This window comes from Mirounga angustirostris, unplaced genomic scaffold (genome assembly GCF_029215605.1).
Source record: "Mirounga angustirostris isolate CCGP_5_RB_7025 unplaced genomic scaffold, mMirAng1.0.hap1 SCAF_6, whole genome shotgun sequence".
Taxonomy (NCBI): Eukaryota; Metazoa; Chordata; class Mammalia; order Carnivora; family Phocidae; genus Mirounga; species Mirounga angustirostris.
The window spans coordinates 25,284,919-25,355,143 of record NW_026991714.1 but is presented as its reverse complement, the minus strand read 5'-3'; the positions used below and the strand labels follow the sequence as shown (position 1 = coordinate 25,355,143).

Genomic DNA, 70,225 nt, shown 5'->3' with positions numbered 1-70,225 from the left:
CCCGAGTTCCAGCCCTAGATGTGCTAATATGTTACTTTGTGATCTTAAGCAAATGGCTTAACTGCTTGGAGCCTCAGTTACCTCATCCACATAGTGGGGCTAATAATACCGACTTCACAGGGTCATGAGGATTAAATGAAATAACGTGTAAAGCATTTAGTACCTTGCCTGGCATACAAAAGTTCTTGATAAATGTTTTCTTTCCTATGCATAGTAATTACATTCAAGATTATTTATTTTTCCAAGGAGGATGGTATTTCCAAAAATATTTTGGTTTTGTTTGTGAGATTCTCTCCACGAAGATTTATTAACTTGAAGATTAAAGGTCTATAAAACTGAATTCTATGTATTCTATTTAATTATACATCAAATATCATTCCAATGCTGAGGATTTCATCAGTGGTGTCCCTGGCTATTGGAAGGCAGAGCATGGGGAGGAAAAACGATCAATTAAAAAGAATTTGGTATAACCCTAGAGATCATCTTTGTTTTACTGCCAAGTAGAACAAAGTTTCCAGAAATTTTTTAGAGGAACTAAAGTAACTGACCCAAAGCTTTCCAGAAGAAGCCCTGGACATACTGTTGCCGTAATTCATTTCTCATTAGTAAGAGAAGATTGCTACTGCTTTTTCAAGTCTAAATGGTTTTCATCCACACTTCAGTGGAACCCATTTTAAATTAATTTCCTTACTTGCCCAGAATAAAACCTTGCAACAAGTTATATTCTTGTATTTTTCTGCTGATCTTGGATGAAGATGGGTAGATGAAAATCTAACAATAATACCCTTTTCTAGGGCTCAGTCGTTAAGCATCTGCCTTCGGCTCAGGTCATGATCCCTGGGATCAAGCCTCGTGTTGGGCTCCCTGCTCTGCAGGAGGCCTGCTTCTCCCTCTCCCACTCCCCCTGCTTGTGTTCCCTCTCTCGCTGTGTCTCTCTGTCAAATAAATAAATAAAATCTTAAAAAACAAATAAATTAAAAAATTAAAAAATAATAATACCCTTTTCTATGTCAATGTTAACTTGGTAGAGGTTTTCTAGAAGATTCTGAAGCCTGTATTCTAAACATATTCTACCTGGCATAGTCTGTATCTATATGTGCCAAACACAATGTCTGATACAAAAAGGGTGCTCAATATATATTAGCCAAAAGAAAAAATATTTCTTTCATACTGTCCTGCTCCTTCTTTGCTCATGAATCTAGCTCTGCATGGAAGTGGTTTAATGGAGGCAGGGGGTATCACTCTGAAGCAAAGGTGGATGGAAGGCATCCTGGTCATGAGATGACCTTCCCCACCCCCAAATTGTAGAGAGAGAGACCTCTATCTAACAAGCATCACATAAACTTCTAAGTGCTTAGAAAACAGGCCCTGGAACCTCGCTGAACCACCTTTCTATATGTCAGTGTTTGAGGTTCCTATCATTTTCTTAGAACTGATTCCAGATGCACGGATTTAGGACCCTTCTCCCAATAGGGCTTAGTGATCCATTTAGGCAAGTTTCCTGATGACATGTGCACATACTTCCTACATAGGGAGTATGCAATTTTTTAAGGGCGTGGAGGAAGAAAGGAGGAAAATAGTATAACATTTAAAACATCATAAAAATAAGTACTTTCTTGGGTGCCGGGGTGGCTCAGTCAGTTAAGCTCCTACCTTCAGCACAGGTCATGATCCCAGGGTCCTAGGATCGAGCCCTCCATGGGCTCCCTGCTCAGTGGAGAGCCTGCTTCTCTATCTCCCTCTGCTGCTCCCTCTGCTCGTGCTCGCTCTCTCTCAAATAAATAAATAAAATCTTTTAAAAAAATAAAATATTAAAATAATAAAAATTAAAATTAAAAATTAAAAAAATAAGTACTTTCCAAATAAAGTTTTCAGTGGTTCTATATCCCAGCATAAAACTTATAATTATTGCTTAGTACTCCCTTCCCATCTTTATCCATGGTTTATATCAACTTTAGTTCTTACAACGACCCTGGAAAGATGGATATTTTATCTTTGTTTTATAAATGTGGAAATCAAGACTCAGGTTAAGTGATTTGTCCATATAGCTAGCTAATAACATACGTTTGCCTGACTCCTTATTCTATCTAGCTCAAGACAATTTCCCATTCTAATGCTTTCATTTTATGTTACTTAAAGAAGGCTTTTTGTGTTTCTGTATACTTATCACACGGATCTCTTCAACAGTAGCTAACATTCCATTGCATTCTTACACCATTGTTACTCACCCACTTCCTATTCTTGGGCATGTAGGTCATTTCAGGTTTTCCACTGCTGTAAACAATGCTGCTTTATATACTTTTTGTTGTGTTGTTGCTTTGTTTTCTTCTTTTGAATTATTTCCTAGGAGGGTATTACTGGGTAAAAGGGTATAGACATGTATATATTTTTGGCTATTTATGTGACTGAATTGTACAAAGTCATTGCATCTTGAAAGAGAATATTATCTTCCTTCACCATACCCTGTGAGAGGCATAAGGCAAGCCTGGGTGGACTCAGCAATGAAAACAGCCCTTTGTCCCTCCAGCTGCTTGGGGATGCCCCGGGGCCATATGAGACTCCCTGAAAATGATTTATGACATAATCCAGAATAAGATCTCACATGGGATAGTGTGATCCCTCTTTCCCAGGAAAGACTTCCTTAATTAAATTGTCTTTTTCTTTTTGCAGTCACAAGATCAGCAGGTTTTCCAGCAACTGACACTTCCCTCTTAATTCAGACTACAGCTCTCCGTTCCTGTGTTGGGAAAAAGTGTAGTAGCTGTGAGAAAGCCTACATTCCACTCTTGGTTTGCCATTCCAAACTAGGTGCAAAAGGGTCAGGATATATGACACCAAGGAAAGGAAGTCCCGATAGAGCTGAAAAAGGTTTTAGAAACAGTCTAGAGGAAGTAAAAGTGAGGAAAAGTCCTACCAGAATAAGAAAGCACTGTTTCAATGAGTGGAAGGTAATTTTGAGAGATACATTAATATCTCTGCCTCTCAGTTACCTTACATGGCAAAGTACCATTTGAACTTATTGAAAGGTTTAGGCTGAAATACGGCACATAAAAGGCACTCAGATGATAGCTGTTGTTATTATTAATAAGCACGTAGCCATAGCATAAGTGCAGTGGGCATTGTGGGAGAAGACACTGAAGGCAAACAGAACTGGTTGGGCTAGCTCTTCCTAGTCAGGTGACCTCAGGTAAGTTTTAATCCGCTTTGAGCTTCAGTTTCCCATCTGTGAAAAGGAGGTTATGAACTTACCTACAAAGTTTGTTTTATAGCCCAGATGGGAGCTTGTGACAGGCAAAAAGTAAGTGCTCAATAAATAGGAGATACTATTATTTTTTTAGCACTGTTATATTTTTTTGTAAGTAGGTTCCACACCCAGCGTGGAGCCCAAAGCAGGGCTTGAACTCATGGCCCTGAAATCAAGACTTTAGCTGAGACTGAGAGCCAGACGCTCAACCGACTGAGTCACCCAGGCGCCCCTGGAGGTATTATTAATTCACAAATCTATTGATAAATGTGATCAACTCTGCTCACTTTGGCAGCACATATACCAAAATTGGAATGATACAGACAAGATCAGCATGGCCCCTGCACAAGGATGAGATGCAAATTTGTGAAGCATTCCGTATTTTTCTGATTTAAAATAAATCTACATGGGGACGCCTAGGTGGCTCAGTCATTAAGCGTCTGCCTTTGGCTCAGGTCATGGTCCCAGGGTCCTGGGATCAAGCCCCGTGTTGGGCTCCCTGCTCTGCGGGAAGCCTGCTTCTCCCTCTCCCACTCCCCCGCTTGTGTTCCTTCTCTTGCTGTCTCTCTGTCAAAAAAATAAAAATAAAAAATAAAATAAAATAAAATAAATCTACATGTTTATTGAATTAAAAAAATAATAAACGTGATCAACTAAGTCTTCCCCTATATCAGGGGTTCTTAAACTTCATTGTGTGTAAGAATCACCTAGGATCCTTGTTTCAGGTGCAGGTTTTCAGGCTCCCCCTCTCCCCAGGAAATTCTGTTTCTATCCTTTTGGTATAGGGTCTGGAGATCTGAATATATAACTAAACTCCAAGGTGATTTATGTTGCCGGTAATCCATGAACCATACTTTTTGAGAAACACTGTCCTATGGTCTCAGAGAATAAAAAGAAAAAAATGTTTTTCCCATCATGAATACACCATAAAAACTCTATAATATACAGATGTAAAATTAAAGAGATCCGAATATTGAATGATTCTATTTTCAAGATGACTTGGGGCGCCTGGGTGGCTCAGTCGGTTAAGCGTCTGCCTTCAGCTCAGGTCCTGATCTCAGGGTCCTGGGATTGAGCCCCGCATCAGGCTCCCTGCTCGGCGGGGAGTCTGCTTCTTCTTCTCCCTCTGCCCCTCCCCCCTGCTTGTGTGCTCTCTCTCTCTCTCTCAAATAAATAAAATCTTTTTTTTTTAAAGATGACTTATATAGTTCTTACCTACTTAAAGGATTCTGAATCATCCTAAAACAACATATTATTCTTTTAACACTCATGATATGGGTGAATGTGTGTAAACACTTCTTTCTCAGAGTCATTTCAGTCCCTTGTAGGAAACCTCTCTCCCCTCTGCACTGGGGGCCTTAACTATTTCCCCCTTGGAATGTTGACACACATCACGATTTCAGTCTTTTGTTGTTTTACATTTTGTTTGTGCCTTTTATTTCCCCACCTGGACTTTAAGTCCAAAGGCAGCGACCCATGTCTTTTCTGGTTCTCTGTCTTCACAGGCATCTTGTAAAGCCTTTGTACATGATATGTGGTTCATAAATATGTTTGAATGGGGGTGCCTGGGTGGCTCAGTTGTTAGGCGCCTGCCTTCAGCTCAGGTCATGATTCCAGGGTCCTGGGATCGAGCCCCGCATCGGGCTCCCTGCTTGGCGGGAACCTGCTTCTCCCTCTCCCACTCCCCCAGCTTGTGTTCCCTCTCTCACTGTGTCTCTGTTGGATGAATAAATAAAATCTTTAAAAAAAAAATATGTTTGAATGAATGCAGATATATTTAACTGTAGACTAGTTCTCATTGATAAATTTTTTACCACAGGAATGGCTCAGAATTACAGCTGTGAAGGATGAGCTACTGGGCTTTTTCACGTTTAGAACCAGACAGAGCAGGGTACAGATCTCAGGCCTATGAAAGAAAGTGCTAGAATCCCTCTGAGCCTGTTTTCTCATTTGTACAGTGGGAATAATTTACCTTGCAGAGCTGCTGTGGGGATTAAGTAAGACAGTGCTCACAAGGTTCCTAGCAAAGTGCACAACACCTGAGTTCTCTTTCAATGGTATAACTGCTTATTCTTATTATCATATCTAAAAGTACCACATTAGAATAATAGATGCAACTGCCATAGACATCTGTCTTCAGATATAAAATAATAAAACCACTGATCCTCTCTGAGCAAAGCTGATATTTTCTCCTTTTTTTCCTCTCTTTCATTTTATTTTATTTTTTTAAGGTCTAGCCTTTTCAGCTTTAAGTAACAGATTGTCCAGAGGTTTTCTATGGATTCCCTATAGAGATGGAAAAGGACACAAAGCAGCCATTTTACCAGTCCCAGGCTTTCACCCAGAGCAGTACAATCAGGGTTTAAGTTTACACTTCACAAACCTCCTCTGTTCATAGCCATGATTATTGTGACCTTTCTCCCATACTAAGGAGCAACAAGCACCCAGAATGAAGAATATGCATCCTACCTGCAATGAAATGCAGGCACTTCCAGCTTTTTCTATTACAGAGAGGAGATTTAGCAGTCCCAGGAATGAGCCGGACGCTGGGATCTCCCATGCAGGTCTCAGGGATGTGAGAGGAAGCGACACAGGAATGGCAATCTGTTCGGTGTTACTCTTTTAAAACATTGCCAGTTAAGTATCAGAGATTCTATGCTATGGAGGAAATAACACGGACAATTTTGAATAAAAACAGTAATTCCAGATTTATTTCTGAAGGCAAAAAATTGAAACACCTAAGTATCTAAGAATAAGGTAGATGGTGGTGGGTAAATAAACCATGATATATTCACTTGATAGAATAGATAAGTAGTCACTAAAAATATTTATTTAGACATATTTCCATGTGGAATAATGTGGAAGATGTAATAATATGTGGATAATGATTCTGAGTACATTTTAAGTAAAAAACAATAAATTTTAGTATAGACTCAGAGCTTTCTCCAACTCACCAGTGATGCCGACAGAGCCTTCCCGGTCCTGTCTGCCTCTTAGAACAGCCAATAAAAAGCCTGTATTTAGGTGGTGGGATGGTGATGTCATTGACAATCCGGCCAATCTCTCTGACGATTATTTGCATAGTTTACTTCTCCTAATCCCACAGAACCCAATTTCTTTTAAGAGGAGCATTGAATGGAAATGGAAATCTCTAAAAGAAAGGGAGGAAAATTACATTAACAAAGGGATATTTATAATGATGTTGGTATCAAAATACAGTGATGGAAATCATATCTGGTCTCAGTAGAGAGTATTTTTACCTTCTAAGCAAGGTATTCTTCTTAATATGTTAAATCTCACAAGAGCTGACCACTATTACCCATTTGATGTTGAAAATGTTTTTTAAAGAATTCCTACGGTGTAGGAAACAGAATTTTCTTGGATAATCTGCAAACTCCTTGCTAATGGCATAAAGAGAAGCCGTTTGAAAAAAGAAAAAACAAACTCTACTCTCTGTTTACCTGTTGATCTTGGCACTTTATCCTCTATAATTAAAGCCTCTTCCGTTTATCAAGCTAATTGAACTGGCTGTTGACAAGGGAACGGGATTCCATAACCCTGATCTTTATCCTTCTTGTTTATACATGTACTGGTTTGGCATATTTGATCCTACCAGGAGTGCCCCCTTTCATTAGCCTAACCGGGATTTCCTTTCACAAAAAGCATTAAGCTTAGGGAAATAATTATGCTTTTTTCATGGCAGACTGGGGGCTTAGATAAGTTTGCTAATTATTTTTGTTTCATTTAGGTTTACTGAGCACATCTATGTGTCAAATGTCTTCACATGCATTATCTAGTTTTATCCTTAGGATAACAGTGTGAGGATAGATATTATTAGTGCCTATTTATTGATAAGAAAACCAAGGGTGAGAGAAGTTAGCTGGTTAACCAAAAACACACAGGGAGTAACAGAACTGGAATTCTTACATGGATGGTCTAACACCAAGACCTGTGTGCTTCCCTCAACACCATGTTATTTATTTATAATTAACTAGTGGTGTCAAAGCAGAATGGAAAATGCTACTCTTACATACCAAATATAATCTCTTGCATTGAGAATCTGCAAATTTTTGTCTTATCTTGAGCATCAAAACATACTATGTGCCTGGAGCGCCTGGGTGGCTCAGGTCGTTAAGCATCTGCCTTCGGCTCAGGTCATGATCTCAGGGTCCTGGGATCGAGCCCCGCATCAGGCTCCCTGCTCCGCGGGAAGCCTGCTTTTCCCTCTCCCACTCCCCCGTGCTTGTGTTCCCTCTCTCGCTGTCTCTCTCTCCCTGTCATATAAATAAATAAAATCTTTAAAAAAAAACATACTATATACCTGTGTTCTTCCAAAGAAGCCTAGAAAAATAGAATGATCGATCCTTTCAACAGAATTTCAATCAAAGTCCTTTCAAGTTCTAGTTATCTTAGGTACTCAAGAATTTACTATGGCTAATGAAAATTTGCCGTCAGCTTCAAACTGGCAGTTGCAATCACACAGTTCTCTTTATAGAATTCCCACCCAAACTCCTTTGGCAGTAGTGTATTCATTCTATAATATGACCTCAGAGAAAGTTGGAATGGGTGAGAAACAAGGTTAGAACACTTGAAGTGGGATGTGTAACACTTCTGAAACTGGATGACATCTCTGATAATAGCTAGGGCCCTCAGTCTGTGCCAGGCAATGCCTAAATGCTTTACATTCCCTACCCAACACCCTATAAGATAGGTTCTGTCATGATCCTCACTCCCAAATTAGGAAACTGGGGCATAAAGAGGCTGGAAACTTGGCCCCAATCACATGGTGAGGGGAGAACAGAGCCAGGATCTGTCCCCAAGCAGTCTGGCCACAGAGTCTAGAGCTCTTAACGTCCACTATGCAATACTGCATCTCCAAAATGGAATAGACAGCATTAACTGATTTGATGAAACGCACCACAGACTTTTTTGTTGACCCGCACGACACCTTACTAAATATGGCCACAAATAGGAAATTGGGCCATCATGCTATTGTGTATGATAATACAATAGTCAAAGTTAAGGCCAACTTCAACCTACTATAGAAATGGGGCATAATTCAAATGATAATGGTCTCTGCTTTCTTTTTTTTCTTTTTTAAAGATTTTGTTTATTTATTTGACAGAGTGACAGTGAGAGAGGGAGCACAAGCAGGGGGAGTGGGAGAGGGAGAAGCAGGCTTCCCGCGGAGCAGGGAGCCCAATGCAGGGCTCCATCCCAGACCCCGGGATCACCACCTGAGCCGAAGGCAGACGCTTAATGACTGAGCCACCTAAGCGCCCCTGGTCTCTGCTTTCTTAAAACCTCACAGTGACTCCCTCCACTTTTCTTCCAGCTTCCAGTCAGGTCATGAATTCGTGCTCACCATTTGCCCAAGGCTACCACTTACCTCCCAGCCTAGGACTTGCCCAGGATCTGTAGGGGTCCCTACACTTCTTTAGAGCGAGTCAGGAGTCAGGTAGGGGGTAGCAGACTATTCTGCCTGACATTCAGCACATGGGAATCTGCTCCCACTGGTTCTGCTTAGTCCTGCCACGGACTTCACTGGCGTTCTGTCTTTCCCTCATCATTGAAAATGATCACAGCAGAGTGCTAGGGAAGCTTTGTGTTTCCGCGTTGTGCCCGATACCATGTAGTGGATGTAGGGGGTGGTTCTGTGTTCCCAGCCCATCCTAAATTCCTACCTTCTAAAAATGGAGCTGCCTAGTTTAGAAAGTAGCTGCCTGACTGAAGTAAATTCTTAACAACTTAGGCTCTTCTAGGATACACATTAAAATGAGTGGTTGGAATGGGAAAATGACAGAGTCAGGAAACTCATAGCCTGGTAGGACTGAGGCAAGACTAGCATGACATGACAGGTATAAAAGCGATTGGTAAACTATAAAACACTTTAGGGATCGTCACTGTGACTCACAGACTGAGTGGCCCCTTCACTATAGTCTAAGCCAATGAATGGGTCTCAGATGTTAGCTTGCATCAGAATTACCTGGAGGGCTTGTGAAAACAGACTTCTGGGGGTTCCGGGGTGGCTCAGTCGGTTAAGCATCTGACTCTTGATTTGAGCTCAGGTCGTGATCTCAGGGAACTGGGATTGAGCCCTGTGTAGGACTCCACGCTCAGTGGGGAGTCTGCTTAGGATTTTCTCTCTCCCTCTGCCCCTCCTCCCTGCTCTCTCTTTCTCTCTTAAATAAATAAATAAATAAATCTTAAAAAAAAAATAAATTAAAAACCCCAGACGTCTGGGCTCTCTATTTCTGATTCTGTAGGTCTCGCTGGTGTCTAAGAATTTGCATTTCTGTCAAGTTTCCAGGTGATACTGATGCTGCTGGTTTCAGGACCATCCTTTGAGACCATTGGTCTAGGCTGCTGGGTGGGCAAAAAGCATCGTATCCATAGTAAGCATACGGTAGACACTCAGATGGAGTTGTTATTACTCTGCTCCATATCTTGGTAGCCCCAATATTTACTCTCTTCTGCCTCCAGATTACTAGCACAGTTTGGCTGAGATTCAGGGGAAAAAAAGGTTGCATTCCTTTTTCTTCTCTTCCATATGTACCAACCTCCTGCCATTAACACTCCTTATTTAAAAGCCTTTTTATAGTTTGCATTATTATGTTAAATAATTTAATACTTTCTAATTTCTGAGCATAAAGCTAAATCGCATACGAGATAGCTACTTAAAGTGGGAGAAGGGGTGAAGGGACAGAAGATCACCCCCTCCCTCTGCATTTGCAGCTCTGCATGTAGGCATAGGTTTGTGTTTCAGACCATGCATCCTGGAGGGGATCAGTATCTCCCTCGCTGAAGGGCTCTACACACGGAATGTGCAAAGTTAGAGCAAAATGCACTGATGATAAACATCTCTATCTCGCCCCCTCCCTGCCAAATAAAACGAGTGGGTGGGGGAAATCCCGAGAGAGCCTTTTCTGGGGAGGGTCCCGCCCACCCCTGCCAAGACCGCGTCGGGGGTGGCGCGCCGCCCCGCCTCTACTCCGCAGCCGGCTCTCTGCAATGCCAAAACGCAGCAGCAGAGCCCTCCAGACCTCTCCTGGGGGACCGCGCGGTGCAACCAACCCTAAAAACGTGGCCGCGCGACGCCCCCTCAGCCCTCCGGGCTTCCCATTGGCCCGTTGCCGTTGTCACTCGCTGCTTGCCTCGCCTTCCCCCTCGCGGGCGGAGGCAGCGGGCGGGGTAGGTTGCGCGCTCGCCGCTGGCTCGGGCCGCGGTCGCGGCTTTGCAGCAAGCGGCGCGGCGGGCGGGGAGCCGGGCGCGCGGCCGGGGAGGGGGCCGGGCGCGCTGCGGGCTCCGCGGCCGGCCCATGCGGGGCGGGGGCCGGCGGCAGGGCCGGGGGGGCGGGCCGCAGCCCGCGCCGAGGGCGGCCGCCGAAGACCTGCCCGGCCGGCTGCCCGGTGCCCTGCCTCGCCCAGCAGCCCGGCCCGCCGGGAGGGATGCGCCGTGCCGCCCAGCTCCCCTCCGCCCTGCCCGCGCCCTGGAGCAGAAAGTTTGGGGGGCCGGGGGCTGTCTTCCTCCTCCCGCTCCAGTGACTGCCCAAGGACTCCTGCCGCCCAGCCTCGACTGTGACCTGCCTCCGCTCCCCAGGTCGGAATGAACTATTCCAGGCTGTAACCGACGCTCCGTGTCCTCGCCCCTCCCTCACCCTCCTTTAAAAAGATTTATTTTTTAATTCAAGAAATTGTGACCCTCCGACTCCCCCCTCCTCCTTACTAATTTAGACCCCGGGCCTCGTTTTCTGAGTGTAAGAGGGGGTGCGGTCTCCCCCGAGACGGCGCGCTGGAAGGACAGATTCCCCTTGCCGACCCACATACACCATGAAGAGGTGCAAATCGGACGAGCTGCAGCAACAGCAGGGCGAGGAGGATGGAGCTGGGCTGGAAGATGCCGCTGGCCACCTGGCGGGCGCGGACCTCCGGCCTGGGGAGGCCACGGGTGCTAACTCGGCAGGCGCGCCAACTTCAGATGCGGGCGCTGCCGCGGCGCCCAACCCGGGGCCCCGAAGCAAGCCTCCTGATTTAAAGGTGAGCGCAGACCATCCCCTGGCAAGCCCAGCCGGCGACTTAGCTTTCCTCGCCCCACGCAGAAAAGTGCTTTCACGGGATGAAAGTGATGGGGAAGCCAGGCAAAGGTCAGAGAGGATGTTCGGCCAGAACCCTGGGCTGGACGTCAGGTACCGTTTGTGCCTCCGTCTTTCAGCTCCATTTCAGGCCTCTGTGTTCCTCATTATTCAGCAGACCGTTCTAGTGACTCACCCACAGGAGATTGTTTGAATAATGTGTGTGAAGTGCTGTTCGCAGACAAAGGGCTGGAGAAATCCAAGATGCTAACTAAAAAGTTGACATCACTTTCCCTCCTGTAAGATGGCAGGGGAAGAAAATTGCCGAGTGGGAGGCCAAGCAGAGGACCATTCATTTCCTTTGCTGACTTAATTTCCTCCTTGTGGGATCTTCCTGGGTGAAGCTCAGTTTGTCCATCTGTGAAAGGGGAGTGTGGAGTTCTTGCCGTTAGGTGGAGCCAGAGGTTAAGCTAGTGCTTGGAGATCCCTGCCTGCCTGCTGAACCAACCCCCAGGGTGGAGAACTGACAGGTGGCCAAGCGGTGCTTGGGCTGGTTTGGGGCACACATGCTGAGCCGGCAGTTAGAACCAGAATCCGAAAGAGCCGGTCACATGCAGCTGGGAGTCCTTTATTTTCCGGCCTGCGGTTGCCGAGACAATTATCGAGCTATGTTGAATAGGTCTCTATATTAATTAAAACGTAATGCACCTTTGCTGGAGCTGCCCCGGGGACTGCAGGCTCAGGATTTGCAAGCCGGCTCACCACGGGGCTGAGCAAGATGTCAGCCCGAGGAAGGAACTTAGATGCCTTGGAGATTGATGCCTCCAGGGAGATATTCTCCAGAGAGGGTGCAAGGTCTGGGCTAGGGGAGCCAAAGGACTCCATTGTGTTAAATAAAGCCTGTATCCTATGGCAGCAACCACTAAGGAGCTTACCAGAATAAGCCAATGACATTCCTCGTTTGGCCTGAGCAGCTCAGAGTCAGGAAGTCAGAGCGCAGGTGAGTGTGCTCTTACCTGTGTGTGTTACCTGTCTGTGTGCCTTGGGGAGGGGTAGGTAGGGACACAGCTGGCTCCTTGTGTGTACTTCAGAAAAACTGTGGTTATTTACGTGAGTGTGACCTCTGGGGCTGCGGCTGCCCTTTTCAGAGGTTGGGGGCAAGCCTTATGTCTAAAGCTGAGCTCCACTGGAGAGGCCCTGCGCCGGAGGCTTGTGCTTTTAGTCAGGCCCAAGGAGTCCTTGGTGCCTGGCCCAGCTGTCACCTCTGAGCCCACCCTGTGTGGTCAAGAGGTGCGGTTCCTATTTTCAGTGAGATGATGAACGGCCATGGGTGCCCTTAATGTGGATGTGGGAAGGAGGGGAGCCTTCTGCTGCACACTTGAGCCTCATTCCGGGCCCATCCAAGATGAGTCTGGCCAGCAAACCCCGATTGCATGGCCAGATGGGACCCTTGCCCTGAGTTGATGAGAAGCTGCCTTGGGAACTCCCCCACTCTCCAGCTCAGGGCAGCAGTGGAGACTGCCAGCTCTATTCATTCCCCTCCGTTGCCTACACGAGCGAAGGTGGGCTGTTGCTGGTGTGGGGGCTGTGGTGTCTTTGTCTCTGTAGATAATGCTGCCTTAAGAAGCTCGTTCATCTCCACCCTCCTATATCATCTCTCTCTCTTCTTCACCTTTTTTTTTTTGGCGACACCCTCACTGTGGTTAGGGCAGACTCAGCAGCAGCTCCGCACCTGATATTAACTGCTGAACTTCCCTGAAGCAGAATTGAGATTCGATGTGAGAACAGGAGCCTCACCACTCCCCCCGCCCCCCCGCAACACATATCCCTGCGGTAGAGCACAGCCATGTGGACCCAGGCTGGCAACAAGGAGGAAAAAACATAGCTGCTCTCTGCTCAGTGGGAGCATGGGGAGACAAGCAGGGCCTTTTCCTGTTTCTCTCTGTCTGCTTTGTCAAAACATGTTTACAAGGTGGGGACTTTGGAAACCAGATAGGAACTTGGGGGCCTTTGGAATTTGATTTGCTGGGTGATTGCAGGCAAATCACTCAACTTTTCTGAGCCTTTTTCTGGGAAAAAGGAATAGGAATATTGAAGTGTGTCCAAACTTGGTTTACAGAGCTGGAAAAGTTGTTTACCAATAGTGGCATGGTTTTCCAATGCTGGAAAAAAATTCCATGCCTGGCTCTAGCACTGGGTAGAAGCAGGCTTGTTTTAGATTTGCTGGTGGTACCGTAAAGGGGCAAGTTTCATTTTTTTTGTAACCCACCCACCCCCCACCCCCCCACCCGCGACACCTGTGTTTGGCCTAGGAAGATCAGCAGCTCTGGTTTTGTTTTCATTTTAAACTTGGGAGATAGGGACTTTGGGTCCCTTCGTCCCGCTTCTGTTTTCTTGTGACAACTCCAGGCATTGTGGTAGATTAAGTGCATTGGAGGAAATCTTCTTGAGAAAGGGGCAAAAAAATTAGAAGCTTTGTCTGAACTACCTCCAGTGGCAATTGGGGCAGGGGGATTTTAGAATGCCCCAACTAGTGGTTGCCACAGGTTTCAGAGGCTCCTTTGGCCTCTCTTCACGGTCCTTCAGTGTTGTGGAGTGTATTACTCTGCACTGTAAATTTCTGGGTCTGGGATCCGGGATTATGGGGTGGGAGGGCCAGTGAAAAGAAGGAAAAATAGTTACACAGCAATCTTAAAGGAGCAATTGTATAATTGTTACTGAGAAATCACCTGAAAAGGGACATTGTCTCACAGGAGGCTCATGCGGATACTTGGGGGCCTTCTTCCCTGCTCCACACACTTGATGTGATACCTCCTGCAACAGGAACCCACAGTCCAGAGTCCCATTGCCCATCCCCCTGTGGCTTGGAAGTCCTATTTAACCACCTCGGTTCATGTCTTGATTCATTTGTCCTCATCATGTGCTGCTACCACATTCCCTGCTAGTTGGGAGGACAGGCCAGGATAGCTGGTAATGGAGAGAGTTGGCAGACCCAAAGTACACTGGAATACTCTAGCAAGAAAACCCAGCTCCAGTGAGAATGGGAGTAGGGAGGAGCTCAGGGGAAACTAGAGAGAGGGACACGGAGCACACATTCCTGTTAACAATACAGCATGTGGTAGCTGTTGCTGAGGCCTGGGATGAGTGGCTAAGCATAAGAGTCAGCTGGTTCTGTCCCTGAGTTCTAGAAGCCTCAAGGCAAGGAGGAAATCACCAGCCTCAGCACCTCTCCCACCCCTTCTGCAGCCAGAAGAATCGAGCCCTTCCTGAAAGGAAGACTCTGGGTGTGCTGGCCAGAGGCCTTCCCCTGATGTTCTTTTCCCCTCAGAAAAGCCTCTGTGAACAATTTCTCCAGGGATTTCTGGGCACTATTCATATATTTCCCAGAAGAGAAAAGGGGGTGCCCTGAGGTCCATTACTACAGTCCTGGTTCGAACTGCTTTTGATTCAAGACTCACGTGGGTTCCAGCTTATGTTCTCTCATTCACACCATGCCCTGGCCTTCCTGCCTGATCACAGTGAAGATGAGAAAAGGCAAGGAGAAGCCAAATAGCTGGGGGAAGTCCCAGATGGAGACTGGGAGACCACCTTTTCTGGCGAGCACGGGCACGTGAGCCCCTCGCAAATGGCCCATGTTCCTTCAGCACTCCTGTAGAGAGTCCCTGGGGAAGGGGTCAGGAGTCAACAGATACTGAACAACTTTAGTGGGAAAGGCACTGTTCTAAGCTGTGAAATAGGACATGTATGGAAAAGTGTCTGAAAACATGTATAGTTTACAACAGCAAAACAGACACCCCATCTACCTACCACCCAAGTCAAGAAAGAGAACATTGACATTCCCAAAAGCCCTGCTTGTTTTTCTGTTTGACTTTTTTTTTTTAAGTAGGCTCTACACCCAACGTGGGGCTTGAACTCACCACCCGAAAATTAAGAGTCCCGTGCTTTACCGACTGAGGCAGGCAGGCACCCCTTATTTGTTTTGTGTTTGTGTGTGTGTGTGTCTGTGTGTGTGTTTAAGACCATGGCTCTTGATCAAATTGATGGGTTTCAGTGTCTCCACTTCTTCAGTGGAGGAGAAGACAAGCTACTTCATGGGAATGTGGGTGGGATGAAGGAGTGTGTGTGCTCTGGGACTCTAGTGGAGGGTTCTGGTGGTAGAGTGGACCCTCTGTGGCCTTCTCCTAGTTCTGCTTTAGAGGTGATATGTTCAGGCTTGACGAGAGGCTAGAATAGATTTCCTCAGGGAAGTAGGATTGCTGTAGACCTCGGATCAGGGGAAGGGGAAATTCGTTCTTTGGCAACAGGTGGTACGTTGGCCTTCCAGGTAAGCTCCCGCTCAAACAGGACAAAATACTTGCAAGAAAATCATCCATCAGAGGACACATAGGTTTAAGGGTGCTTTGAGCAACATTCGATGGAGTTGATCAGAAGAGATGGGCTGAGAGCAAGATATTTTTTAAAAGATTTTATTTATTTATTTATTTGAGAGAGAGAGAGAGCATGCGTGGATGGAGGAGCAGAGGGAGAGGGACAAGCAGACTCTGTGCTGAGCAGGGAGCTTGATGTGGGGCTCGATCCCACAACCCTGAGATCATGACCTGAGCTGAAATTAAGACTGAGCCACCCAGGTGCCCCTAGAGCAAGATATTAGAGAGAATAGGATGTTAATGGCCAAATAAGAGAGGGGCCTTCTAAATGGGGGCAGTGGGATAGCAAGTGCCGGGCGCTTTGTGGGTCCAGGGTCCTTCTTGACTAGAACACGGTTGTTGTCCCAGCCCTGTAAATAGTCAGGGATAGCTGAGGGACAGCGGGAATGTCGAGGTTGCCTGGTATTTACCCCACCTGCGCCTAATGTGTGGAGGGCAGGGGATCCTGAGGCCCAAGGCTGCTCCACTCCCACCCCCTTGCCTTTGGTAATTTTCGGAGCGGCCCTGTTCGTGGGCTCCAGAGGAATTGGTGACCAATGGGAAAGCACGTGGCAAAGGCAGCTGTCGGTTCCCCTGCCACATCTCGGGTTCTAGATGAATTCGCAGCTGCCCTCATGGTTCTAGTGGGAACTGTCTTGTAGGCTCAGTATTTACAGAATGTGCTTCTTTTTGTGTATCTAACCATCCCTAGCAGCCAATCCCATGAACAGCACTGTCTCCCTCTCCCTCAAAAAGGAATTGAAACATCAGATAAGACCTGAATTTTGGGTATAAGTTAATAAAAAAAAAGTGTGAGTGTCAGGAGCTGGGGAAAAAAAAGCTCGGGTGGCGTCTTAGTGGTAGTTTTGGAAGCCAACTCAAAATACCTCTCTGTTTTCATCTCTCCTCTAAGAAATGGCCTCTCCCTTTGAAATCCTCACAGACCAGGAGGGTGCGTTCTTAGGAGGAGGCCAAGACTGGACAGTGTCCACCTTTATCAGCCAAACACTTAAACCTCTCTCCATGTTAAAAGTTAGAACAAAGCGGTTGAAGGATGGCAGGTATGTTTTGTGGTTGTGTGAGAAAAGCAGTATTTGACTTTACAAATCAAGTGGCTAAAGGCTTCCTTATTCCAGCCCAGTTAACTGAGTCATGTTCACCCTGGAAAACAAAGCTGGCTTGTGAGCCCATGAGCCCTGACCCAAGCTGTGTGTGAAGTCGGTAAACGCACTCAGGCTGCTGGGTCACTGTTCATCTCCTTCCAAGCCAGCTCCATCTTGGCGCTTACTGGGATGACATAGACTCAGATAAGGCTTTGAACTGTAGCAGGAGGGATGTGGGTTAGACACAAGAGAAAGCTGCCTGACTGAGCACTTTATATCTTTGGAAAAGGTCGTTGTCTAAGGATTAAATCCTTTTTTTTTTTTTTTTAAGATTTTATTTATTTATTTGACAGAGAGAGACACAGCGAGAGAGGGAACACAAGCAGGGGGAGTGGGAGAGGGAGAAGCAGGCTTCCCGCGGAGCAGGGAGCCGGATGCGGGGCTCGATGCCAGGACCCTGGGATCATGACCTGAGCTGAAGGCAGATGCTTAACGACTGAGCCACCCAGGCGCCCCAGGATTAAATCCTTTTTTTTTTTTTTAAAGATTTTATTTATTTATTTGACAGACAGAGACACAGCGAGAGAGGGAACACAAGCAGGGGGAGTGGGAGAGGGAGAAGCAGGCTTCCCACTGAGCAGGGAGCCCGATGCGGGGCTCGATCCCAGGACCCTGGGATCATGACCTGAGCCGAAGGCAGATGCTTAACGACTGAGCCACCCAGGCGCCCCGATTAAATCCTTTTTAAGAGGGTTTTGTAGGCTTGGATAGTTTCTGGTCAGAAAATAAATAATTAGGCAGCAATCGCTGGGTAATATTAGGGACACGAAGATATAGATGATGTAGTTCCTGCTCTCCGTTCACTCATATTCTCATTGAGGATTCTGTCCATAAGCCGGTGAAAAGTTGGATAACAGTTTGAGAGAGCACTAGCAAACATGTCACAAGGCACATGATCCGTTGCAAGGTGAGTGGTGCAGATAATGAGATCTCTGGAGCTCAGAGCAGGGCCGTGAGACCTGGTCGGGGATGGCTTCACGGAGGGGGCAGGCAGGGAAGGGTGGGGAGGACCAAAGGAGGTACACAGGTAATTTTTTAAATCTTCTGTGCTGGTATATGTTGAGTCAGTTCTGCCTAGAGACCCAGGGGATGTGGCCACCCTCCCAGACTTGCACTGGCACCAGGCAGAATTCTCTAAGTGATAAAGGAAGGAGGAATTAAAATAAAATTGAGAATGGGGAAGTCCTTTTTGCCCCTGGGTTGAGATCTGTTTTTTTAAGTGTCCGCTCTGATACAGGGGAAGAAAAAAATGATTGGAAAAATCTTTCATCACTGTGTTTCTAACAAACCCCAGACAGGCCTGAGCACCGGCAGCTCCTCACCCCTCTCCATCATCATCCTCGTGGGTGCCAGACCTGGGGTCAGGGTTCCTCTCCCACTCCAGCCCCAGGCTCCCCACCCAAAGCTTCTTAAGGACAACTGGAGACTTCCGCAATCCACTTTGTATCCCGAGAGCAGGACTCTGTGGGTTTTGACAGCGATTAGCTCTCTAATGCTGGCCCTGTTTCCATAGAGACCCTATAAATAGAGGAACGTTGGCGACCTAGGCTTGCTAAGGCTCATGGTGACCCAGTCACCCCACTGAACCCTCACAGCCGACGCTGTGGTGGGGCAGAGGGAGTTCCGAACCCAGGTGGGAGGAAGGGACGTGTGGTGAGCTGTCAGGTTGGGGTAATTAGCTATAGGTTAGCGTGACTTGTTAAGAGCCTCGCAGCTTTTCCGGGAGTTAAGAACACAGGGACCTGTAGGAATCAGAAGCCGCTTTTGGCTATTTTTAACCAGATGGTGCCAAAGACGCTGTACCCCAAAGCATTTCACTTCTGGCCTCATGCAGCTGCGTTGGCAGATTTTGGAGTACAGTTCCCCTTTGGGGGACCCACACCCAGGGAGGAAAACGGATGAAGCCTGCCTGTTTAGAGACCACAGCCTTCTCAGGAAGGATCTTTCAGAAATCATCCAATTCACCCTTTCTTCCTGAGAGGATGATGGCACCCCAAGGACAGGGGGTCCTCTCTGCCCGGGGGAGGGGACAGCAAATGCCCTGGCCTTCCCCTCCCCGGGCTTCGGCACCTGCCCCAGGAAGCCGTCCTTTCTGGCTAAGTCCTGGCTCCTGGGCAGCTCCGGGACAGTTTTTTTTTTTTTTTTTTTAAGATTTTATTTATTTATTTGAGACAGAGCGAATAAGAGACAGCATGAGAGGGAGGAGGGTCAGAGGGAGAAGCAGACTCCCCGCCGAGCAGGGAGCCCGATGCGGGGACTCGATCCCGGGACTCCAGGATCATGACCTGAGCCGAAGGCAGTCGCTTAACCAACTGAGCCACCCAGGCGCCCAGCTCCGGGACAGTTTTCCCACATTCTGATACATCGGGAGAGCTCTGTTTATGTCTCACCCCTAACTCTGAAACATCTCAGCTCTCTTCTAATACATGGCTTCGTTTGGCCACCAAAATGGTTTCTGGCAGCTGGGGAAAAGCAAAAGTCAGTGTGGAAAAGCAAGTGACATTTAGTAGCTGGAACCTGTTAGTCAGAGCAGGCGGTGCTTTCTGCTGCGTTGGTGGCCAAGTCCCCTGAAGCTAGTCACCATGGTTTTCCTCATTTCCAAAACTTGTGGCTGGTTATGTGTACGGGCTGAGTTGGTGGTGGTGTTTGTTTTTTTTTTGAACATTACTTACCATGTTATGTCAAAACTCCTCAACTGACACCTACCTGCAGAAGCACCACAGCTCCTGTGTCCCCCAGCTTTCTGGCCTTGCACTTTGTGAGGGGAACCCCTTCACTTGGAGCAACACCCCCATCCCATTATTTTTTTACTTCTTTTTTGTTCTTTCCCTTCCTGCCTACTGCAGACTTCAGCAGGCTCCCCAGTGCTGCTGGGGCAAAGGTCCTGTGGTCATCCAGCCGCCATCCGTGGCTTTCCTTCGCCTGCAGAACAGATGGGGAAAGTGTGAACTGAAGGCCCACAGTGGTTAAAGCCCTCACCCGCATCCTACAATGTAGCATGGGCAAATCACCCACAACAGTTGGCAGGGCCCATCTCCCCCTGGCCCAGGTGTTTTGGGTTTGTTTTAAACCTGCCCGTGAGACTGTTCTGGGATGTCTGTAAATACTGCGTCTGCTTTAGTCTTGGAACCAGTGTGTGAGCCAGTGAAGGTAAATTAGACCGGAGGTCGGAGGCTTGTCTGTGTAACTGGGATGAGCCACTGCACTGGACTGCACCTCAGTTTTTTTATCTGCAAAATGGAGACGCTGATACTAATCCCGCTCTCCCTCCTGAGATGAGGCTCTAGCATCAAGTTAGAATGACCGTGTAAATTGGAAAGCGCTTTGGAAAATGCTGTATGGTTTTAAAATAAACTGACCAAGGATTTTAGGATTCGAGGCAACAGGACAGACGGTGGCTGCTGGCCACCGCACCTCTGCCCGTTTCCCGGGGCCCGGCGGGGGGGTGGGGGGCGGGGAAGAAATAGCTCCAAGCTCTGGGGAACTCTGGTGAAGTCTTTTGAGGGGAACCGAGCAGCTCTAGAAGATGGGCCTCGGAGGTGGAGAAGCTAGGTCAGTCAGAAGTGGTCGGGAGAGGACAAAGAGACCTGGAATGGAATACTAGAAGGACGATGTGTAATATGGAATGTGATGGTTTGGCAGGAGCAGCTGGGCCAATGCCAGAGCCAGCTGGCCGCATCTGTGATGCCTGGGGGGAGGACTGGCATCAGCTTGGGCCTGAGGAGGAAGGCGTGTGTCCTGGCCGTCCCTGGTCTGGAGGCCACAGGATCTGGTCATTTCCAGGTTGATGGCAGAGTGCGCTCCCCAGTTCGTCTGCCCTGCACAGGTTGGCTCTGCCCGGGGCAGATGCAGGTGGGCCTCCTGGCCCTGCCTCAGGCTGGCCCTGCGGGGATGGTTCCTCCCATGGGGGAGCCTGGTGTGGCGCAACCTGATGGCGCCAGGGCTACTCCGGAACTAAATTCTTGAGGAGGAATGGTGGTAGCCTTCATCTCCTCATCGAAATGTAGAAGTGTCTCTACTGTTGCTTTTATCAGTGTCTGGGAAAATCAGGTAAGATAACGTGAGAAGGAAAAACACCTTGAAAACCGTAAACCGTGAGTCCATGGTGAGTTGCACTGAGGTGACATATCTGGTCTGTAAAATGGGTGAAGGAAGGGCCCTGCCTACTTTGAGGATGGTGGTGGGGAGACTCAAATGAGGCCAAAAATGGAAATCCTAAACTTCTACACAAATCCACGGTGGTATAGTTACTGACACCCAGATGTCGGCACGGCTGCCCCACAAACAACCCGAGGGGTAAAGATGCAGAAGGAGCTGGGTCAGCTCCTTCAGATCTAAACGCGGGGTTTTTTCTTGCTTTCTGCACGGTCTAGGTTTTCTTTTTCTTTTTCTTTTTCTTTTTTTTTTAAAGATTTTGTTTACTTATTTGAGAGAGAGAGAAAGAAAAAGATCATGAGTGGGGGTGGGGGGCGGGAAGGAGAGAGGGAGAAGCAGGCTTCCTGCTGAGCAGGGAGCCCGATGCGGGACTCGATCCCAGGACTCCGAGATCATGACCTGAGCCAAAGGCAGACGCTTAACCCACGGAGCCACCCAGGTGCCCGGTCTAAGGTTTTCTGCTCTGTGAGCTTGTTTCTAGAAAAAAAAAAGAAAATTCAGTCCATGTAACTCTTTTAACTTTTTTTTTTTTTTAAGATTTTATTTACTTATTTGAAAGAGAGCAGAGAGAGCACGAGTAGTGGGGCGTGGCAGAGGGAGAGGGAGAAGCAGGCTCCCAGCCGATCAGAGAGCCCGACGTGGGGCTTGATCCCAGGACCCCGGGATCATGACCCAAGCCGGAGGCAGATGCTCAGTCAGCTGAGCCACCCAGGTGCCTCTTGAACTGTTTTTCAAAAATGAGTTTGTCTCATGAGATTATGGGTTGTTCCTCACAAAGACCTGCTGTGGCTCCCTGAGCCCCAAACGGCCGGGTTCTGAGTTTCCCTCTTAGGAGTTACAGAGTGTGGATTCTCACCTGCTCCTGCACATCCCAGTCCCCACTTTGGCTCCGAAGCTCTCTGTCTGGGCCTCGGCCTGGCCAAATCAGTCAGCCCCCTGAAAGATGCTGTCTGGAATTAGACCGCACGCTGTCTCGCCCTGGCCTGAGCCGTCCTGCCTGTGGGAGCAGCAGAGCTGCGGGGGAAGGCTGGGGCCAGGGCAGCGCTGGGCTCCGTGGCCTAAGTGGTTTGTTTCAATCTAGAAACCACATTCTAAAGAAGTGGTCACATTACTGACTGTGCTACAAGGCATGCCCACAGAAGTAAAGTTTATTATTTATTTTTTATGTTTACCAGTTTATTATAAAAGGTATTATAAAGGATACAGATAACTAGCCAGATGGAGAGGTACCTGGGACGAAGTGTGGAAGGGTCCCGAGGGCAGGAGCTTCTATTCTGATGGAACGAGGGTGCACCACCCTCCCGGCATGTGGATGTGTTCACCAACCTGGAAGTTCCAGTAAAGGTTATTTTATTGCTAACTATATCAGAAATGAGACTTAGTCTGCAGAGCCTGTGGCTCTTGATCTCAGGGTTGTGAGTTCGAGCCCCACGTTGGGTGTAGAGATTGCTTGAAAATAATTGAATTTTTTTTTTAAAAAAGGAATCAGATTGGCTACAAGTAACAAAGTCGTACTGGAGTTCTGTAGACAAAAATAGGTTTATTTATTTCATGCAGCCAGAATCCCAAGATAGGCATTCACAACTGTGTTGGTGGCACCATGGGGCCATCACATTCCCAAGCCTGTGTCTTGTGGCTCTCGTGTGTGCGTGCAGCCCTTCATCATCATGCCAGTCATCTTGTGTTTGCAAGATGGCTGCTGCAGGTCCAGACATTACGTCTACATTCCAGACAGAAAGAAGTAGGAAGGGCGAGGATCTTTATCAGGAAAGCAAGTGTTGCTAGAAACTCTCACCTTGCTTTTCATTGGCTAAAGCTGTCATGTGGCTACTCCTAGCTGCAAGGGAGTGTGATGAAGGAAGGATTTTCAGCAAGGTGCATGAAGGCCAGGCAGTTTGGTTGGTAAGAAAGGGGAATAGATATGCAGTAGGCACTTAGCAGTGTACTGCAACAGTATGCCCCCGATTTTCTCAGAGAATGTTGCAAATAAGGCATCTCTGGAAATGGCTGCCTGGTGGTCTGAAAGAGCCAGTGCAGCTTGAAGGAGAACCTAACTTAGAAGGAGGGAGGGACCAGAGGGTAGGGTGGGGGTGGGGAATCCATCCAAAGGGATACAATGCTGGGAGCCAGGTGCTACTGGTGTGTGCCACCGAGCCCCAGGCTAGCCACAGGATATCATGCCCAGTAACCCTGAACCATGTATTGGTTGGGAATGTCCTATGGGGGGTCGTGGGGGATACATCTCTTTGGGACTAAAAGAGGAGTGGGTCAGAATTTACCACCTTCCTTGGCATGACAGGCCATTTGCAGGGATCTTCCAGATTCAGACAGTTGTAGTGGTTCCACTCGTCTCCCAAGAACAGACACCCCCCCAGCATAGGGGCAACCTGGGTGGCTCAGTCGTTAGGTGTCTGCCTTCGGCTGGGGTCGTGGTCCCAGGGTCCTGGGATTGAGCCTGCATCGGGCTCCCCGCTCAGTGGGAAGCCTGCATCTCCCTCTCCCACTCCCCCTGCTTGTGTTCCCTCTTTCGGTGTGTCTCCCTCTGTGTCAAATAAATAAATAAAACCTTAAAAAAAAAAAAAAAAAAGAACAGACCCCCCCTCCCCCACCCCCACCCCAGCTCTGTCCTCACCAACTGGGCATTCCAGAGCATTCAACTCACTAGCTTCATCTCTCTCCCTTAAGAAAATCCAGCAGCTCTCAGAGGGCTCCATGTTTGGCCACGGCCTGAAGCACCTGTTCCATAGCCGGCGCCGGTCACGGGAGAGGGAGCATCAGCCGTCTCAGGATTCCCCGCAGCAGCAGGGCATGTCCGACCATGACTCCCCGGACGAGAAGGAGCGCTCCCCGGAGATGCACCGCGTCTCGTACGCCATGTCCCTGCACGACCTGCCCGTGCGGCCCACCGCCTTCAACCGCGTGCTGCAGCAGATCCGCTCCCGGCCGTCGATCAAGCGGGGCGCCAGCCTGCACGGCGGCGGGGGCGCCGGTGGCGGCGGCGGGGGGGGGCGGCAGCCGGCGCACCAAGAGCAGCTCCCTGGAGCCCCAGCGCGGCAGCCCCCACCTGCTGCGCAAGGCCCCCCAGGACAGCAGCCTGGCCGCCATCCTGCACCAGCACCAGTGCCGCCCCCGCTCCTCCTCCACCACCGACACGGCCCTGCTGCTGGCCGACGGGGCCAACGTGTACCTCCTGGCCGAGGAGGCCGAGGGCGGCGGCGACAAGGTGAGGCGGGCGCGAGGGGGCCTCGGTGGGGCGGGGAGGTCCTCAGAGGCCAGAGCCGGCGGCGGCGGCGGCGGAGGGGCCTCCGGACCCTACCCCCGGGGGGGGGGTCGAGGGGGGCTGAGCTGGGGGCCCTGCCTGGCGGGTACTGAGACAGAACAAACTAGATGTTCTCCTTACCAGACAACCCTTCACGGATTCCTCTCCGTGGAGAGGAAACAAAGCAAGGGGGCGGCGGAGGGGCCTCCGGACCCCCCCCCCCGGGGGGGGGTGGAGGGGGGCTGAGCTGGGGGCCCTGCCTGGCGGGTACTGAGTCACTGCTGCCCTCAGACCTCTCTGCCCTGTTCCAGGAGTCAGAGGTAGGACTGACCCAAAGCAAGAGATGATCCCCAAATGGGTCATTTCTGTTTGTTTCAGGGCTTTTCAAAATTACAGTTTGCTCTGGCTGATGTGAATTCCAGCTTGTTTACCTTAAACATGCTATCCAGAAGCCCTTTGTGCAGTTGGTTAAGAGCCCAGACTAGCACCAACCCTGGCCCCGCCACGTGCTGGTGCACCAGTCACTTAACCTCTGTGTACCTCAGTTTCACCAACTGAAGATGAGGATAATAACAGTAGAGTTGTTTTAGGATCGAATGGGTTCATATTTGTATAAATACTTGGCATGGAGCCTGGCACGGTATCGTTGTTGTTATTATTACCAACCAAAGAAGATAGGAGAGGAATCCGTGAAGGGTTGTTTGGTAAGGAGAACATCTAGTTTGGCACTTCCTGAATTTCTGTCTTCATTCCTTTGTTCACATGACAAGTACTTACTGAACACTTGTTATGGGCTGTAACAGTGAACAAGATGAAGGTGCTGTGTTCATGCAGCTTACTGAGCAGAGGGGAGGAAGGTGGGTGGATGGGCGGAATAGGGTGATAAGGTTGTGATAGAGGCTATGGGGGGTTTGGGGGGCAGGGGAAGGGAGGGGAGTTGGCAAAGACCTTCTGGAGGAAGCCATTGAGTTGAACCTTGAAGGAGTATAATTTAGCCAGGGAAGAATGGGGGGGGGAGGGGAGGGGAGAGTGTAGCATGCACAGAAACCAGCTAGCTGGTGCAGGGGGCTTTGGGCTTCACTGTGGTCGCAGCATCCAGCTCTGCGGGGGGCTGACAGGGAGGCAGAGCCCGGATCACAAGGGCAGTGTGAAACTATCCATGGGTGTTGGGCAGCCAGCTGGGGGGAGGCGGTCCCTCTGGGTCTCCGTGTAGGACTGGAGTGGAGTGGAGGCAGGAGTGGAGTCAAGGAAACTTGACTGCAGGGAGGATGGAAAGGAGACAAATTCGGAAGGCATTTGGAAGTTGGAATCAATAGACCAGTGAGAAAGTGGAGAGGAAGACGAAGGAACGGAAAGAGTAGTGGATGATTCCAGGGTTCTAGCTCACCAGCTTGAGGCATGGGGCATCCTCTCGTTAAGGACACATGGGAGTGGGAGCAGGGACCTTCGGGAGCCATCCAGTTAAAGAGCACCAACTGGTAGTCGGGTTCCTGAGGGCGAGGTCTGGGCTTGGGCTAGCACTTTGGGAGTCAGCACTGAGCTGGCACTCATGGCATGCATCGAGTGAGCGGGAGGCCAAGGACAGATCCGACATATAAGGGACAGAGCAGCCAGACATGTAGGAGCCGTCCTGGAGAGAGGTGATGCCGAAGCAAAAGGAGGAAGGAGTTCAACAGAGCGAAATGTAACAGGAGTGACATGTCACCTCGGAGTTCGGAAATGTACACAGGCAGTCGCAAGCAGTGGGGGGTCATTGGTAACCAGCAAGAAACCTGTTTCAGTGGATCGAGGAGATGGTGGCATTGGGGACAGCATGTGTTGCTCATCTGGGAGAAAGGATGGCAGATACTGGATTGAGGCACCTTGGGTTTTGTTGTTTTTTTAAAGATTCAGGGGGAGAGTTGTGGATCACAGAGGGCCTTGCCAGCAAGGAAAAGGACTTCTGACTTTTTCCCCAAGTGAGATGGGAAGTCATTAGAAGGTTTTTGTACAGATATGGGACACCTTTTAAGAAGATTGCTGTAGGGGCGCCTGGGTGGCTCAGTTGGTTAAGTGTCTGCCTTCAGCTCAGGTCATGATCCCAGGGTGCTGGGATCGGGCCCCGCATCGGGCTCCCTGCTCAGCGGGGAGTCTGCTTCTCCCTCTCCCTCTGCCGCTCCCCCTGTGTGTGCGCTCTCTCTCTGTCAAATAAATACATATAATCTTTAAAAAAAAAAAAAAAAGAAAAGAAAAGAAGAAGATTGCTGTGGCTGTTGTGTGGAGAACAGGCTGTGAGCCAGGGTTCGAACCTGGAGTCTAGCTAGGAAGCTATTGAAATCCCCCGGGCATGAGGTGGTGGTGGCTTGCAGCAGGGTGGGAGTGGTAGAGGTGGGGAGGAGGGGTTGGATCCTGGATTTGCTTCCGAGATCGAGGTACCCCCACCTCTGATGGATGTGGAGCATGACAGGAAGGAAGCAGGCAAAGATAGCACACAGGTTTTTGGCCTGGCAGCTGGAAAGAAGAAATTGCCATTATAATTGAGTTGGGGAAACAGGCAAATGGAACAGATATCTGGCAGGGGCCATGGGGGGCAGAAATCAGAGCGAGGTTTTGGACGGGTTATGTTTGAGATGACTATTCAGCATCCACATGGAAATGCCAAAGAAGCAGTCAGATACGTGAGTGTGGAGTCTTGGGGAGAGATCCAGGCTGGAGGCATACATTTGGGAATTGTCAGTGTAGAGACAGATTTAAAACGATGGCACTGGACCATTTGCAAGCGTCGTTTCAGCTGTGGAGGGTGTGTTCCAAGAGTGACATTTGCCTCTGTCAGCTGAAAGGCCTTGTGGAGCGGGGACCTGGAGGGGCCCAGCAGAATGAACCGAGTTATCAGCTTGTAGTGAGCAAGCACTCTGCGTGCAACCGTAGCCCGGCCCACCTCTCCGTGCTGAGTCAGTGAAAACGCTTTAAAAATCAAATTAGAACGATCCTGTCAAGCGAGGGTCCCTGGGACCACAGCTGCTTTCTGAGGAGGGGGAATGTGAACCTTGTATTCTCCGGCTGCCTGAGCAGACGGAGTGGGTGGGCGGTGGGCGGTGGTTCGAAGCTGGTGAAGGCTTGTTGATGTTTGCTGACTGGGCGTGCAGGGGGCTTGGGGCTTGGGGGCAGGCGCATCCGCTGGGGAGCTTCTCCCCAGGCTTTTGCCTGTGGCTGGTGCTTGATCTTCACACTGCCTCCGACACGGCTGGGGTTCTCCTCTTGCTGCTGGGGGAAGACCGGGGCTGCACACTCTTGGGCGACCTGCTGGGAAGGACGGTTCCCTGGGTTCAGGGTGGTCACAGGGGAAAGGGTAGTTCCTGTGATTGTCTTCTATCTGTATTTAGAACTTTCAGCTTTCCCAAACTCTGCCGTATTATTGCCTGGTTAATAACATCCCCATGAAGCTGCCAGAGTGGGCCCTATCTCCGTTTTGCAGCTGAAGAGACAAGGCCTAGAGGAATCAGGACACTGCTTCCTGAGGACACCCGGCCGCTTCCTGGCAGAGAGGAGAGCAGATCCCACATTCTAGGGTGTTCACCGGGCCAAACAGACGTGAAGTCACTACAAGCGCTAGAGACCCTTTTATGCAGTGTCCACAGGGCACGGGTCTGCCTAGGCTCAAGAGGGTGACACTGCGGCTTGGTTGCCATCCCCCCTGCTCAGTTACACAGCTTTCCTGCCCTGTAACTGTCCCACCAGGGATAGGCGAGGCCCTGGGGGGCTCCTGAGGAGGAAAGGGGTCTTCTAGCCTCCAGAAAAACCTGCCGTGTCAGCTGACTCCCCCAGATCCAGAGACCATTGATCAATGTGAGATGCTCTGGTGGTTCCTCCCCGGTCTCTGGGCATGAATAGAAGGTATTCTTCTCTCTAGTAAACACAGCTCCCCACATGCTCTCTGCAAGCTCCCTGGTGATTACGAGCATCTATTTTTAATTCATAAGCCTCCCCCACTACCCACACCCCTTGCCATTGTTTGGAACTCACCAGCTGGCTTTCGGACCAGAGCGGCCCTGGCGGGGGTTGAGTTACTGGAACAGCCTGGAAGGAGCTCTAGCTCCTCAACTGTCATGGAGAGGCTCGCCTAGCCCCCACCCAAAGAGAACAGGGGGCCTGGCGCCCCAAGGACAGCAGGGGTGCAGCAGGAGGACAGAACAGGGGCTCACAGTCCTGGGAAGCAGCTCAGCCTTGGTGACATCATTGGACTGTCACTGTTCCCTCCAGATCCATGAGCTGTTTTTGACATTGTGCCTTAAATGATTTCCCCTTAAAAGCAAAAACAGATGCCCATCTCTGCCCCCCATCTTGCTTTCTACCATTTGCAGAGCACTGAGCAATGTAGCTTCTCCCTCTGCCCGATAGCTAGAAAGCGGAAAAAAAATTGTCACCATTTGTTGGGGCACTGGGACACTGGCAGGTGCATCGAGAATACTGGTGACATCTGGGTTCTCCATCTGTGTGTAGCGTGGCCTTAACCTCTGGGAATCCTGGGCCCCGGGGCTGCAGCAGGAACCACTGGGTGCAGGGGCCATGGAGTTGGGCTGCCTGGTTCCCTGGCAGATGAGTTCATTCTCTCTCTCCTTCCCTCCCTCCCTGTCTCTTTGTCTCTTTTTGCTGAGCAGCAGTTCCTAGAAAATGTGTACTCTCAGAGAAACCTAGTAACTTTTCCTGTCCCACCTTCATTTCCTGCTCCCAGCCTTTCAGGGAGCGGATTAGCCCCTGCCGGGGTCAGAGGCTTATATCCCCCTTTCCTCATTTCTTCCACATCTGGCTTGGTCATTGCTTCCCTCTTGGCTTTAGTCAAAACTTTGCCCCAGCTGTTGCCCCACGTCCCACACCTCTTCTGGGCTTCTGCAAGGGACACCCAGCTGGAGGGTCTCGGGAGAGGGATCGTGCAGGAACGCTGGGTTTATGACCAGCTCTGCCAGGCTGGCGCCTGACCTTCCCCTTCTGTGTGGTATGGTGGGTGCGCTCTGAGGACAAGGAGGGGTATGCGGTGGGAGCCTGGAGCTCACAGAGGGTGTCTGGATAGCCCTTAGGAGACCAGTGTGGAGGTGCTCCGTGTGGCAGGACTTTTGCTGACAGGCCGGCCTGCTGCCCCTGCTGAACCAGGACAGGCAGGGTGGGAGAGGGCCAGGTGCACACAGTGAGGTGCAGAGGCTGGAGGAATCATGTCATGACTGGATACTTTCTGTGGCCTTGGGGAGGTCTTATCTCCAGGCTCCAGGTGGGGAAACCAGTGATGTTCAGCTCATCACCCAAACCAGAGCAGACTCTGGACACAGAGCAGACTCTTCCACCAGACTTATTCAACAACAAGAGTTCTTCTCTGCCCTGGCATAAATAAGCACCCCTGTTTACACCTAGGGATGGCAAGTGAGGGGCCACCCTTAGCCCTAGGTACTTGCCAAGAAGACTGATGTTGGCAGGTGCAAAGGAGTCCTGGTTTATTTACGTCTGAGAGACTGCTGGGGCAGAGGCGGGTGGGGCTGCTCTGCTGAGAGAGGTTTTCAAACCATGGCCCCTCAGCAGCTGGGGGAGGCCAGACCGTTCTTCTGTGGGTTCTCCTCATATGTCGGAGCTTGTAGGCCAGATAACATGGGAGGCCAAAGGGCCCCTGCTCTAGGGTCAACTGGCCTGTCCTTACAAATACATCCACCTTCAGAGCCATGTGGCACTCTGCCCACTCAGTCTTTCCTGTACACATTCGGGTCTGTGCCAGCCAGAGCTCACACCCAATTGCTGGAGGGACAGCCACCTTCTCTGTTCCCCACTGCCACCCATCCCGTGCCCTCTTCCCTCTCTTCTTCTCTGCATGGAAAGACTCCTCAGGTGGAGGGAGAACCAGAGGCAGCCAGCCCAGTGGCCTCTGGAGAGACTCCTGAGGCTGTGCCCATGCTTTCAGCTCCTCGCCAGGTCAAGGCGGGATGGCTCTGTGATTTGCCATGAACCTTTGTTTCCTGTCTCAGTGATTCAAAGACTCTGTTTGCCAGGGTCCTTCGGGCCTCGCACAGCAGTCTATCCTATGGTACCTGGCAAATCAAGGGGTTCTGCTTTTAGTCTGAGTTCCTCATGTTCGGGTGAAGCCCCTTGCCTTGTAGGGGTCCTGTCCAAGCAGGAGAGGGGCTAAAAGGTGAGGACTCTGCCCCTTACCTAAAGCTCTGACCCCAGAGATCACGAGCTGCAGCCTTCTCTTTTCGAATACGATCGTGGGCTCAGTTAGTTGTCCCAGGAGGCACCTGGCTTCTAGAATTAGCCTTTGTTCATCTTTTCCCCAGTGACACCCATGACTTTCTTTCTAGATGGAAAGTTCCCACTGTTCTCCAGATTAGCCCTGGCTTCTGGACGTACAGAATTCCGGGGGTGGGTGGTGAAGTTAGATCATGTCCAAGTTACCTAATAAGACCCATTGTCTTGCATTTTCAACCCTCTTGTGTCTTACTTAGCTCAGGTGAAAAACTTGTGGGAGACCTTGTGGCTCTCTGCAGCCCCTGGGGACTGAGTGGTCTCCAGCCCAGACACGGGTCCCCAGCCTCTTCCCTTGGGATCCTCAGCCCCCTCAGGTGCACCCCAGTGGAAGGCGTGCTCTAGGGTGTGAGCCCCACGCCAGAGCCAGTAACAGTCAGCACAATGGGAGCTCTCTGTCATCCATTTCCAGACGGTGAGGAGCCAGCACTGGTGATGTGGGCATGGGTCATGGGAGCTGGCAACAGGTCTCCCCAGCACCGTACACATTCCTCCCTGGATCCACCACATCCCTGAGATGGGAAACATGACCCTGGTCCCCTCTGGTGCCAGATGAGGCAATGGAAATATAGTATCGTTAACCTGATCCCCTCTTCTGCCTCTTCTTTCTTCTCATGGGCAGTCTGGGCTTTCTCTGTTTATACCCCGCAGGGCAGAGGGCTCTGAAACAGAAGCAGGGGTGAATACACACACCCGACTGCCTTCCTGCTAGGCTTCAGGAACCAAGGGCTCCTCTGCCCTACAGTGTGGGGGCTGGAGGCAATGAGTGACGTTTCTGGAAACAGTAGCCTTGTCCAACCTTCCCCTCTCTCTCTCTCTCTCTCTGCCAGGCGCTGGGATGTCTGACTGTTCTTGCCCCCCACCCCCCACATTCTCCAGAGGCTGACTCTCATGCTTCTGCTTCTTTTGTCCTCTTGGACCTTCACCCCAGTCTGGATTTGGGGAGTTCTCACAGCATCCTTTTCCATCTCTCCAGATAGCCCACTCCTGGGACCCCAGAGCTGGGCCAGTACCCAGGGCTAGTGAATAATTGAGCATGCTCAGCAATAGCTCAGTCAGATCCGAAGTGATACCATGACCTCCTTCGGGTGGCTGGAAAGAGAAGTGCTCTGTAATCTTAACTTCATTATATAAGGTTTCTTCACTGCCGGAGCAGGCAGCTTCAGGCCCACATATGATCTGGGCCCCGTGCCTGGGTCCCAACTTCTCAGGGGCACAGGGGCACGGTGGCAGGCGCCTAGGACTCACCACTCACATCCCTCTGAGCCCGGCTGGCTTCAGCACACAGCAGAGCAACATGTCACACCTTGCAGAGGGCTGTCACATCCATTTCTCATTTAATCAGGGCAGCTCATGGGAAGTGAGGAGCCCTGGAGTCAGCCCCTGGAGTCAGCAGGATGCCCCAAGAGTTCTGCATTTCAGTCCTGTGCTTTTAGAAAGGAATCATTCTGAATTCTTCTTGGCAAACAGAGTGGGGGAGGAGTGCTCTGCTTTCCTAAAAACTGTCCAAAAAGGAGATGCTATGTCTTCTCTGGGTCACTTTCTCCTGGACCTGTCCCCAGTGTCCCCACCGCCCAGGAGATGGAGTGGCTTTTTCTACCCACCTGACACCAATTTTGATTTTCCTACAAGTGACCAGGGTCAGTGGTTCTCGCCACTGCCCAGCACCTGCTTCACGACTGTGCCTATGGAGAGCTTCCTGCAGGAGGGTCCTCAGCATCGGCCGGACAAAGGTGCAGCAGGTGGCAGAGGTGGCCTTCTCCCTCCCTGGAAGCAGCCGAAAGGGGGCCTGGTGTGTGCATGCTCGTCGCCCCCCAGCCTTCTCTGCTCTGGCCTTTGCTGCCTGGGGGCCAAGCCTCTCCACCCGCTCCTAGAAAACATGCCCACCTTGGTTGCGGTACTTCATCCTGAAGACTGTGAACCTTCCTCCCCTCCCGCCTTTCCCCAGGGGAAAAGCAGGGCTCTTTACCGTAACGTGAGTTTCTAAGAAAATGCACCTTCTGGTAGGGTCGACAAGTGAGTGTTAGGGGAGGGACTCGGCATGCTGACCCCTCGCCGAGCCACATTTCTAAGAGGTGGGTGGTAGAGAAGCAGCCCCCTCCCACGGAGGGATCCTAACGGGGAGATTTTCACAGTGCACCTGGAGCCTGAGAGTTTAAAGGCCTCACCTTCTATTCTGAGCTCCTAAATTTAGCTGTCTTTAGCTCCTAAAGCCGATGGCTTCTCAGGTTTCCCATTCTTCAGAATATGTGGTTTGTGCTTTTTTTTTTTTCCTCTAAGAGAAAGAAGATTAAGTAGGAAGATAAAAGGGGAGGGGGCTGAAGAACCATAACAAGGGCAGAAGAAGAGACCAGAAAAATGTGATAGAGTGTTAGAGAAAGAAGGGGCCTGGTTTGAGAATTCTGAGGAGAGTCTAAACTGAGGGGAGCACAGCAGTGGAGAGGCTAGGACCCTGCTGGTCCCGTGCAGGAGCCGGGCTCCCGTCCAGTGGCCCCTCCCAGGACGGCGCCAACCCATCTGTCACCCCGGACTCAGGCTAGCTGGGAAAGTGGAGGGTGTGCCGCCAGAGACACCTGCCCCAGCCCAGCTGCCCGGGCCCGTGCGCGGGAGGAACAGGGACTGCCCTGCCTTGGCCGACGTGGGGCTGCGTCTCGGCCAGCCAGAGGGCTATCAGGCCGGCCAGGACTTTACCAGCAAGTACATGCGGTGGCATTCACCCAGCAGCACCTTCTCTTTGCAGAAGGAGGTTGCTCTGGGGCTCGCGGTCCTTTCCAAGCCCAGTGCTTGAGTGCCCCACTGCAGCCCTTCCGCATCTGCTTGCCCCTCTCCACTTGGCTTCAGATGGCAGCTGCTTTTCTGGCTCTTTCTGTCCCAGGCCCCGTCTCCCAGGTACCGTGTGGAGCGACTGTGGTGAGTGTGCGTGTGTGTCAGGACATGCCCACGGGGCGAGGGAGCCTCAGCGCTGGTCATCTCGTTCAGTAAAACCTACGTGTCAGGCATGTTCCCGTTTGATCTTCACTGCAGCCCGGGGAGTTCATGATCATATGTACCATTTTGCTGCCAGGAAAACTGAGGCTTAGCTACAGAGAGCCTCCAGCGCTGGGCTCATTCACCCTCTCCTCCCGCCTCCTGATGCCCCCGGTCTCATTCCTGAAGGCCTCTTCTCCCAGGCTGCTGCTGTGTGGGTCCTGCCGCCTTCTCCTGGACTGGTGAAGAAGCTAGCGAGCGGCAGGGGGAGGATTTAGGGCAGGTCTCGGGCTCCACGCCCAGTGCTGTGCCACCGAAAGGCTTGGCCATCCCTCACGGAGCCCAGCCTTGGCGAGTCTTCCTGTGATGCAGTCTCCTTCAGCCAGGGCTTCCCAGGCCCCCCTGCTCTTCACACATGCCTCTCATTGCACTTGGGGACACTGAGCCTCAGGGCCTGTGTGGACTTGACCGAGATCCCAGAGCAAGTATGGAACTCAGACCCAAATCCAGGGCTCGCATCACCTCTCCTACCACCTCACGACGCCTCAGGCTTCCTGCTCCCCACCCCCAGGGCAGGGAGTTCTGTGTCCTTGATAGGTCTGGGGACATTTCATACATGTAAAGACAAGAACAGACTCTAGAGGAAAAGGGATCTCTCTCCCTCTGGCTTGCCTGGCAGACCTCCCCCTGATTCCTGTTTGTTCCTTTTCTCTTAGCAGACTATTGGTTCACCCCTGTGCTCCACCCCCCTTTTTGTTCAGTTTTTGTGCGGATGGGTGGGTTGTCCCCGGAGCCGAGGAGCTGAACCCTCCCATGAGGGAGACACCGGATGCCTGTGTATGGTGACTCCCCTCCGGGTCATCTTGGTGGTGCAATGTGTTTTGCAGGAACCTCTTTCTGGTGCTTCTGAGCCTTCACGATCCTGGGCAGCCCAGGGAATGAGACCTCATGAGAGAGCCCCAGAGCTTAGCTTCCCCAACCCCCTCCCAGCTCTGGCCTTCTGGCACAGCCTTATGCTCTGCTTGTAGGGAAATTTATAGATCTTAGCTTGGTGGAGCCTAGAAAGGAGGGAGGCAGGGGAGAGATGGGTGGGGTTTTTTTGTTTTTTTAATTGTTCCATTTATTCAACAAACATTTCTTGAAACATTTCTAGTTGTTATGCTGAATTTGACTTGACACATGATATACAAAAATAAGGCCTTTAGGGGCGCCTGGGTGGCTCAGTCGTTAAGCGTCTGCCTTCGGCTCAGGTCATGATCCCAGGGTCCTGGGATCGAGCCCCGCGTTGGGCTCCCTGCTCTGCGGGAAGCCTGCTTCTCCCTCTCCTGCTTCTCCCTCTCCCACTCCCCCTGCTTGTGTTCCCTCTCTCACTGTGTCTCTCTCTATCAAATAAATAAATAAAAATCTTTTAAAAAATAAAAATAAATAAGGCCTTTAAAATTATGGCTTTTTTGATTGGTTGTGGATGTTTTCCAACCAAAATTTCTTAAACAGAACACTTTTGCAGGGGCATCTGGCTGGCTTGGTCGGTGGAGCGTGTGACTCTTGATCTCAGGGCTGTGAGTTTGAGCCCCACGTTGGGTGTGGAGATGATTAAAAATAAAATCTTAGGGGCGCCTGGGTGGCTCAGTCGTTAGGCGTCTGCCTTCGGCTCAGGTCATGATCCCAGGGTCCTGGGATCGAGCCCCACGTCGGGCTCCCTGCTCTGAGGGAAGCCTGCTTCTCCCCCTCCCACTCCCCCTGCTTGTGTTCCTGCTCTCACTATGTCTCTCTCTGTCAAATAAATAAATAAAATCTTAAAAAAAAAAAAAAATAAAATCTTAAAAAAAAAAAACACTTTTGCAGTGAGAAATACTGGGAAAAAGTCAGTAAGAGCTACTTAGTAATGGATTTAGGAAAAGGTAAAGTCTTGTGACGATAATTTTGAAGTAGCCAAATGTTATTATCTAGACTGCATTAAGAATGAGTGCAAAAATATGCTTTAAAAAATTTTGGTCCCGCTACGCTTTGCCTTAGATATTACGTTATAGGACTGTCATTCATCTTGGAAGGAGAGAGATGTCTTCGCTTGAGAAGACCCAGCTGTGTGTGTGGCCACGCAGGACAGAGCTGTAGTAGATGCACTATGTTTGTTGCTGCTTGATGAGTCCGGTCATTCGGTCATTCTGCATATGGAGGGAGGGTCAGTCCTATGCCGGGCTCCGTGAGGGGCGCGGATATATTTAAGATGTGATTCGTGCCTTCCTCGGGGAAGTAAGACCTAAGGCGTATTTACACATAACCATTATGCAAGAGGAGTGGTGCACAATGCCAACGCATAAAGTAGAAATCGAGTACCACAGGAGGAAGATCGTTTGCAGATGTCAGGAGCTGATGGAAGTGTTTCCTGACCGCTCCTGGCTGAAGCTGGCCTCAGAAATTGGGACCTAAGTGATGGGCTTTTGCTAGGTTCCTGTCGTCACAAACTCCAAGTCATCGGCCACCATTAATGTTTGTAAGTTTCACGAGCCCAGGGAGTGGGGACTCCTGCTTTTGGTGTTTTTGGCTGGTTGCCCTGGCATTGGGCCCCAGAGATAGCCCTGGGCCTTCCTTATCTCTTTGCACCTTCTTGGAACCACCTACCACGTGTGGACCCTCCGTATTTAAGCCGTGAGTCCCTTGCCTGGCTCAAGTAGGTGCAGGATCCGTGCCTTTGGCGAGTCTGCTTCCGAAGCCTCCCTGAGAGGCCCAGCTGGGCCCTGAACCCTGCAGGCCGTCCGGTCCGCCTGCTCACAGCGTGCTCTCCTCAACTGTGGCCCTCTGGCCCCCTCTGCTGGCCACTCTCAGGATTTCCTGCTGGGAGTGTCAAGATGAAGTCCAAGGAGGTAGGGCCTGCTGTGAGTTTGCCATCTGTGTTTGATCTTGGGTGTTTTTGCCTGGGCCATGCTGGGGGTGGAGGGGTGGGGATGGGGTGGGGAGGAGAGCAGGGAATGGGGAGCAGAAGCCAGAGAAGTAGTTGCAGTGGTGTCCGAGAAGAGTGGATTTGTGGAAGAAAATCTGAGAGCAGAGGAGTCCCGCAGATGAGGCTGGCTGAGTTCTGACTCCCCCAGGGACTTCTTGGATAGGGAGGGTACCTTGGGAGTGATGGTGCCATAAGCCAGTGAGCAGAGCAGCAGGGAGAGAGGTAAGGGGCTCCAGGCTGAGCTCGCTGTGTTGGGATCTGACAAGAAGTCCCCTCCAGGCTCCAGCCTTTCTGGCTTTCGAGACCTCCATCCTGGAAGCCTGACTAGGAACCCTACTTCCATTAGATGGTGAAAAGGGGGAGTCCATGGGACCGTGCCTCTGTGAGAAGGGCTTCTGATGGTGGGAGGCATGCACGATGGGAGGGGATGAGCAGAGTACCCATCTAGGTGGGTGAGTGGTGCAGGTACATGTGTCCGCATGTGCTGCCCCGCCCCCACCGGGGCTGGAGTTGCTGCCTGTCACACCTGGGGGTTCTCATGCACACTGACCTCACTGTGGCAACAGCTGGACTTGGGGATGGGCAGAGCAGGGGGGGCACCTCATCAGAGCTGGGTCTACCCGCTCAGTGATCCTGCCTGTCTCCTCCCAGTTGGGAAGGAGCAGCCTGTGAGCCCAGGGGAGGGGAAATCTCCCAGAGCAATCCGCCCCTAATCCCCAGGCTGGGCCTCAGGCTGGAGATGGCGGCTGCAGAGCCTGGGAGCTTGGGAACACCTGCTCGCAGACCCCGGCTTCCCTTGGCAAGCCCTGTGCTGCCCAGGGACTGTGACCCCGGGGGCCTGACCCAGCCCGGGGAAAGCTGGAGCCTCAGAGGTCCTGGCACCCCGTCCCCAGCACGGCTTCGGGAAGCGGTACTCACACAGGTGAGGCCCCTGGGGGGTGGGAGGAGGGAAGTTCACTGGGCAGGGTTGGGAGAAAGCCAGGCGCCTTGTGCTCACCCTCTGGTCTCTCAAGGTGTGGCCCCCTCTCTCCCTTAGAGAGAACTCTTTGTGGATAGGAGAAGGGAGGAGGGGGTGAACACCAGGCCTCCAGGCTTAGGCTGAGGAGTGTCGGGAGGGCCCCTGGGGTCGGGTCAGGAGGTCTTGTGTGGGAGCATGGCTGAACCCTAGCACAGATGCCTCTAGAAACCAGTGGCCATGTGTCACTCCTCTTGGAGCCCGAGGAGCTGATGTGAAATTAAGTGGGAGGTATGTGCCTGGTTGCGATCACTTCTGCCTACAGAGAAACATTGCCAGGGAGGGAGGGGCGTGAAGGTCCCATGAGCACTGACCCCAGGTGGACAGTGGGGGGTCCAGAAGGAGCAAAGTGCTTGGTGCCTGGAGCTTTTGGAGAATTTGCAGGATGGCAAATGGAGGAGGCCCCAGGGCAGGAGGGCAGCTCCGGGCCAACCCAGGAACCAGTGTGAGGAGGCAGGGGAGTGTGCAGGGCATTTGTGTGGAGAAGGACATTGTTGTCAGCAGGGCAGGGGATGAGGTAACTGAGGGGAGGGTATGGATTTGACCAGAACCAGTGGGTGGGCCTGTCAGAAAGGACAGGAAGCTAGAGGAGAGAGAGAAGAGGGTGGCCCTGAGGGCCAGGTGGGAGGGGGCACCTGCCGGCTGCAGGCAGAGGCTGAGGGAAGCCTCCACCCCAGTGCCCAGCTGCCATGAGATCGCATGTGCTGTCTGAAAGGATGAGTGAGTGCATTTCCTCGTCTGCGCTCCGTACCCTCAAATCCCTTGTTGCAGCATGCAGTTCCCTGTAAAGCCGCTGAGGCCATCCCATGGCAGGAGGGAAGGGGCACCACAGGAAGAGCCAGGGCCCTCGGGCTCCTACCCCGTGAATCCCCCTTGTGGTGGCTGGGGCCTCGCTGCAGAAGTTCTTCACCCCACCATACCCCGGGGAACAGACCTAGGTGTACATACGGCCCCCCACATATACCCCATTAAGTGCCTCAGCATTTGCCTCCCTGCCCTCTGGAGAAAAGCCGCTTAGGCTCCCAGGCACCAGTGGGACCGCCGGGTGGGTGGGGATCGTCCCCATCCCCCTTCCCCTGCACCTTTCCCATGCGGGGGTGCCTGGCTCAGCTGGGGTGGTGTGTCCAGAGCTGGCACTGGGGAACTGCAAATTGCCCTCCCACCCCTGCCAGGCAGAGAAAGAGCCCGCGGCCCCACGGGCTATGCCTGCCGATTTGGGAGGATGGGGGCAGCCCCTGACTCCAGGACCAGGGGTTGGGATCATGTTTCCAGCTCTGGCTGGAATATCAGGTTGGTGTGGAAGATGTCAGGTCCCCGTCCTCTCTGCTTCCCCAGCAGGTCAAACTGCCTTTTTAGGCAGAAGGATGTTAGCTGGCCATCAGCGTTCTTTTTCTGTACAGGTCCTGGTCTTGCCTCCCTTTTCCCCTGGGGACTGGTAGAAAGAGTGAATCTGAGTGTTCTCCCTCCCAAGAGGGGTGCTCAGATCAGCGTCCTGGGGCCAGAAGTCAGCAGGTGGAAGCATCTCTGCTGAGTCACGTGGGCCCCACGGCCCCCGTCACACTTGCCTTCTGGTCTCTTAGCCCCTGGAAGCCCAGGCCTGCTCAGGAGCAGCATCCTGCATAGATCTCAGCCTGCTTGGCCAGACCCACAGACCCTCTTGTTCCCACCCTGGGAGGGAGCCTGAAGGCCACCTGTCCCAGGATGGCAGGGGCTGCCTACTCTCCTAAAGGGAAGCATAGAAGCTCTAGGGCTCTTCTCCTCCCCTCCCTACTCTTCTTTTTTTTTTTTTTTTTTTTCACCTAGGAGTGACCTTAGTGTTGGCTTTCTGATCCCCGAGCAGAGAGCTAGGACAGGAAGTCCTCATCTTCTGGGTCAGCCTGCCCTCGGGTCCCTAACAGTAGTACTTTGTAAATCTGGGAAGGGGCTCTTGTCCCCTGGGGCTGGTAGTCAGGCTGGGAGCCCTCTGCGATCTCGTGGGAACCGGGGAGCGCAGGTGTGGAGCACGCCCTCCTTGCAAGTGGTGCTTGTCTGTATGGCTCACCTTGAAGAATGCGTCATGTATTTAGTCCATTGCTGGAGAAAGAGAACCATGGTCCCCATCTCACAATAGCTGGTCCCTTGCCCTCCCTGCACAGAGCTTCACGAAAGCCGGGACGCTTTCCGGCCCTGGAGCGTGTACTGTGTGCTCCTGGCCTCAGGGATCCGGGCGGCCGGGCTGGTTGGTGTGTAGGAGGGCGAGCCGCTGCCCCATGTCTGGGCCCAGGTTAACAGAGGACGTGAGCTCAGGCCTGGGAGGAGCTGGGAGCCCCAGGAGGCCCACAGGAGCCCGGGCCCGGGAGCTCCTATGATCTGGCAGCGTGCCTAATCCGGCTTCATTCAGAGTTGCCAGAAGGGGGCAGGGAGAGTCCACGGCTCCGCGAGGCCAAGTGGAGGGGGTGCTTCCAGGTGCAGGAAGCAGGGAGAGGGAGAGAGAAAGTTGCACCCTGGACACTTCAGACAACGTCCCATCTCTGGCTCTTCCAGAACATTCACCAGGACTTCGTGGATCTCAGTCACTGTTTAGAACAAGGTCTATGACTTCAGCCCTGGCCGGTAGGTACTGTTGTGAGCGGGGGGCATGACGTGGCCTCCTGGGGATGGAATGGCATCGTGGAAGGAAGCATGACCCTCCCTCCACCATTCTCCCTTTGTAAGAACTTGCCTGGCCTGTGCACACGGATTCATCTTGGGGTCAGGTGCCTCAGGAGAGAGGGGTGGGGAGGCCATGGTGCTGGGCCACAACTCCAGGTGTGGTGCTGGCCGCGGGGCATGGATGGAGGGCTGGGTGGCCTGGGCCGCGTGAGGCTCTGTGACAGTTTGGAGAGAGGAGAGGTGATGCCCTTGTAGCCCTCTCACTGCCATACCCCAGCTGGGGGACTCAGGGGTTTTTCACCCCCCAGTGACCAGGGCTTGAGCGATCTGGACCCAGCCCTAGGACAGGGGGTTGGGAGTGAGTTAGAAAGAGCTTCTGCCCTGTTGAAAATGAGACAGTAAGATGAAGGACCCAGGTACCCTCCCATAGGCCCACCCTGTGATAGGACATTAATTGGAGCTGTGGCCAGAGCCAGCAGGTTGGAGGACCCCTTACCTTCCACATCCCGGTTTTGTAATCACCACCTCTGTCTAGTTCCAGAAGATGGTCATCACCCCAAAGGAAACCCAGACCCGTGAAGCAGCCACTCCCCATTCCTCCCCTGCTCCCATCCCCTGGGGCCACCACTAACCTGCCTCTGTCTCTATGGATTTAACCATTCTGGACATTTCACATAAATGGAATCCTTCAGTATGTGACCTTTGTGTCTGGCTTCTCTTGCTTAGTGGGATGTTCTCAAAGTCATCCAAATTGTAGTATGTATCAGTGCTACTTCATTGCTTTTATGGCCAAATAGTATTCCACTGTGTGGATGTACCAGTTTTGTTGGCCATTCACTGGCTAATGGACATCTGAGTTGTGTCCACCCTTTGGCTATTGTGAGAAGTGCTGCTGTGAGCATCTTTGTATAAGCACTTGTTCAAACACCCATTTTTATTTTTTAAACTATTTTAATTTTAATTTTTTAAGATTTATTATTTTTTAAGATTTTATGTATCTATTTTACAGATTTTATTTATTTGTTTGACAGAGAGAGACACAGCGAGAGAGGGGACACAAGCAGGGGGAGTGGGAGAGGGAGAGCAGGCTTCCTGCGGAGCAGGGAGCCTGATGTGGGACTGGATCCCAGCACCCTGGGATCATGACCTGAGCCAAAGGCAGACGCCCAATGACTGAGCCACCCAGGCGCCCCAAGATTTTATTTATTTTTTTGAGACAGAGATAATGAGCAGCGGGGAGGGACAGAGGACAGAGGGAGAAGCAGACTCCCCGCTGAGCAGGGAGTCTGATGTGGGCTTAACCCAGGACCCCGGGATCATGACCTGAGCTGAAGGCAGATGCTTAACCAACTGAGCCACCCAGTCGTCCCAAGATTTATTTATTTTAGAGAGAGAGAGTGAGCAGGGGGTAGGGACGGAGGCAGAGGGAGAGAGTGTCTCAAGCAGACTCCCCACTGAGCTTGGAGCCTGACGCTGGGCTCGATCTCATGACCCTGAGATCACAACCCGAGCTGAAACCAAGAGTTGGACTCTTAACTGACTGCACCACCCAGGCGCCCCGAACACTCATTTTTAATTCCCCTGGGTGTAGACCCAGGAGTGGAATTGGGGGATCATATGGCAGACCAATGTTTAACTTACTGAGGGACCCCCCAAACTGCTTCCCGCAGCGGCTGCACCTCTTTCCATTCCCACCAGCAGGTGCGAGGGCTCTAGTTTCTCCGCATCCTCGCCAACACTTGTTATTTTCCCCTTAAACATTGCAGCCACGCGAGTGAGTATGAAGTACCGATTTATTTTTGTTTTTGAGCACCTGCTGGATGCCCTGAGATTGTACTCAGTGTCTGATTTCATCCTCCCTACAGCCCTTTGAGGGAGGTAGAATCGCCTCCCCTTTCCAGATGAGAAAATGCAGGCCCAGAAGAGTTAATGACACTTCCAAGGGCACACGGCGTGTGAGGGACAGAGCCAGGGTTCTAAATCTAAATTCTTGTCCCCCTCACCTGTTTCACCCACCCCTCCCCCACCGCCCCTCTGGTGAGCACCAGTGTGTTCTCTGTGTTTAGGCGTCTGTTTCTGGTTTTGTTTATTTATTTTGTTTTTTTAGATTCCACATGTGAGTGAAATCATACAGTATTTGTCTTCCTCTGACTGACTTATTTCGCTTAGCATTATACTCTCTAGCTCCGTCCATGTCCTTGCGAACGGCAAGGTTTCACTCTTCCTTATGGCTGAGGGAGAGTCCACTGAACCCACGTACCGCCTCGTCTTTATCCATTCGTCATTCGGTGGACACTGGGGCTGCTTCCCTCCTTGGCTATTGTCAGTAATCCTGCAGTCTCATCGCTTTTCTTTGTGCTTTTTGTTTTTTGTGTTTGCGCTTTTTTTTTTTTCAGATCTCTTTCTCCTCTTCTGCTTTTTCCGTCCGTCATCGTTTTGTCATCTTATGCCTGAATTTGCCTTCCTTTGTTAAAGTATTCTCCCTCTTTGTACCTCTGCCTGCCTGCCGTCTGCCACCTCCTTGGCTTTCTGTTCCTTAACCACTCTGTCTTGGTTCAGTCCTGAAAGGGCCCTGCTGCCATGGGGGCGGGGGGAGTGTGTGCTGGGGTGGGGGAGCATGGTGAACTCTCCACCTTCCTCCAACTCCAACATGCATCTTCCTCCAAGGGGGAGGAGGGCAGAGGGGAGGTGTTCTGTGACTGGAGGCGCCCAGCGGGATCCAGGTGTGGTAGATGCCGGTGGAGGGGCAGGAAGGAGCTTGTGTCCTGCTGTGGGACCCCCAGGCTCGAGTCTGGGCCCGAGGGCAGGGGAGAGGGGCAGGCAAGGGGGCCGGGACCCCAGCCCCAGCCCACTCCAGCCCATCATCAGGCCCCAGCTCATTTCCCCAGGAATGTCTGTTCTCCTCTCATTCATGGGGATTTCACAGCCAGCTTCCCTTCTGCTTTTCCATTTGTAAGCTAGACAGACTCTAAATCACGGGAGGAGACACACCAAGCTGCCGGAGTAAGGCCAAGGTAGGGGGAGAGTCGCTATTTTATACACCCTCGGAGTCCTAAAGCCCTTCTACTCTTCACGGCATCCCTGTCTCGTTAGCTCCTCCTGCACCCCTCCCAGTCCCTGCAACAGATGCCCTGCTCCTCATAGAGACAGCAAACCGCCTAGCGCTCAGCATCAAGCTGGGCTTCAGCCAGACCCAAAATTCACTTTTTGGATGTTTTTTTCTCCCACAAAGAGGGGGAAAGAGAATTGAGCCTCTTTGGAAGCACAGTGGCCTTAGCAGAGGACTTTTAATCCTAAAAGTCATGTCTTCCTAGGGGCGCCTGGGTGGCTCAGTCGGTTGAGTGTGTGACTCTTGATTTTGGCTCGGGTCATGATCGCAGGGTCGTGGGATCAAGCTCTGTGTTGGGCTCTGTGCTGAGCATGGAGCCTGCTTCAGATTCTCTCTCTGCCCCTCCCTCCCGCCCCCTCCACTGGCTTACATGTGCTCTCCCCTCTTAAGAAAAAAAAAAAGTCATGTATTCCTAGAGAATTTAATTTTTTGTATTGCAATATTTATGCTGTAGTATCGATATTGAGTGAATTGATTTGTATAATCTCTTAATTAAACTTCATTCCCCCACCCTGCCCCACCCCAAATTATGCTGCCTAGATTCAGACAGCATTTATGAGTGCCTTCTGTATGTGCCGCACTGGGCTAGTGCTTGCTAGACATCATCTTGTGTAATCCTCACAAAGACCTGAGAATAGGCAGGATTATCCCATTTCTCAGGTGGGGATACTGAGGGTCAGGACAATGGAGAGGCAGGCTGTTTGTCTTCACTGAAGGAATAGCACAGGCGGAAGGGGTTTAACTGAAGGATGGGGTTTTAAGTCGGACTGGCGTGACAGTTAGACCTTGGGACAGATCATTTAAAGGAGACTGTGGAATTGCCTCCTCTGGTATACAAGGTCAGAAAATCCGAGAAGCCAGGGTTCTGGAGGTCTGAGCACCTGGAGGGAGGGCCAGGAGACACCAAGGGAGACCCAAAGCAAATGTAAGAGGAGAAATTGGAAAAGGGATCGGCGTGGTCCCCAGCATCCCCAGTGATGCTGTGACCTGAAAAGGCCCCAGAGGAAGCCCACAGAGGAGCCACCCACCCCTGATTTTTGGCAGGGCTTTTGTTTTCAGTAGTGTTTTCCAATAACTTTGCACCTCAGCAGAAGCCGAGTGCAGTGACTTCTGCCTGTAATTGGCACAGGCTGCTTCCGGTTCCGGTGTGTGTGACCGGGCCACTCTCTTCGTATTTAACCCCTTCCCCCACACATACCTCATCCTGCCCCACACACACGAAGAGCGAATGATCCGACCCGACCATCCTGGGGGTTGCTGTGTGTAAAAATACATGGGGTTGAGCCATTTCCTGCCACTTCCGTTCTTGCATGGTGATAAGACACTGGGGACCCAGCTGCGGACAGAGAGATCCTCCAGCAGCCGAGGGGGAGCCGGCCCTGGGAGAGCAGGACTCCAGGCCCGCCCGTGTTCATCTGACCCTGGGCTTCCCATCTTTCCTATCTCCTGTGACCTCTCTTTCCTTTCTCCCTACCGCCCCCATCTTTTCTCAGCCTCTCTCCTCCTCTATGCCATCCTAATGCACTTGGGAAGCCTGCCTGCTGGTGTGGAAGGGGGCTGTCTTCTCCTTCCTGCACATTCACCCGCTCTGAGCTGGGCCCTGCTGCCCTCAGGCCCCCAGACCAGCCCCTGCTGCCCTTGGCCCCGGGGGTTGCTTCTGGGACCTGAGTCTCCAGGCCCTGGCCCACAGGGCGGGTGGGGCTGTGCTCTTCTCCCGCATCTGGGAGACTGGGCAGGGCCAGGTGCTCCCACCATCATGAAGCGGAAGAGGTTGCTGACGACTCCAGACAGCTGGAAGGTGATGGAGGGGCTGGGAGGGGTGTCAGCAGAGGCCGGTGACCTGCTGAACTGCATCAGGGAAGCCGGGGTGGGGAGGGCGGGGAGGCTTCCTGCGCCTGCGTGGGGCCAGAGTATAGCTCTCGGGGAGAGGCCTGCTCCAGGCAGGAGCCTTTTGGGGAGTTTGGGTCCAGAGGGACAACTTGTCTCATCCCTGACAAGTCAGTCCCATGATTCTCCATTGAAGCCTCAGACCGGCTTGGTCCGTGTGATGGAGCAACAAGAGTTCTGGGCCAGAGGTTCCATCTTTTCATAACTGTGTGTCCCTGAGCAACTTGCTTGAACTCTCTGGGCCAAAGGAGGGGTAGACCTGCCTAGACTGCACTTTGGGGATGTTGTGAGGATTAGGTAGATCACAGACGCGAGAGCCCTTCAAATATGGCCGCTATAGGGGCACCTGGTCGGCTTGATCCGTGGAGCATGCATGCCACTCTTGATATGAGAGCTGTGGGTTCAAGCCCCACGTTGGGTGCAGAGATTACCTAGAAATAAAATCTTTTTTTAAAAAAATGGTAGCTGTAAAAGGAATACTATGTTGTTATTTTGGACTCTTGCCCTGAAGCTTCCTGTTCATCCTGCATCTGTCCTCCAGGTAGAGCAACCAAGTCCGGGGGTGTCCAGGGACACACGAGAGATTCCCGCTGTGTCCCCTGCCATGGTTTCGTGATTTACCCATGCTCGCCCTGCTTGCCTTCTCCCCAGGTCGACAAGGGAGACCCGGCGGCCCTGAGCCTCCTCGGCGGCCCCGGCCACGGTGACACCGATGGCCCCATCAGCATGGACGTGCCAGACGGGGCCCCGGACCCCCAGCGGACCAAGGCTGCCATTGACCACCTGCACCAGAAGATCCTGAAGATCACCGAGCAGATCAAGATCGAGCAGGAGGCGCGGGACGACAACGTGGCCGAGTACCTGAAGCTGGCCAACAACGCGGACAAGCAGCAGGCTTCGCGCATCAAGCAGGTGTTCGAGAAGAAGAACCAGAAGTCGGCACAGACCATCGCCCAGCTGCACAAGAAGCTGGAGCACTATCGCCGGCGCCTGAAGGAGATTGAGCAGAACGGGCCCTCGCGGCAGCCCAAGGACGTGCTGCGGGACATGCAGCAGGGGCTAAAGGACGTGGGCGCCAACGTGCGCGCAGGCATCAGTGGCTTCGGGGGTGGCGTGGTGGAGGGCGTCAAGGGCAGCCTCTCGGGCCTCTCGCAGGCCACCCACACCGCCGTGGTGTCCAAGCCCCGCGAGTTTGCCAGCCTCATCCGCAACAAGTTTGGCAGCGCCGACAACATCGCCCACCTGAAGGACCCTCTGGAGGATGGGCCCCCCGAGGAGGCGGCCCGGGCGCTGAGTGGCAGTGCCACCCTGGTGTCCAGCCCCAAGTACGGCAGCGACGACGAGTGTTCGAGCGCCAGTGCCAGTTCGGCCGGGGCAGGCAGCAACTCCGGGGCCGGGCCAGCAGGGGCGCTGGGGAGCCCCAAGTTGAACGCGCTGTATGGGGCCCCCGGCAACCTGGACGCTCTGCTGGAGGAGCTGCGGGACATCAAGGACGGACAGTCCCACCTGGAGGACTCGATGGAGGACCTGAAGGCTCAGCTGCAGAGGGACTATACCTACATGACCCAGTGTCTGCAGGAGGAGCGCTACAGGTAGGCGCCGCCCCCGCCCGCGGGGCCCTGGCCTTCGGTGATGGGCACCAGTCTGCAGACTCCAGTTGGCGGAGGCAGACGGAGGTGCACGTAGAAAGGTCCCAGGCTACTGGAAGGAGCCAGAAGAGGCCCTGGGAACGCCCTGGGAAGGCTTCCTCCAATCTGGTCAGAGCTTCTGGAAGATAGGGTTATGGGACCTGTGTGTGGGGAGAAGGCGCTGCCGGTCTCAGGAGCACTGAACGTCCCCTCCTTGATGGTTATGGGGTCCGTGTACAGGAGGGGAAACTGAGGCAGGGACCAGCTATGTGGCCTCTCATCTGGAAAGATTAAGAGCACTGACTCTGGAGCCAGGTTATCTGCGTTTAAACCCCAGATCTATTCTTCTCTTTTTTTTTTTTTTTAAAGATTTTATTCATTGAGAGAGAGAGAGCACAAGCAGGGGGAGTGGCAGGCAGAGGGAGAGGGAGAAGCAGGCTCCCCACTGAGCAGGGAGCCTGACGCAGGGCTCGATCCCAGGACCCTGGGATCATGACCTGAGCCAAAGGCAGACGCTTAACCGACTGAGCCACCCAGGCGTCCTCCCTGTCCCCCTGCACCCCCCCACCCCCCGCCCAGCTCTACTCTACTATTTACCTTGAGCAAAATACTTATGCTCTCCACACCTGGTCTCCTTGTCTGTGCAGCGGGAATAACATGAATCCTTACTCTGAGGGTTCATGAAAGTTAAATGAGTCCAAACCTGTAAAGTCAAATATGTAAACATCTGGCATGCTCAGTTTAAACCTTTGGCTGACGCTGGAGTCTCTGGTCCCTCCTTCCCCTCTGCCCACTCCGCCATTGTGCTCGGTGCCTCTTGCGTGGCACTTGGCACTCGCTCCCTGGGATTCTTGGCCATCTTTTCCTTAATTAGCACTTTTATTTTCTATATATATATATACACACACATACACACACACACACGAAGAAGGTTTGGGAAATCGAGGGGAAACCCTGCCTGAAAACTAGCCCACGCTGTGTGTGTTTGGAGATTGCGTGCCTACAGAGCAGGGATCGTGTGTCTGTCCCACCGTGTCCCTGGTGCCCAGGACAGCATCTTAGTCCAGGGCTCACGGGCTCCGGTTGAAGTCCATTAGTCCCTGACTCCTCCATTCATGAACGCTGTGATCTTCGGCAGGTTCCTTCACCTCTCTGTGTCTCAGTCTTATCTGTAAAATGGGATGACATTGGTACTTGTCTTGTGGGGTTGAGGGTGGCAGGGAGCCTACGAGATAATGTGCGTGAAGTCCTGGCCCGGTATCTGCATGGAAGCAGGGCTGTGTCTGTAGTAACTTCCATTGTCCTTGCTGTTAAAATTGGAACAGGGCTGAACATGCTGGGTGGGTGGCGGAATGAAATGGATCGTGGGGAGAGAAGGGAGGTGAGGGGGCCAGGACTGCTCTTACCCCTTGTCCCTCGCGGCCAGGTACGAGAGGCTGGAGGAGCAGCTCAATGACCTGACGGAGCTTCACCAGAATGAGATGACCAACCTGAAACAGGAGCTGGCTAGCATGGAGGAGAAGGTGGCCTACCAGTCCTACGAGAGGGCCCGGGACATCCAGGTGCGACCCGAGCCTGACCCTCGGGGCTGAGGCGGGGGGGGGGGGGGGGCCCTGGACGTGCAGAGAGAGCTGGGAGCTGCCGGAGGGGGAGGGCCCCACCAAGCGAGGGATGATGGGCACAGGCTGTTCCAGTGGCGGGGCAGATGGGCACGCGGAGGGCAGCGCGGGGCGGGGCGGGGCGGAGACAGGGCCGAGGGAGGCCCGAGGCCGGATTTGTGCGAGCCGATGGGCCAGGGCCTCCCGTGCCCCCAGCTCATTGATAGCAGCCTCGCCAATGAGTAGTTGGGATTTCCAGGCTCCAGACTGCCTGGAGAGGCAGCTCCCGGGGATTGGGCCAGTTGTGTCTCCACGCACACGCACCCGCACACACACACGCACACACCCCACTCCTGTTTCCTGCCATCGTCCCCAAATAGTTGTAATCAAAGGCCTGCCGCCTGCTGCAGCTGATCAGCCTCTCCCCCCGCCGGGCGCGCTCACCTTCTCGGAGGGGCAGCAGGGTGCAGCCCGCGGGCGGCGAGGGCCGCCTTCCCTGAGCCCCCGCGTGCGCCCCCTGCAGGAGGCCGTGGAGTCCTGCCTGACCCGGGTCACCAAGCTGGAGCTGCAGCAGCAACAGCAGCAGGTGGTACAGCTGGAGGGCGTGGAGAACGCCAACGCGCGGGCTCTGCTGGGCAAGCTCATCAACGTGATCCTGGCGCTCATGGCCGTGCTCCTGGTGTTCGTGTCCACCATCGCCAACTTCATCACGCCCCTCATGAAGACGCGCCTGCGCATCACCAGCACCGCCCTCCTGGTCCTCGTCCTCTTCCTCCTCTGGAAGCACTGGGACTCCCTCAGCTACCTCCTGGAGCACGTGCTGCCGCCCAGCTGAGCAGCCAGCCCGCCCCTGCCCCAGGCTCTCCCGGGCCCCAGGGTGCCTGCGCTTCTCCAGGAGGGACCTGGGCGTTCCTGAGTCCCTGGAACTTCTTCGTGTGTCTGGTTTGGCCTCTTGCCCAAACTGTCCGTTCTAGCGGCTCCTGCCCCCTTTTCTGTTCTCGCTTCTGTCTGACGCCTTCCCCCCGATGTTCCGAAGGGAGCTTCGACGGCAGCCCCGACCGGAGACGGTGGGGACATCTGTGGCCAAAGGGAGCAGAGGAGGACACCAGGATGGACTGTTCCGGATTATTTAGTCACACCAGGACTTCTCCCAGCTGACTCAGGATGCGGCAAGTCAGGAAGGCCAATAAGAATAGGAGCAGGAGAGGGCCAGGCCCCAGCCCTTCTCCCTTCCAGGGAAGAGCCCAACCTGGAGGCTCGACAGTTCGCTCCTATAGAGATGGCCAGGGTAGAGGTCAGAGGGCAAGGGCGGGGGTGGGGAAGGGGTTCTGCTGGCCTCAGAGAATGCCAGGGAGAGAGGGGAGGGCCCTCCACCCTCTGGGCACCTGCTGGGCCGGAGAGTAGGCGCCGTCCACCCCTCCTTCCAGAGCTGGTTTGAGGCTCACTTCTGGGCCAGGCCTTTCCCAGGGTATGAAGGATGCAGGCTCTGGAGGCCAGGTGGGGTGTGGCTTTGGACTTGTGTTTTCCCTGTGATTCTTTCTGCCTGTCCCTGGATCTGCTCCTTTCAGGGAAACAGGCCCCGGGGGCCTCGAGCCTCAGTCTAAGCCCTTAGGCCTCGGGGAGCACGGTGGGTTCTATTTATTTATTTATTTATTTGTTCCTTTGTTACCTTACCCCCACTGAGCTCCGGGGAGACGGCCTGCCCGGTCCTCTCCCGGAAGCCAGGGCTTGTTCTCGGCTTGTTCTCGGCTGTCTGGCATTTCCATACCATTTCGCCTCTGGATAATCCTGGCTGGGGGAAAGGGGACAGAGCCACCCAGCCCCACTCTCCCAAAGTAGCCCCTCGGCCAGGATGGGAGGAGCGTAGCCTCTCTTTTATACATCTATTTATTTTGTATGTGTGTATTTGTGTGGAGGAGGTTGTTTGTTGCTTTATTTTTTTAAGGCTCTGGAGTGTTGTGTATGGTTTCTCTTCACATCCCAGCCTTCCCACGGGCACTTCCAAGAAGAGAGGGCATTTCTCGCAAAGTGAAAGAGAAATCCCCTGGAGCGGTGGACAATAGTGCCCGTCAGCTGTGGTGGACCTTCCTGAAAAATAAATATCCTCTAAGTTTTCAAAGCATCCTGTCTAGTGTTGGTTGATGGGGCCATCGCCGTGGAAACCACCGGGTCCCTCCCCACACCCAGGCATTCTGGGTAACAGACTGGGCCTCCCCTGTTAGCCCGAGGCCACCTTCTTCCAGGATCCGCCACTGAACAAACCATCACGCACCCTTCCCGTCCTGCTTTGTGCAGCCAAAGCTGTGGCCTCGGCGGTAGGGTAGGGAAGCGAGCCGATGCCAGCCCATCCGGCCGCCAGGAGCCCTTTCCAGGGGGAGGGGATTGGGAGAGAGATGCCCGAGGCGCGGACAGCATCAGGCAGGCCCCACGTGTGGCCGCGAGAGGGCAGCAGAGTCCTTACTCACCCTGGTCTCCGGGTGCAGTCCCGACGAGGGGCATCTGCCAGAGTTACCGGGACCTTATCCCACCGTCCAGCCAGAGCACAGATCACCTGCTCACCAGGAGCTGCGGTGAGGCTTTGAGCACGGAGGCCGGGCCCCCAGTCTCCGCCCTGTGGGTGCAGCTCCTGGCCCTGGCAGTCCAGGGCGCTCACAGAAGGCACTGGATTCCCCGCAGGAACCCTGTAGGACCTTGTGTGTGTGTGGAGGGGGTGGGGGTGCCACCCGAATCTTCCTAGTGAGAGGAGGGAGCCGGGTGCAGGAGGGGGTGTGGGGAAGGCACCCAGCCCAGAGTCCTGGCCCATAATTAGCGAACCTTTGGCCGATTTCCTATCCCCTCTCGGGCCTCAGTTCCCACATCTGTAATGGGGGATGGATGTGGTAGCTGCTGGTTTCAAAGGGCTCCGACGTTCTGTGCTGCTGTGGGCCTGAGAAATCACAAGTTGCAGCTGCATCTCTGGCCCTGGGCTTGAGGGGGCCTAGGTGTCAGGGGCCACTCCCTAAGTGGGTCTGAGAGAGTGGCGTGCTGGCGCCCCCTGGAGGGCAGAATTAGTTCATCCTCACCCTCTGTAACCATCTAGGAGCCTCAGCAGGGGACCTTATGGGGCCACCCCCACACTTCGGCACTCCTGGGCCCTGCACCCCCTTCTCTTCCAACCACACACACACACCTCCCTTGGGGGCCGCATTCTTGGGCTCCAGGTGGGGGGTAGCTGCTCCAGGCTGCAGACATTTCCCACATTCCTCCCCAAGGTCAGGTGCTTCCCCCCCATCCCCCCCAACACCCCGCATTGGCTCTTAAATGTCCCTGCCAACCCCAGTCTGCACTAAAAGGGAGGAGGGAAGGAAGGAGGGCAGGGGTCATTCTCAGCTAATGACTGAAGCTGCAAAGTGACAAGTCCAAGAAAAGGGGACAGATCAGCCCCAGCCACAGAGTCATCTGCAGAAAGGAGGGAGCCACTGAGGCCTCAGTTGACAGGGGAGGCATCTAGTAAAGCCCTGCTCTGCCCTGACTGGGAGTGGGGTTTTGTTCCTCCGATGGTCACCGACACTTCCTTGCTTGTGTCTGAGCCTCTCCTTCCCTCTGTAAAAAGGGGGTGAATTGTCCCCACTCCACACCTGCCTCCTTCTCCCACTGCGGGTTCCCAGGGTGGCCTGCTCTGCAGGGGACCATCCTCCTTCAGACTGCAGGACCGACAGGGCCAGGCTCCTTCCCAGGGGCTCTGTCCTCTGAGCCCTAAAGCCACCCGTGGGGGCCTGGGGGGCTCAGCCAGGCCGTGTGCAACCCCTGCTGGGGGCAGTTGAGAGCGCTTCTCGGCCTGGCGCTGGTGTTCGCACTCGGGCAGCGCTGGGCACACAGGTGGCCGGCAGGAGCCGCGCTGTTGGCCGTGCCCTTGCAGAGCTGGCTTTGCCGGCGGCCTGGCGGAAAGATCCAGCGGCGGCAGGGGCCCTGGCAGATACCGAGCCCTCTGCCAGCCAACAGGCGGAGGCAGGTGACTCACCCCTCGCTGCTCCAGGTTACTACAGTTTTCTTGGGCTGATTCTAGGGTGGGGAGGGAGGGGACAGAAGGAGAGACCTGGGGCCCCAGGGGTGGGAGAAGAGGGAGCAGGAGCTGGGGCACCTGGAAGGATCCTCATGGCAGGCTTCATTCCCCCATCAGAGCGGGGGCCGTGAAGTGAAGTTCAGATCCCAGTATTAGAGCATGGGCTTTGGGGCCTGCCCACCCTGGGCTCAAATCTCAGCACCGTCACTCATCCCGGACAAGGCTCTAGCTGCCCTCAGAGCCGTCTCCTCACCCACCGCTAGGAGTGTGGGCTCGCGGGTCTGGGGTACAAGAGAGACGACATTCTGCACCTTGAGGCTGTAGCCAGCACCTAGAATATGGTCAGAGACTAACTCAAGGCAGCTGTAATTCCTCTTCGTTCCTGACCCCAGGGGACGTTCAAGGGCGGAAGAGTTGCCCAGGAAGTGAAAGGTAGACCCTGCAGAAAACTTCAAGGCTGAGGGTGACTCGGGGAGGCGGCCTCTGATCCCCGACAGCCCAAGAGAGGCCCTCACAGCTCCCCTTTCCCGGGAGCCGAGGGCCTTCTTATTCCAGAGGCCTTTCACCTAAGTCTTATGGACAAACCTGGCCCAGTCCCAAGGGGTCAGGCCCCAGCTTGAGGGAGGACGGGATGAGGTCCGCTTGGCCCAGGCCAGCTGCTGCGGCCACCTGGTCCTGAGTATACGAGTACGCGGGGCCCTCCCTCCTCCAGCCCGAGGGGGGCTCCGGAATCAGCATCCAGAGGCCCAGGTTTGAGTGGAGACTCAGCCACTCCCTGTCTGTGAGGTCATGGGCCTCAGTTTCCTCATCTGAAATGTGATGATGCTTGTGCTACCCGAGTGGCAGGACTTCTGTGAGACTCAGAGGAGACGTCCTATGTGGGTGCCTGCCCCAGGCCACCCCCAGATCTGCCCTAGGGGAGATACTTGTAAGGCTGCTGCTGGGCCATCTGGGGCCCCCAGACAGGGCTCTGACCTCCTTGTGGGCAGCGCTGGGCAGGACTTGAAAAAGTGGCCAGCAGTGACCCCTCAGCCGGACGGGTTGTAGCCAAGCTCCGAATGAAAATGGAAGGAGGCACCTGGGCCCCCACCCAGTATGCTGGCGCGGCTCGCAGGGATGGCAGGGAGGCTGGGACTTGCCCCAGCACATCCAGACCTGCAGGCAGGACCTGAGTCAGCCAGAAGGGCAGTCTAGGCTGGAGATGGCGGCCCTGCCTCCCACACTCAGCCCCTCCCAGGAGCGACTCTCCCTCCCCGGCAGCCCATCCCTGGCCTTTGATTCCCCTCTCCCAAGGCCAGCTGTCCAGATGAGGTAGCCTGGCCCCTGCGGTGGTGCTGGACAGGTCCCCTCCACTGTGCACCAGCCTCCAGGCAGCTACCCACCAAGCTGGCTCTGCTTCCAAAAGCACCCAGAGGAGATTCCCTGAAGTCTGATCAGGTGCCTGGGCTCTGCTGCCCATGTACCTTCCAGCTAAAGGCTCTTTGGTTGCCTTCCTTTGGTTGTCCTTTTTTTTTTAGATTTTATTTATTTATTTGACAGAGAGAGAGAGAGAGGGAACACAAGCTGGCAGAGCGGCAGGCAGAAGGAGAGGGAGAAGCAGGCTCCCCGCTGAGCAGGGAGCCCGATGCGGGGCTGGATTCCAGGACCCCGGGATCATGACCTGAGCTGAAGGCAGATGCTTAACCAACTGAGCCGCCCAGGCGCACCCCTTTGGTTGTGTTTACAGCAATTTCAGCTCACGGGAGACGAGCCTGAGGTAAATGCTTCAGAAAGATCTGGGTCTCTCTGGCTGGTCTGGGGGCTCTGCTCTCTGGTCTCCTGCAGGAAGGCTGAGTTGGCTCGTTCCCACCCTCTCGGGTCCCCAGCTCTGTGGAGGTGAGGAGAAGAGGGTTTCCCACGAAACTGGGCATTAAATGAACTCACGTGAGAGACAAGTCACCAACACAGACCTGTTACGTGTCTCTGGGGGGACCTTCTTCCTCATCTTCTCAGCCAGGCGGGGCCGCGGATGGGAAGACCTGAGAGACGCAACATGGTTGCTTAGGAGAAAGGGGCTGAAAGGGGGACTCCTTCCTTCCTCTCCTTCCTCTTCCTCCTCTGCTAGCCTTGGAACTCTCATCAGAGTTCAGTGGCGAGGGTCCAGGTGTGTGGCCTCCAAACCACCCCACCTTAGGTTCAGTTAAATTTCAGAAACACGATTCAGAGCAGTAAGTAAAGTAAGACATGGTCCCTGCCCTCATGGAGCTCACAGCCTAGTGGACGGACACACACACACACACACACACACACACACACACACACACCCCTCTCCGAAACAAGGGAAGGCAGAGGTAAATGATCGGTCTGATGGAGAGCTTTAGAGGTTTCTCAGAGCATTGCAGGATGGGTAAGAGGCAAGAAGGGGGGCGCCTGGGTGGCTCAGTTGGTTAAGCGACTGCCTTCGGATCGGGTCATGATCCTGGAGTCCCGGGATCGAGTCCCGCATCGGGCTCCCTGCTCGGCAGGGAGTCTGCTTCTCCCTCTGACCTCCTCCCTCTCATGCTCTCTGTCTCTCATTCTCTCTCTCTCAAATAAAATAAATAAAATCTTTAAAAAAAAAAAAAAAGGAGGCAAGAAGGGTGAGTGTCCTACAGCAGGGGCCTTGGGTCAGGTCCCGGCTTTGCAAGCCAGGTAGAAGGCATCATTCCATGGGGAAGGAATATGTGGTTCAGGCATCAGGGCTGCCCAGCCAACACCCCGGAGGGTGGATTGCTGGGGAGGGGCTTTCTTAGTCCACTGCACTGGGAAGGAGCAGGAATGAGGACAGCTTTCAGAGAGGAAAGGAAACGCCCACCCCAGAACTTCTGGGGCTTGGGGGCTAACACTCAGCTATGCTGTGTGATACCAAGCAGGTCATGGAACCTCTCTGGGGCCTCAGTGTCCCCAAGGCTACACAAATGGAGAACTTAGGATGGAGAGGTTGATGTCGCTAATGAGTCTCTGGGAAGATCCAAAGAGGTGTCCCTGCATGAACCTAATTCAGGGTCAGGCCCCCTACAGTGTGGAGGGGAGGCTTGGCTTGGCTGAGGTCTGTGAGCAGCACCATGTGCTGACAGAGCAGTCAGACGGAGCAACGAGAGGTCCGGGACCCAGGTTCTTTTTTTTCTTTTTCTTTTTTTTTAAAGTCGGCTCCACGCCCAATGTGGGGCTTGAACTCACAACCACGAGATCAAGAGTGGCATGCTCTATCGACTCAGCCAGCCAGGCGCCCTCAAGGCCCACGTTCTAACCACCACAGGGGTCCTCACTGCTGGATGTTCAGGCTGGGGGGCGGTGAGGGGGAGCCCAGGGGTCTCAGGGGAGTGAGAGGAGCCTGGTGGGCTCCTTGGGGCATCCTGGCCTCCCTCTCGCCCTCCCCCAGGGGTGGGGCTACAGATGAAAGCGATACCAGGGTTCTCCTCTCTGCTTGACAGCTGTAAGATTAAAAAGGAGGTGGTAGCTTCCATACACAGCCATGGTCTATTCACGTATGATTTGAGGGTGTGGGAAAGCCCAGCCCGGCCCGAAGTCATGGCAATTTCGATCCCTTTTTCTGTCTGGGACCTTTTCAGCTGAGAAATTTTGCGTGCACTGATTCATTTGATCTTCACCTCAGCCCTGGAGTGTGGCAAGCCCTACAGATGAGCAAACTGAGTCTCAGCAAGATGGGGGAACTTCCTCATGGGCACAGCTGGTGAATGGCAGACCGGAGACAGAGCTGGGCTTGCAGACGGCACCCCTGCTCATAACTGAAGCCTGACACCCATGGTTAGGTTACGTGTTGCTTCTTCATGTGCAAGGCAGGTGACCTGAGGAGGGGTAAAACCATGAGCCTCTTAGTATGAATTAGTTTATCCCATTAAACACTTTCTTTACTCTGCCAGAGAAAGATAAGATTAGGGTGGGGGGTGGGGGAAGTTGATTAAAAAAAACCCAAAACAACTTTCAAAGAGTCAGAAATGGAAGACAAAACTTGTACAAACTCCACTGGCTTTCTGTGTTTTCCCAAGGCGGGGTCCTTTAAGCCCCAGAGTGTAATGCTCAGTCCCAGAGGGGAAAGGCTGGGGGGTCCCAAGGAGCCATTCTTTTCTCTGTTCATCAAACCCGTATGAATATCTGCTTTATGTAACGGACAATGCTGAGGTGAGCTGCACAAACTTTTCCTCTTTGAGCACCTCGAAATCTACCCTTAAAGAAAGATAAATATAGACAGATGACAATACAGCTTGGTAACTGCTAATATGGAATTATGATCTAAGGAAGAGCAGGTAACTGCCAGAGGGGAGCTGGATTGGCCAAGTTCTCTTTGCTCGATGACACATCCTTTGTCACATGTTTTTCACCCAACCCAGAGCCTCAGCAAGTCCACTTCATTGCCTTAAGTCCCTCTTGCCAACAGTGCCCGGTATAGCTGGCCATGCCCGTGATCCCACCCTGTGACCTCAGCAGTTAGCTGCAGGGCCGTGGGGCCTTGATGGAATCTCTGGCCAATACTCCCATTATACAGATGAGGGAACTGAGACCCAGAAACGGGAGGTGACTGCCCAAGATCACCACAGTCAGGGGTGCTGAGCCTAGGCTCTCGCCTGTGGGAGATGTCCCCACCATGACACACACACAGGGAGGGGTTTGAGGAGGCACGACCATCAAAGATGGAAGGTCAGATGGTACGGGGGAGGTGGATGGGGCCCTGACTCCTCGCTTCATAGAGGAAACTCTGAAGCCAGGGAGGAGGGAGAGGGTAGGGGAGAAAGCTCTTGTCAGCGGGGCTCAGATGGTGGCGGGGCAGGAAGCTGACTCCTAAGACCCAGCATTATCGTTCAGTCTTATTGGACTCTCACAAGCCAGGGCTCTTTAAAATTAAATTTAAATGAGTCAATATCAAACAAAATGAGAAGTTCACCTCCTCAGCTGCACCAGCCACATTGCAAGTGCCCAGTAACCATGTGTGGCCAGCATCTGCCGTACTGGACAGCACAGGCAGAGAACATTTCCATCATGGTGGAAGTTTGTACGGGGACAGTGCAGCTCTAGACATGTTACAGATGTAATCTCATTTAAAAATATTTTTCTGAGTATCATTAATACATGTTTGTCGAAGAAAATTTAACAAGGAGGGGCGCCTGGGTGGCTCAGTCAGTTAAGCATCTGCTTCAGCTCAGGTCATGATCTCAGGGTGGTGGGATCGAGCCCCGCTTTGGGCTGCCCACTCAGTGGGGAGCCTGCCTGTCTCTCTCCCTTGTCCTCTGCCCCTCCCCCCACTTGTGCGCATGCGCGCTCTCTCTCAAATAAATAAAATCTTAAACAAAAAAAAGAAAATTTAGGGCGCCTGGGTGGCTCAGTTGCTTAAGCGACTGTCTTCAGCTCAGGTCATGATCCTGGAGTCCCGGGATCGAGTCCCGCATCGGGCTCCCTGCTCGGCGGGGAGTCTGCTTCTCCCTCTCCCACTCCTCGTTTGTGTTCCCTCTCTCGCTGTGTCTTTCTCTGTCAAATAAATAAATAAAATCTTTAAAAAAAAAAAGAAAAGAAAAGAAAAGAAAATTTAACAAGGAAATTCAAACCACCAGTGGTGCCCCTATTAGCATTTGACCTATGGCCTCCCAGTCTTATTCTTCCTTTAAAAGGAAATTCAAATCACGCACAGTCATTGAAAAACTGCAAACAACAGAAGGGTGTAGAGAGTAAAATTATCCCTCAAGACGCCTGCTCCAGAGGAAAGCACCGTCAGCAGCTTGGCCTACCTTCCTCAGCCCCACCGGCTCATGGACACCAAGGGGCCGCCTTCGCCACCCCAGCCCCAGCTCGCTGTCTCTTGCTGTCAGTTGCTTCGACTTCCAGTCCTTCCCCTTCCACGAGCCCAAAGCCACAGGCACAGCTGAGGGTCCTCGGGGTGGGTCCCTGCCCTCCGAGCAGCCCCCTCGGCTGCCTCTGCTTTGGACCCTCTTGGCACCCTCTGCCTGAGATGCCCCTCGTCCTCCTTCGTCCCCTCACAGAAACGGGGCTCGGCTCCCTGCTCCCCGCACTCTGTCCCTCTAGCTCCCGGCCCCACGTCATTTCTCCCAGCCATCCTTGGAGACAGCAGAGTGTACCAGGGTCAAGGGCATGGCCCTGGATCAGGCACGGGTCTCCTGCCTGCGGGGATCCCAGGACCCTGCCTGGCGCGCGGCTGGGCTCCTCCCCCTGCGTTCTCATTGCTCTCACCTGCGGGGCGGACAGGACCGTGGCTCCCTCCGTGTTGCTTGCAGAGTTGAGGGAGAGGATAGATGTAAAACATTTTGCGGCGTGAGGTGGATGGTATCGTCATCTTACAGCCGAGAAGACTGAGGCTCAGTGAGGTCTGGGCGCCTCTCAAGCTCCTGTTGGCAGGAGGGGGCAGGAACCTGGCTTCTGACCCATGTCCGTCTGGCTCCAAAGCCCCTGCTGCCGTCCCCCCACCCGGAGGGCAGCCCCGGTATTGACCCAGCCCCTAAGCTCCAGAACCTTCGGATAGGAGGCAACAGCAGGGCTGCAAGGTAGCCCTCAGCCTCCGACCTTTCCCAAGTTGGAGGCCTGCCGGGGCCTGGGAGGGCAACAGTCCCTCCCACAGGGTCCTCCCTCCGCCACCTTCCCACGGCGACATGTCTCTGCCTCTGCAGACCTCAGTTTCCCCATACAGATAACAACCCTGTCACCTGCACTTCTGTGACCTCTGACCCCAGGAGACATCAGGGACCCAGACTTGGGCGGGATGGGCGGGTAGGAGGCCATCCCTGCCCCTGGGACCCGACCAGGCACTGGAGAGGGGCAGGGGTGGCCGCCGTGGACACCAACCCCGAGTTACCCTGGCTCTCCCCAGACTCCCCTGGGGCCCCAAGGGAGGGTGGGGTGCTCGACAGGCCTGCTAGGTGAGAGCAGGTTTGGAAGGCGTTTAGGCAGGGTGTGGCTGGGAGGCTGCGCCTCTCGGGCTCAGGTGTGATCCCTAGACACGGGGCACACCTTCCAGCTTCCTCTGCTAGGCCAGGCCGGGCGGCTTCTCCCACAGGCCCGCTGCGAGACCACCACAAGCCCTCAGCAAGGGGTGAGCCGAGTCGGGCAGCCTCCGCCAGCCACACCCACCCAAAGCCCGCTCAGCAGCCCTGCCTTCCTGTGTGGTGGGCCAAGCTCCGATGGCCCCTGGAGCCGGGAGGGTGGGAGTGGGGAACCGGTCCTCACAGGCCCGGCGGGCCAGCTGCTTTGTCTCCCCCAGCCACCCTCCCCCAGAGGGGGCAGGAGCAGACAATGGCCGCGGGTGACTCACCAATAAGCCATCTTCCCATCCCCACACCTTGGGCCCAGCCCATGCCACCCCAAGTTGTCCTCCATGGGGGCTGGAGACCAGCCTTCCTCGGTTGCCAGTTTCCTCTGTCCTTGCCCAGCCTGCTGCCCGCCCTGCGCAGCACCCCGCATCCGGGTCCATGGAGCTCAGCAACCCCAGGCGGTCACAGCAGACTCCCCTGTGAAAGCCAGCAGAGGCCACAGGGGCCTGCTCGCTCCTGCCCTGCTACCCTGCCCCACCCACCTCCCCAGGGCATCACCCACTGTCCCCGAGTCCCTGTGTGGTTGTTGTTCTTTCTCCATCTTCTTCCGGCATAGAGCTTAGACCCTGCAATTTATTCCCTTCCGGCAGGACAAGCAGGTGGGGCAGTGATGAGTCCCAGTCCATCATGCAGGACAGAGCTCAGTATTAGAAAGTATTTCTTTTTGCTGAATTACGATCTCTCTCCCTGTAGAATCCACTAGACAGCACTTCAGGAATGTGATGTCCACTCCCAATCCCCATCTATTCTTGAATTCTTTCCTCAGAAGTTGCCAAATACGCTCAGTTCTCGGTTTGTCCTCCTCAGCTGCCCTTGGCTTCTAGGGAGCCCGGCCCTGCCCGTAGCCAGGGGGCTCCTGACGCTGCTCTGCCGAGGCCCCCGCGGTGAGCTGTGATTCTAGAGGCCTCCGTCCTGGCAAAGGCAGACAAGGGCCAGGCGGCCAGGCTGCGACTTGTAGGAGGGGAGGGACAGGGGCAGAAACCAGGCCTGGAACCCGAACCCTGAACCCCAGGAACCCAAGGGACAGAGAAAGAGGCCCTGGCCCCCTCCTCTCCCTCCAGGTGAGTGCAGACCCCTCCCCTGGTAGGAGCGCACACCAGTGAGAATAAAATGTGGTGGGAAAGGAGGCAGGGCTCAGGAGAGAGTGTAGCTAAGTGGATGAGGTTTACACACAGACACCACACTTGACTATTTGAGGTCAGGGTTAAATTGCCAAGACGTTCTTGCTTCCTAAAACCCCTTTACTTGACCCAGAAAACTACTCAGCCGGCAAGGCCCAGCTCACTCCCTTCAAGAAGCTTTCCCCTAGTGCGCCTTGGCAGAGGGCCTTGCTCCCTCCACCCGGCCGTGTTCAGAACCCTGTCAGGCGCTGCCTGGTCACTCTCTGACCCCTCTAAGGACTGTGCCCCTAGCAGGCTGGAGCTCTGGACTCGGTATCCCCCCCTTGGCTGCTGGCAGGAGGGGCTCAGTCCAGTTGGTCCCATAAGCTCCAGATTCTGGGAAGGAGGAACCGTCTTCTGCGTCCAAGTGTTCTGTGACTTCAAGCTGGGTCCCAGACCTCCAGGGTCAAAGTAGGCCAGCCCCCTCCCACTGCCCACTTCCCTCTTAACTGAAAGCCAAAATGGTGTTTACAACCCCTCTGAAAAAGCATCTAACTCCTTTTCCTAAGCTGTGATAGGTGAAGGAGAAGGCTTCGGAGAGAAAACCTGTCCTTTTTCAGTTCTTTCCCAAACCAGGTTCTTTCTCTTTGCTGCAGGTGGCAAAGCTGAGCAGAGGAGGGGTCTGGAGCTCGCCCCGTTTCTCTGCAGGTTTGCAGCCTGGGCCAGGACTGGGGGGTTGCCGAGGGAGGGGCTCAGCTTCGCTTGGGTCTTCCATTATGAACTCTTGTCCCAGTGAATTCATGGGATCCTATGGGATTTATGCTGCTGGCTCCTCCACTGGACTTGCAGGCTCTGAAGGGCAGGGACCACATTTCCATCCATCCGGGATCCTCAGGGCTGGGGACAATGTCGAGGACGGAGTAGAGAAAATTTAAAAGCATTGTCACCTCCCTGCAAGTCTTATCTCGGAGGCACAACTGCCTCTTCATGGAAAGGGCTTCTTAGAGCTCCCCAAGGCTGATGGGAAGAGGGACCCATCACTGGCCCATCCTCCCTCCATTCTCTTAGCTGGAGGGCAGAGCCTTTCTCTGGGCTGCTCCTGAAGCCAGTTCTTGGTCTCTGTTTATTTCTAGACCCAAACTTCTTAGGTTTTCCTGCTGCCTGGCCAGAAGCCCCAACCACCCCAGCTGAACCTCCGCACAGCTCCACCCAGAGTCAACCCCCGAGCCTCCCAGCTGCCCTTGACTCGACCTCAACCACAACTATTTTTAGCAGAGCTCACCGGGAGAGGAGAGGTGAATGACCTCACTGCCTCATGTTTTTGACATCCTACCCTGCCCCCACCCACTCGTCACCCCCCCACTGTCACTTCCCTCTTTAAATAACAGCAACCTAAGAGGTGTTTCACTTTCTACAACACTGGCCCTTCAGCCTCGCCTAGGTTTCTGGGAGGGTGGGTGAGTCTTGGGGCCCAGCTCACAGAAGATCCTTTGTCCCCCCAGGCTGTGACCCTTAGCCCCACGCACAGCCCCATGGCATAGTCGCTTTCCGAAAAGCTGTCCAGGAGAGGGAATTCTCCTCCCGTTCTCGGGTCAGAATCCCATTGTCTGACCCAAATTCTTCTCAGTCTAACCGAAATCTTTCCTGCCATCAGCGTTGCCTAATTTCGCAAATAAAAATACAGAGCGCCCATCTAAATTTGAATTTCAGGGGCGCCTGTGGGTGGCTCAGTTGGTTGGGCTTCCGACTCTTGATCTCAGCTGAGGTCAAGCCCCATGTTGGGCTCCGTGCTGCTCGTGGAGCCTACATAAAAAAACAATAAAAAGAAATAAATTTGAATTTCAGATAAACAACAAATAATTTTTTAGTTCAGCACATTCCAGGCAATATTACACTAATACATGTGGCGCCTGGGTGGCTCAGTCAGTTAAGTGTGTGACTCTTGGTTTCAGTACAGGTCACAATCTCAGGGTCGTGAGATGGAGCCCCATGTTGGGCTCCACGCACGGAGCGGAGTCCGCTTGAGAGTCTCTCCCTCTCCCGCTGCCCCTCTCCCTGCTCATGCGTGCGCACTCTCTCTCTCTAAAATAAATAAATCTTTGAAAAAAATAAAAACAATTGGGGCGCCTGGGTGGCTCAGATGGTTAAGCGTCTGCCTTCGGCTCAGGTCAGGATCCCCGGATCTTGGGACCGAGCCCCGTATCAGGCTCCCTGCTCCGCGGGGAGTCTGCTTCTCCCTCTCTCTGCTGCTCCCCGTGCTGTGCTCTCCCCGGTCTTACAAAGAAATAGATAAAATGTTTAAAAAAAATCTTACACTAATACTTTACTCATTTATCTGAAATTCAAATTCACGTGGGCACCCTATAGTTCCTCTGGCAACCCCACTTGCTCTATTCCTTCTCACTAGGGCATTGGCTTTCAGATGTCTTGGTCTCAGGATCACTTTACACTTTTGAAAATTATTGAGGACACTCAAAGAGCCATCATGTGGGTGAGTTGATGTTTACCAGATTAGAAATTAAAACAAATTTTAAAAAATATTTATTTTCAAAGAACAGTTAAAAAGTAATAGTAATAACTCATTATGTGTTTACATGAACAAAACATTTCTCCAAAAATAAACTCTATTTTCAAGAACAAATAAGCAAAAATAGTGAGAAGAGAGGCATTGTTGTACATTTGTGCAAATGTTTTTAATGTCTGGCTTAATGAAAGAAAGCTAGATTCTGTTCTTGAAAATTAAAAAGAATCGTGGTAAAAAAATATATAGCAAAAAATTCACCATCTTAATCATTTTTAAGTGTACACCTCACAGAGTTAAGTCCATTCACATTGTTGGGCAGAATTGGAACCTCACATCTCTTTCAGCATTCAGTCTGTTGTAACATCACATATCATGAAGCCCCTGGAAAATTCCACTGTACACTTAGAGAATGAGAGTGAAGAGGTAAATGATATTGTCATATTATTAGAAAGTCAGTTTTTACCTTATGTGTCCTCTGGAAGGATTTGGGGAACACCCCTGGGGTCCCCTGGACCTCTCTTTGGGAACTGGGGCTCTAGAGCAACACCAGAGACTTCGGTGATGATCAGTACCAGCTCCCTTGCCCCTGAAATTAATTTGGGGTGGGGATGGGATGACACTGAACACATCATTTAATGTGATTCCAAGCTGGTTCTTCTTTCTGAGCTAAGTAGTGGGGGTGGGAGGAAGCTGAGGCTGGATCTTACCCATTGCCCCAGTAGGGGTGGAAAAGCGGGTCTAATGAGATGCTGACCCAAGGGGCCTGGGCATGGGACACAAGTGGACCAAGTTGACTCAGCTGAGAGAGATGCTGATCCAAGGGTATGGGACACAAGTGGACCAAGTTGACTCAGCTGAGACAGAGAGAGAATTGCAACTCTGCCTCATCTTGAGGCTCTGAGAGGCATCTAAAGAAGGTAAAGCAGGGGCACCTGGGTGGCCCAGTCGGTTGGTTGAGTGTCCGACTCTTGATTTCCGCTCAGGTTGTGATCTCAGCGTTGTGAGATGGAGCCTGGCATCAGGCTCTGCGCTTGGCAGCAAGTCTGCTCCAGATTCTCTCTCCCCCTCTCCCTCTGCCCCTCCCCCTGCTTGCTCTCTCTCTAAAATAAATAAATAGCTCTTTAAAGTAAATAAATAAAAAATAAAGAAGGTAAACCCCTCCAGGCAGGGAGAAAAGAATGGATGAGCCTGCCGCTTGCTGCCCCACCCTACCCCCAACCAGGGCCGGCAAGGGAGGGAGGGAGGTAACCAACTCTATCCCCCGTCCCTACCCGGTGTGTGTCTGGCTCCTTCTGACCCTCCCTGTTTCCCGTGACAGTTAGATGGGGTGGGAGTGAGTCTAACATGGGCTGTGGCTTTCTCACATTGCAGCTGGTGGTCTCAAGTGAGAGCCTGCCTCAGGACCTGGGCACCTGGAGCCCCCAGTCAGCAGGGCTTATCCCTTTACTGACGAATCCAGTGACCAAAGAGTGAGGACCCCAACAGCCAGCCGTCTATCCCTCGTCCACACGAGTGGTCCCATCACAACCAAGTCCAGTGGGACTTGAGGATCTTACACATTTTCTGTGCCAGACACACACCCTTGGCACACCCACTTGTGCTGCTCATGATCTTCCCGTAGGTGTTCGTTTATAGCTTCAATTCTATTATATAGTAATTCCTTGAGGGAGGGGACCGTCCCTTTATTGCTTCTGTATTTTCCACAGCACCTAGAACAATAGTAAGTTCTCAATACGTGTTGATGGGTTTATGAGGGGATGGGTTTTCACTGATTTAACTATCAGATCCCCCTTTATAAGGGGCTGGGGCCCACAAAGCAGGTGGAGACCCTTTATTAAACATTTACTGAGCACCTACTCTCACTCCTTCGGTTTTCGTTGATGAGGTATTGCTTACAGGGCGAGTGGATGAGTTGTTTCATTTAAGCCCTGCAGCAATATGATTGGTGGGGTGTGAACTAGGAGAGGGACTCTCCGAAGAGTTGCAATGTGCTCTGCCTCAAGAAAGGATGCGCTAAGCCCGTGAGATGGTCTCTTTGGCACCAAAGATGTGTGTGGGGTTCTCTCCAGAGTTGCGCTGGGGAAGGGTGTCCTGGCAGAGGCCAGCCTGCCAGTCCGTGAAGGCCATTCCGTTAGCATTCCTGGCCCTCCTTCCGTGCTCTCGGAGTTACCTTCCTGCTGAACTTTGGCTTCCCCTTACGTGAAACGGCCCCCCCACAGTGAACGTGCTCATCAGCAAACCCAAATATCTGGTTGGTTTGACAGCAGTTACTTTTTTTTTTAAGATTTTATTTATTCATTCGAGACACAGAGATACACAGAGAGAGCCAGCATGAGCAAGGGCAGAGGCAGAGGGAGAGGGAGAGGAAGAAGCAGGCTCCCTGCTGAGCCAGGAGCCCGATGCAGGGCTCGATCCCAGGACCCTGGCATCATGACCTGAGCCGAAGGCAGACGCTTAACCATCTGAGCCACCCAGGTGCCCCACAGCAGTTACATTTTTCATTATAAGTCAATGAATTGGCATTCTGATTGTATCTAGGGCTTTGTGAGTCTGCCCCTGAGCCTCCTGAGCCTGTCGTAAGCAAGGTTTCTGCAGCAGGGCCGGCCCAGACCCTGGATGGTGAGGACTCAAACTTGGCCACCAGGTGAGGCTTGTTGGCGGGCCACCCAGCTCTCCTCAGGCACCACCTGGCCTCTCCCGTGGCTTTTCCAGTCACAGGGGCCTGGGCACTGGGGTGGGAGGCAGAACCAGCAGTGTCCCTTAACAGAGGCAAGATCCATGCCAGCGGCGGACCTGCTTCAAGGGTGAAGCTGCCGCCAAGCAAGCACCCACCTACTTGGGCACAGCAGTGACCACGGCCGGGGATCAGGAAGCCTGAGAGACACCGAAGGCCAAGCAAGGAGGGTGATTCAGAGTCTGGGCTGGGGAGCTGTGAAAGGTCATGGCACCCTTCCCCTCCAGCTTCCAGGTGGGGAGGTGGCCAGTCCTGCTACAGTAACTGAGTCTAGAGGCCTCGAAGTGCAGAGCCCTCCCCCCGGCCTTCCCAGTGCCCTAGGGAGGTGGTACTGGCTGGGCCCTCAACTCCAAAGGCAGAGCTGAACACTTCCACCCGGAAACGGGGCTTTGGCCTCCTGGGCTGGGAAAATCCTGGCCGGCAGTGTCTGTTTATCAGGGAAGCTGAGTCAGCCTGGAACCTATCTCCCTAAAAAGCTCTGCTGTTTCTAGAATTCCACTGGTCAAAGCCAGCCTCCCCACCCCATGCCTTCCTTGTCTTTGGGGAATTCCTCTGGGGGAGGAGGATGGCAGAGGGGAGGGACCGGCCCTTTCCTGGAGACGGAAGGCTGAAATCAGAGCTTTTGCCCATTTATGGACTTGAAGCCCCTCCCCCACCCAAGGATGACTCATTTCCCCCAGCTTGACCTAAATGCCCCCGGAGAGGGGAAACAGTGACACCGTGACATCGAGAAGGTGGGATTAGCTCATCGAGAAAGTGAGATGAGCTCGGGGAGAGGACTGGAGGCTGCAGAGACCCGGGAAGAGATGACTTAAAACGATGGGGGCTTCCAGTGAGGGAAGAATTTTAGAGCCAGAAGGAGGCAGAATGACAGAGAGAGGTTTGTTTCCAGAGAGAGCCGCATGCCCAGCGGTGTGAGATCCCTCTAAAGGCGGCAGCTTGAGCACTGCCCACGGAGGGCCAGGGAGTCTGCGTCTTAACAAGCCTGGCAAGTGTCTCCAATCACACCGAAGGTTGAGAACTTACTCCAGGTGAGTATGAGTAAGTGGTAGCTTATGTATGGGTCCTTGTTAAAATGCAGATTCCCTGGCCCTCCGTGGGCAGTGCTCAAGCTCCCCCATGATCTGAAGCAGGAAGTTCCGAAACACAGGAAGAGAGGAGCTGGCTCTTTCTCCCAGCCTTGGTGGCACAAGGCGACTTTCATCCCCTTTGCCAATGTCAGAGGCAGGGCCCTGGCCCAAGGGCGACATTCCTAACATTTTTGTGAAAGCCTTTGAAGACGTGCAGGGCCAAAGTTTCAGCGCTGGACGGCCTTGAGAAGTGTTTAGTACAGCCCTCTCGTTGTGCAGATGGGGAAACCGAGTCTCAGGAAGGTTCAACTATAGGAAGGACCATTTCTCCCACCTTCTCCCCATCCCTAAGAGAAAGCCTTGGGTCCTCTTCAAGAGAAGAAAGCTGACCCTAACCAGGCAAAACTGCCTGCCTGGCTCAGCACCAGCCACCTGCCCCACTTTGAAGCTCTCCGGCGAGTGATCGGCTATGGAAACACCTGCCCTCCGATTCAATAAAACCCTAGGATCTTCATAACTCAGGGACTCCGCAGATTGTCTAGTCTGCACACAAAGCAGAAAGTTCTTCAAGCAATAACTGCTAAATCCCTATCACTCACCCAACTCACAGCTCTTTCCCAAATTCTAGACTCTTTGTACCTCTTATCTGCATTGAGGTCCAAGGGCTCCCTCGCTTCCCCCACAGCCCTCCACTTGTAACCTTTTTTGTCTCAGCTAACGGAAGTCCTCCTTTCAGTCCTTCAGGACAAAAATCTTTGTCTCTCACCCCATCCCCCAGCTATATTCAACACACAGCTAGAGGAACTTTAAAAAAAAAATTAAAAAAAAAAGTCTGATCATGCCATTCCCTCCCTTTGCTCAGAACTCCCACTGGCTCCCCATTTCACTCAGAATAAAAGCCATAGTTTGAATAATGGCTCACAAGGCCCTGTGTGATCTCCACCCTCACTCCTCCTTACCTCTCTTACCTATCTCCACCACGCTCTCCTTACTCATTCTGCTCCAGCCTCACAGTTTGTACTGGCTATTCCCTACCCCGGGAACACTGTTCCCCCAAATATTCACAGGGTTACTCCCTCCAGGTCTTTGTACAAATGCCACCTCGTCAGTGAGGCTTTCTCTGATCATTTAGAATTTGATTCCCTCTTCCCTCCAACCCTGCACTCCAACCCTATTCTCCTAGTATTTAGGACTTGGGAACATACAGTATAATTTACTTCTTTATTGTACCTACTGCTTTGTCTATCTACCTCCACTAGAATGGCAGCCCCATGAGAGTAGAGATTTTTGTCAATTTTGTTCACAGACATATCCCCTAGAGCATGCTGCCGGCACTCTGGAGGCAAATACTTCTGGAAGGAATGAAGGAACACATTCTGCAGGTGATTGCCTTATCTGAATCCTGCGCCTCAGAAGCCCCTACCCGTTGGTCTCAGTCCTGCTTTCTGAGCCACGAGCTTACAAGTGTATTCACGTTTTCAGAAGACCATCCCTGTCATCTATTATGTGGTTTCCCATAATGCCTAAAAATGCCCTCTTCTGCCTAAACATGTCCAGGCTCTCCAGCTAATCTTTTGTCTTGGGCCCACCCTGGTTGCCATTTTCCCTTCGCATGAGCTTCCCCCCCAACCCAGGAGGGTTCAAGGTAGCCCCCAATGGATGGGCTGAAGGAGAAACCAAGGGGTCGTCCTGACGGTGGGGACAGGCTACCATGCCAGGGGGGTTTCCCCCGCTCCACACAGAGGAGTCCCGGTACTCCCCAGCAAGGGGATTTCTACTCAGGGACAGTCCGGATGGACTTGCCCTAGGGAAGGACCAAGAATGGGACAGGATTCTGACGGAGATGTTTCTTGTCTTGGTTTCAGAAGGTCCTTCCTGTTTCCCAGCTGCCCCCCCACTTCGCTCCCTCACCCACCCTGCCCCCCCCAAGTCCGTTGTCTGGGTTATTCACATTCCGGAAGCGCTGATGTGGCACGAAATATTCCTAAGGCTCCAGCCTTCTGCCCTGGGGGGCCCAGCGTCATCTCTCTGAGCCTGCTTTCTGGAATGTTTTTGGTATGAAGCTCCCTAGCAGGTGAGGAGAAGGGCCCCGCTGCGTGGAATCCGCAGCCCAGAGTCTGGGTCTCTTTGGAGCAGGGGTAACAGACCTTCTCTTCCCACCTAGATTCTTCCCCAGCAGGCTTCCACCATGCCCAGCCCCTCTCCTGCCTAGCGCTCCCACCCCTGACTTCGAAGACACTAAGCAAACAGACCCCAAGGAGGACAAAGACCTCAGGACCAAACACCTCTGTTCTCTCTCCTTCCCAGAAATTCCACGCACCCCACCCCCTTCCCAGATATGCTGATAGGACAGGGCTGCCCGGGCTGTGGCCTCTCCCTCCCCCACATTGCCAGTTTCCCTCCACTGTGGCCTCCCCCCTCTCTCCCATCCTGTCCCCCCAACTTCAGCTTCTCCCCCCTCCCCACTCCCACCCACCCTCTTTTTTTCTCAGTTCCCTTTTGGGGCTTGTGGAGACCAGGGGAAGGCATTTCAGGCTGAGGAAATTGCCAAATTCCTTGCGCCTGGAAAAAAGCCTGGTGCACAATAGATGCTCAGTAAGTATTTGTAACTATTTGTAGTTCTTTCCCCCCACCCCTGCTAATATTTGGCATCCCATAGACCTGGATTTGGGTTCTGGTTTTTCCACCTGCTAGCCAGGTAAGTTACTTAATGTTTTTGCATCTCAATTTCTTCTTCTGTAACATGAGAATGATAAAAATTGTACCAAATTAATGACACTCTCATGAGCATTAAATAACACATATAAAGTGCTTGATGTAGAAGTACTTCATAAGGGGCGCCGGGGTGGCTCAGTTGGTTAAGTGTCTGCCTCCGGCTCAGGTCATGATCTCAGGGTCCTGGGATCGGGCTCCCTGCTCCTCGGGGAGTCTGCTTCTCCCTCTGCCCCCCCCCCACCCCCGGCTTGTGCTCTCTCTCCGTCTCTCTCTCAAATAAATAAATAAAATCTTAAAAATATAAAATAAAATTAAAAGTACCTAATAAATGGTCGCCCCATTATTATTTCTTAAGATGCAATGCTTTTCGGTTATCCAAACTCCCTTTCAACATTACCTGAATTGACTACAATCTCTCTTTTGAATTTTATGTATTTTTATGCATGCCAGCTTGCCGGCCAGTCTGCAACCACCTTGAGGACAAGATCTTTTTTTAAGAAACTTTTTTTTTTTAAGATTTAATTTATTTGACAGAGAGACACAGTGAGAGACAGGGAGCACAAGCAGGGGGAGTGGGAGAGGGAGAAGCAGACTCGATCCCAGGACTCCAGGATCATGACCTGAGCCGAAGG

At 52.9% G+C, this 70,225-nt stretch overlaps 1 protein-coding gene and 1 non-coding gene across 2 annotated transcripts; both read left to right on the top strand.

Annotated features, from left to right (window-relative positions):
- Window positions 1–3,523: 3,523 nt before the first annotated feature.
- LOC123847190 (U6 spliceosomal RNA) lies at window positions 3,524–3,630 on the top strand. The gene has a single exon (XR_006791444.1). It is a non-coding gene; the product is annotated as a U6 spliceosomal RNA (small nuclear RNA).
- A 7,197-nt stretch (window positions 3,631–10,827) lies between these two features.
- Window positions 10,828–50,454, top strand: TMCC2 (transmembrane and coiled-coil domain family 2). Its single transcript, XM_045876956.3, is given in 6 exon segments — window positions 10,828–11,280; window positions 23,725–24,036; window positions 24,038–24,262; window positions 45,761–46,701; window positions 48,164–48,299; window positions 48,859–50,454. Coding segments are annotated over 6 exon segments (2,133 nt in total). The 5' UTR covers window positions 10,828–11,073; the 3' UTR covers window positions 49,171–50,454.
- The last annotated feature ends 19,771 nt before the right edge of the window (window positions 50,455–70,225 follow it).